The sequence below is a fragment of the Camelina sativa genome, chromosome 12 (genome assembly GCF_030686135.1).
Source record: "Camelina sativa cultivar CO46 ecotype springtype chromosome 12, ASM3068613v1".
Lineage (NCBI taxonomy): Eukaryota > Viridiplantae > Streptophyta > Magnoliopsida > Brassicales > Brassicaceae > Camelina > Camelina sativa.
The window spans coordinates 33,026,909-33,098,997 of NC_141891.1; the positions used below are offsets into that span (position 1 = coordinate 33,026,909).

Consider the following 72,089-nt stretch of genomic DNA (forward strand, 5'->3'; position numbering starts at 1 on the left):
TCCAGCTTATGCAGACGGCCTTCTTTTTTTGTTCCAACACCATAGTTACTAGCTATTGATTAATTAACACTTCTACTTTACTACTCAGCTTGATGATGCATTTATTGTAAAACAGTCTTTTTTTGTTGAATATAATTTTACATTAATAAAAAGAAAAATGTTTTAGTAAATCACAATGAAAAAACCTTTGCTACATCGAATACATCAGGGCAGGGCACATCAAGTTAATGAGAGTAGTCATGTTAAAAATGTAAAGCCAAGGCCCAAGGATATAGTAATGTTAATTATGCTTTATTAATTAATTGATTGAATTTTTGTACTAATTACATAATTCAGGATAGTTAAAAATGTACTTATTCATTAAAAAAAAAAGAAGATTGAAGAGGATGAATGAAGAGAACTGTGATGAAAAGCATTTTATATATCAAGGTAAAGTCATAACAAACATTAATTATAATAAAAAAAAACAAAAAAACAAACAAACAAACATTAATGATTATTTAATAGACTACCAATATAATAAGATTTACTACCTAAAAACTAAAGAAAGAAAACTTTAGTTGTTGTCAAAATAACAATTTTGACATGTGTATATCTTTTTGGATTCATAAAACTTGGATAAGAGTATCCATTAATTCTCGCGTCACGTAAAAAATACATGATAGTCTGTAATAAATTCAACACATGTGTATATTAAAAAATATATTGTAACGCCCGTGAACCGAAGTCCCGGTTTGGGATATGCATCGATAACTTGCATAGGTCAATGCAAAGTTCATTTTTGCGGGACGATTTAAGTGAAACCCTAAGAACAGATATAAAAGGGGAAAACTCGATGCTGTTGGGAGTTTTTTAGCAACCTTTCATCGTTCAGAGAGTTTTAGAAGGAGAGAAACGTTACCTCTGAATTCTTGGAGATTTCTAGCCATAGGAGAGATCTGACCCTGTGATGGATATTTGAGGCTGAGGTCGTGAGAGGAGCTTGCTAGGAGGCCATTGTCGTGGATTTAGAATCAGATTTGTCATTCTCAAAGGTGAGTGCGTGACCATGTTTTTTTTTGTGTGATTTTGGTTGTTGAATGCTTATGTGTTCGTGGATGAGTGTTTGCCATGAGTTTTGGAGATTTTGGAGGACGTTTTCGGCTTCATGGAGCCAAGAGGATTCAGAGAAGATCGTTTTTAGCGATGCTTCGCATGACTGCATTGATCGATGCAAGGTGTTCATCGGTCAACGTAGTTAGGGATTTGACGGCGACATGAGGAACTGTATCGGTCGATGAAAGAATGGCATCGTTCGATGCATCTAGGGATTTGGAGGATTGCATCAGTCGATGCAAGGAATGCATTAGTCGATGCAAGGACGTTGCATCAGTCGATGCAATCTTGCATCGGTCGACGCAATTGCAAAGAGTCGACGCGTGAGTTCAAAGGTTTTTGGTTTGCTTATATCTTTGTGTATTGATTGTGTTTGTCTTTTCTCCTGTGTGTATAGCCCAAATAATGGGAGGATCGCCTCACAGAGAATTTATAATAATAATCACGCATCTCATTTGTCTTGTGGTGCAAGTAAAAGCAAAGTGTGATCGTGAAATCAAGGCGATGAAGAAGATGTTCTAGAGGCTCGGTTGTGTGTCCTATGCTAATGTTAGGTTGCTAGGATGGAACAATGTGGTCTAGAATAACAATATTGCTGGTTGTGTGATTCATGTTGTTTGCTTCAGAATTGTTGTATTAGGATTTCTAGACATCTTCAGAATTGCTGGTTGAGGTATTTGTTGGATTATTGTTTGTTTAATGTTGTTTATTTTTGCTGTCTGGTTTGAATGTTGTTAGGTTGTTAGTGAGTATGAGATCACTAGAGAATTATTATACTAAAAAGAAAAAATGGGTTGGGTCATTTCAGTTAGGTATCAGAGCCCTTACGGTTCTAGGTACGGGTTCGTTGTGTGCTTTGTGTTGTGGATGTTTGGATTTGTATGCCTTGTTTATTATGTGAGTTAGTCAATTGTGTGTGGCATGTGTTCCTAGAACATCCTCTACAAGCCTTCAATTGAATTCCACGGTAAGTCTTGTTTTGTGTATGGTTTGAATTTTGTGCTTAGCCTTCTGTTCATGGTAGTGCAGATGGTTAGAGGTGGAGCAGTTGCTAGTTGTGGATACGGACGTGGTCGTGGTAGGGACAGAGGCCCAATTATTGGATTACTATCGACACTCTGGACCAGAGTGTGATAGTCGAGGGCGTCAGCGAGTCACATGCATTCCAGGAGGGGTCTGTGAGTATGGCAAGTCCAGCGGTCTAGCCTAGGGGTATATCTGAGCACATGTTGTGATGGTCAGTTCAGCGGTCCAGCCAAGGAAGGCTCAGCGTCATGGAGGTTCTGGCAAGGGCGGCAAGCCTGTGTAGAGAACCAAGTGGAAGTGGGAGGCTACGCAAAGGCCGAACGGTGTAGGATGCTTCAGGTGTGGTAGCTTCGATCACAAGGTGGCGAGCTGTCCACAGAGGAGTGGCCTGATGGCATCTTGAGCATTTTACCACTGCAGGGAGCCTAGGCACATCAAGCTGAAGTGTCCTAAGTTGCAAAAGATGGTGATGGCAGTGGTGCAGCATGTAGTGCAGCCAAGAGTGCAGCCAATGGCACGAATCAAGCATGCGCCGTGGGTGTACTCGAACAAGGAGACCGGTGGGACCAATGCCAGAGCGATCATAGGTATAATTTCTGAGACTTAGACTTAGTGAATTCCAGTATTTCAAATTTTATTAATGCATGTGATAGAGTGTTAGGGTTCTTAGCCCATAAGGTTTGTGTAAGGACCATATTGGTGGGAGGGTTTAGGTTCCACGTCATGTTTGATTCAAGAGCAACCCATTGCTTCATTACCCGGACTGCGCCGAGAGCGCCAATATCAGAAGAGATTCCGGAGAGCAAGCATGAGTTGTTAAATCCACGGCATGTGAGTTTCTGGGAGTCCTTGGATGGGCGAGGGGTGTGGATATTCAGATCGTGGGGGGGAGTCGAGGCAAGCAAATTTGTTTATCAGTCCCTTGGAGTTGTATGATGTTATTTTTGGGATGAATTGGTTGTATCGTCATAGGATACATCTGGAATGTCATCGGGGTAGAGTGGTGTTTGAGCATCCAGAAGGGAAGTTGGTATTTGAGAGAGTGAGACCGACATTAGGGAGTCTCGTAATCTTGGCCATGCAGGCCGTGAATATGATTGAGAAGGGGCGTGAGGCCTATCTGATTACAATCTCGATGTTGGAGTCAGTGGGGCAATCTACGATTGGCGGTATTCAGGTTGTTGAGGAGTTTGAGGATGTGTTACAGTCGTTGCAGGATTACCACCATCTCGGTATGATCCCTTTACGATTGAGCTGGAACTGGGGACTACGCCGTTATCTAAAGTGCCTTACAGGATGGCTCCAGCCGAGATTGCATAGCTGAAGAAGTAGTTGGAGGATGTTTTGAGCAAGGGATTCATTTGTCCTAGCGTTTCACCGTGGGGAGCACCAATGCTGTTTGTTAAGAAGAAAGACAGGAGTTTCCGCTTGTGCATTGATTATCAGGATCTGAACCAGGTCACTATGAAGAGAAAATACCCTCTTCCTAAGATCGCTAAGTTGTTGAGAGGTGCTACTTGGTTCTCCAAGATTGACATGGCATGAGGTTACCATCAGATCCCGATAGATGAAGCAGACGTGAAGAAGATGGCCTTCAGGTTGAGGTATGGGCACTATCAGTTCGTGGTGATGCCTTTTGGGTTGACCAATGCACCAACAACATTCTTGAGGTTGATGAACAGCGTGTTCCAAGCGTTTTAAGATGTGTCTATCGTCATCTTCATCGACGATATTCTGGTGTACTCTAAGAGTCTTGAGGAACATGTGGTACACTTGAGGGCATTATTGGGGAAACTGTGGGAGCAGAAGTTGTTCGCTAAGCTGAGCAAGTGCAGTTTCTGGCAGGAGATCGGATTTCTGGGTCCCATTGTGTCTGCAGAGGAAGTTTATGTGGATCCAGAGAAGATACAGACAATCATGGATTGGCCTAGACCGTACATTGCAACGGAGATCAGGAGTTTCCTTGGTTTCTGGGGTTACTACAGGAGATTCGTGAAGGGATGTGCGAGTAAGGCACCCCTGATGACTAAGTTGACAGGAAAGGACAATCCTTTTATTTGGTCACGGGAGTGTGAGGAGGGATTCCCAAGCCTGAAGGAGATGTTGAGCACTATGCTAGTGTTTGGATTGCTAGAGCAGGGTGAGTTGTATGTGGTTTCTATAGATGCAACCAGAGTTGGCTTGGGGTGTGTGTTGATGCAGCATGTGAAGGTAATTGCCTACGTTTCACAACAGTTGCGGAAGCATGATGACAACTATCCTACTCATGACTTGGAGACGGCTGCTGTAGTTTTCACCCAGAAGATTTGGGGATCTTATCTTTATGGCGGAAAGGTACATGTGTTTACAGATCAAAAGAGCCTGAAGTATACTTTCACTCAGCCTTAGCTGAATTTGAGGCAGAGGCGGTTGATAGAGTTGGTGATCGAATATGATCAAGAGATAGCTTACCACCCTGGTAAGGCTAACTTGGTTGCAAATGCCCTATGTCGGAAGCACGCGGCTTCAGCTCAGGAGCAGGATATGGAGACTTTAGTTGGAGTGATTAGTGTATTGAGGTTATTGTTGTCTTTTAGGAGCTGTTGGGTTTGGAGACGACTGATCGAGCAGATCTTCTGAGAAGAGTGCAGCTGGCTCAGAAGAAGGATGTGGGGCTGGGGAATGCCTTTATAGATGTGGATTCGGATTATCCAGTCTCTGCTAATGGTACCATTCTTGTGCACGGTCTAATCTGTGTGCCCAAGGATGAGGAGTTGTGGCAGAGATTCTGAGAGAGGCTCATGTGAGCATGTTCTCTATTTATCCAGGAGCGACCAAGATGTACTGTTACCTCAAACGATACTATCACTGGGCCGGGATGAAGAAGGATGTAGCTAGTTAGGTCGCGAAGTGAGATGTCTGCCAGCTAGTGAAGGCTGAGTATCAGGTTCCGGGAGGCTTATTGCAGAGTTTGCTCATTCCAGAGTGGAAGTGGGACATGATCACAATGAACTTTGTGGTAAGATTGTCAGTGACTCGGACCTCTGATGCGATTTGGGTCATTGTGGATTGGTTGACTAAGTCTGCACATTTTCTTTCCATTAAGAAAACTGATTGAGTAGCGGTTTTGGCTATGAAGTATGTGAGGGAGATAGTTAAATTGTACGGGGTGCCTGCGGGTAGCGTCTCTGATAAGAATTCTAAGTTTACTTCGGTGTTTTGGAGGGCGTTTCAGGTAGAGATGGGCACGCAGGTGCATATGAAAACAGCCTATCATCCTCAGACAGATGGTCAGTTTGAGAGGACGATCTAGACTTTGGAGGATTTGCTGAGGATGTGTGTGCTGGACTGGAGTGACCATTGAGCGGATCACCTGAGCTTGGTAGAGTTTGCTTACAACAACAGTTACCAGCCAAGTATCGAGATGGCTCCTTATGAGGCGTTGTATAGGAGGTCATGTCGTACACTGTTATGATGGACTCAGGTGGGGGAGAGGAGCATATATGGTGTGGATTTTGTTCAGGAGACCTCGGAGAGGATTCGGGTTCTGAAGCTGAACATGAAAGACGCTCTAGATCGGCAGAGGAGTTATGCCAATAAGACGAGGAGGGATCTTGAGTTTCAGGTTAGTGACAGAGTGTACCATAAGATGGCCATGTTGCAGGGTCCGAACAGGTCATTTTCAAAGACTAAGCTGAGTCTGAGGTACATGGGTCCATTCAAAGTTGTTGAGCGGTTGGATGTGTGCGTTCCACAAAGTCTTCCATCTGTTGATGTTGTGGAAATGTCTTCGCGAGGATGATCAGTTATTAACATTACTTTGGAGGCGAGGCCAGTGAGGGTTCTCGACAGGAGAGTGATAACTCTCTAATTTAAATGTTTTAGACACCCTTTTGTCCATATTTTGCATTATATATACCCTAACCTTAGCATTTTTAGGTCATTAACTGTAGGAATTTTCATCAAGGCCATTTAGGGTGTTGCATTCTTGCATTTGTGCATTTTGGATGAAAAACAAGTGCTTTAGAGACTAAAATGGCGGAAAACAAGGTCAAATCCAAGAATGTACCCGAAGGAAGAACAGTCTGAACCTCAACCCGATCGAAGAGGATTCAAAGGCAGGAAGAACAACCAAAGAACTACCCGAAGAACAACCTGACCTTATCCTCGTGCACTGCATCGAGCAGACCCTCAGGCAGGACTGGGCAGCTAGGTTAAAAGGGTTTCCATATATACCCCCTCTTCTTCCTCTTGCCCGAGCACGCCGCAGACACTCAGAACAGAGAGCGAGAGCTTCTGAGAGAGAGACTAAGCGATTCAAACACATTTTCCACTTTGTTAGGATTTGTATTCATTTCTTTTGCTATTCTTTTTAGTTTTCGATTATGTACTTTTATACTTTTATCTTATTTTCAATACAATGCAATTTTTGTTTATTTATGTTTTTGTGCTTTCTGCAATGAGATCTGAGTAGTGAAATAAAGTTTCTAGGGATGGGATAGACAAATATGTGTTCTTGATCGGTTAGGATGTCTTAGCTTGATTGTTTCACTTATATAAATTCCTTTCTAGATTGGTGTTCTTAATGCTATTTTCAGACCGAGAGGTTGAGATTCGATCTAGGGTGTTTTGCCATCAAGAGTTGTTGTTGAAATGCTTGATTCAATCAATGCTAGAGATTTACTCACTTAGCCTAAGAGATTAGATGTGTAAGGAGTTTATTGACAATAATGAATCAGTTTGTAATGCCTGCTTGGTCATGTTTCTCCAACGAGAGTTGGGTAGGGGAGTGACCAAGGTTGATTGTTTCTATCACGAGAGTGTTTTAACAAGATTTTAGAGATTCATTGTCTAGAGAATATTTGCTTGAGGCATGTAGGACATCCCATATTGGTTAGGAGCACTTATGAGTCGATTACCCCATCATTAGGAGATTTCTTATCTTGATTGTTTAACTTCATTCTATAACTCGATCCCTTACCCGAACTAGTACTCGATCACCAGCTTCGTGTACACCTTCGAGCTGTTAATCGTTGACTTCATGATCTGATCACTCCACCCGATCCTGTACTCGAATGCTTGCATCGAGTGATTAGGTCGTGTGGTTCTTGCCTTTTTATTTTCATTTGCTTATTTTAGGATTGTTAGATTAAACCCCAATTATTGCTTGGCTTGAGTTGCTTGCTTCTGATCATATCTTATCTGCTAGCATAACAACCATTTGGATTGTTAACCTTTTGTACTACAACTGCATAGGGAATTGATACCCTGGGTGAAAAACTTGTTATCAATTTGGGGCTGTTGCCATTTGGTTGAATTTTTTTTTGCTACGTTTAGGATTTCTACACTTGCTAGATCAAGTTCTATTCTACAGTTTGCAACTGACTTGTTTACTTTCGTGTTTGTTTTTTTTTGCATTTCAGGTACAACCCGAGCACCCACCTGACCCGTCACTCGATCACCTGGATCGGGTAGACCTTCGTGTACTCACTCGGTTAACTGATTGTGCATGCAAACACGATCCAGAATAGCCAATACTTGAGTCCTTTCATCGACAATATCTATAGACCAAGGTTACTCCGTCAACAACAAGTCCAACAACAGCAACCAACCACAATTGAGGAGGTCATGAATGATCAGAATGGTCCACCAGCTCCTCAAGAGAGGACCAACATAGGAGCAGGAGATGCTCCATCTACTCACACTCAAAGACACGGCATTGTGTCACCTGCTGTTCAAAACAACAACTTTGAGATCAAGAGTAGTCTCATCCAGATGATACAAAGCAACAAGTGTCATGGACTGCCAATGGAGGACCCATTGGACCATCTGGATGAGTTTGATAGGCTCTGTAGCCTAACCAAGATAAATGGAGTTAGTGAAGATGGATTAAAACTCCGGCTTTTCCCATTTTCTTTGGGAGACAAAGCACACATTTGGGAGAAATCACTTCCCAAGGAGTCCATCACCACTTGAGAAGCATGCAAAAAGGCGTTTCTAGCCAAATTCATCTCCAACTCCAGAATCGCAAGGCTGAGAAATGACATCTCCAGCTTTGTTGACAAAGGCAGTAAGACGTTCAGTGAAGCTTGGGAACGTTTCAAAGGATACACAAGCAGATGCCCGCATCATGGATTCAACAATGCTTCGCTGCTAAGTACACTATACCGAGGAGTAGTCCCTAAGATAAGGATGTTGCTGGACAATGCTAGTAATGGTAATTTCCTCAACAAGGATGTTGATGAAGGTTGGGATCTAGTGGAGAACTTAGCTCAATCTGATGGGTGCTACAATGAGGAGTATGATCGCACTATATGATCTTCTAGAGAGGATGATGCCAAGTACAATAGAGACATGAAAGCCCTCAATGACAAATTGGATAAGCTCCTCAGTCAGCAGCAGCATGTCCATGCCAACTCATATGAAGACCAGTATCAGCAAGAAGATGGGGAGAGTACTCAGCGAGAGGATGTGAACTACATCAATAATCAAGGGGGTTACAATAAAGGGTACAACAACTATAAATCAAACCCGAATCTGTCATACTGTAACCCGAATGTTGCAAATCCTCAAGACCAAATCTACCCATCCGTAGTCCAAGGGAACCAAGGCCAGCAAAAGCCTTTTGTCCAATACAATCAAAGTTATGCTCCTAAGCAGCATTATTCTAGCAATTACCACCAACCAATTGCACCACCTGGATTCCCACCACAGCAAGGCCCGCATAACCAATCTCAAGAAGCTGATCTATGCGGCCTACTTCAGCAGATGATACAAAGTCAAGCATCGGCTGCAATGGACAATGCAAAACGGTTCGCAGAGATGAGTAACAAGATCGATTCTGGGTATAATGACCTGAATGCCAAGTATGATTCTCTCAACACTAAGCTGCGATACCTAGAAGGCCAACACAACACCCACCAACCTCCAAAACTCAATTAGCTTCCAGGTAAAGCCGTTCAGAACCCAAAAGACTATGCCACTGCCTAGGCCATCTTTCTTGATGATGTTGATGACTACCTCACTCAGGACAGCGATGTTCAAGATGAGGAGGATATGGATCACTATGGGATGTATGAGCACCAATACTACATCTCTGAGTATGAACCCGATCCTTCACCCGAGGAGAGTGATCGAGCTGATGACCGAGCACCGGTTCAAGAATCGCAAACCGATGCACCACTCGAGGCTGAACCCGATGACATACCCGACGATGGTGATCGGATGATCCATCGGGTAGATGTTCAGATGACAGATCAACCTCAACTGTCTACAGCTAAGGAAGGGGAATTAGAGGAAAGATTCAGAGCAGCTCTTGACATCCAATTAGAGGCACTTGCAGAGCGTATGTCCAAACAAAAAGCCCCACCTCCTAAGCTCTTGCCACCACACGAACTTCGAGAGGAAATCATCAAGGAGACAGGTCAGCTGGAGAATGAAGTAAAGGAAGCTGTCAAAGAAATTGGGAATGCAATTCTGAGGAGTGGAGTGTGTTTAGATCCTGAACTGCGAATTGATGAGAAATTGGAGGATCCCGGCTCTTTTACTTTGCCATGTTCAATAGGCCTTCGGATTTTCAACAACTGCTTGTGCGATTTGGGAGCTTCAGTCAGCATCATGCCACTATAAGTTGCCAACAAGATGGGTTTCAGCCGATTTAAACCAAGTAGCCTGTATTTGGTTCTAGCTGATAGAACAATGAGACACCCCATTGGTATCCTGGAAAACTTGCCTCTCAGGATTGGAATAGTGGAAGTTCCTACCGGTTTCATGGTCCCTGATATGGATAAGGAACCAAAAGATCTACTGATCCTAGGAAGACCATTCTTGGCAACAGTAGGAGCAGTAATAGATGCGAAAAAAGGAAGATCAGAATTGAGCACAGAGAGCACTTCAAAATGGAATTTGGCATCAAGAAGGGAATTAAAAAGCCAACCATTGATGGTCAAGTTTTTTTCTACCCAAACAAAACAAAGAAGAATCAAGCATCACCAAGAAGTTCATACTACATTTGCTGTAGAACCGGGACAAGACCAGGAAAATCGGTTGAACCAGTCTGTCTCAGTGGAGAGGATTCCAAAACTTCTCCCTCCTAAAACCCATGCTTGAAGAGCATGAAGAGTCAAGCTTAGTGACTTAAAACAAGCTCACTTGGGAGGAAGTCCCAAAGGTATCCTTTATTTTCTTTTAATTTAATTTTATTTATTTTGTCTTATTTTAGATTTTTAAAATAATTTATTTCTATAAATTTACATATATTTACATATATTTATAAAAAAAGGAAAAAGGAAAAAGGAAAATTTGGAGAACCCGACGCTCAACCCGAATCCGTGCCCGATGCGCCTGATCGTGTTCCCACTCGGGTGGCGAGTGGAGTCTGAATTCTACAAAACCTTAGCCCACTCTCGGTGAAGCCCAAGTAGCCAACCCTCTCTATTTAAGGATTCCCAACTCCATAACTTCATAATTCCATAAGTTTTCTCTAAACCCTAAAACTCTTTGTCTTCCAAACTTCTTCTTTCTCCCTAGAAATCGAGTTTTTCAATCTTGGTGGACTAACCCTATTAACCTTGGCTTAATCTCCATTTTTACATTCGAGGACTCACCAATGGCTCCAAAGATGAAGACATACCAAAAGAAGGGGAGCAGATCAACCTTTACCGCTGCTAGAACCGGAGGTGACGGCGTGGATGCTCGCTATTCCCAGGGAAGAGGAGACACTTCACGTTCCCAACCGCTGAGTGGACATTTCCAATCCCCAACCTGATGCTCAACCCGATCCGCTGCCCGAGCAGGTGCTCGAGCAACCGATCATGTAGACCCCAAGTTCGCTCACCAAGCCCGGTGGCGAGTGCTGTCCGCAGATCTCCTCGACGTAGGGACCTTTCTACGTCCAAGCAAACCGTCACCAACCCAATGGAAGTCAATTCAGATGCCAATGGAGGAGAACCAGAGGAGAACCAAACCTCACGGTCGAGGAGCAGAGCCGCGGTTACAAGTGGGAAGAGACCAGCCTCTGAAAAAGCTGAGGAAGTAGCCGAGAGGGCGGCGGAAGAAGGCGATCGAGACACCGAGGGTGAGATTCATGACCGCGAAGAGGAGCAGAGAGAACGCACCCGGTTGGCATCGATGAGGCTGAAGCAAAGAGAGGTGGAGACTCTGGCCAAGCTCTTCAAGGTACTCCGCAAGATGAGCTTCATTGGGACCTGCTACCCCCACCGCGAAACGATGAAACAGTTGGGAATCACAAGAGATGTCGAGTTTCTCTTCGACTTGTGCCACCTGGGCCAAATGATGCGAGCCAACTTCGATGCCTATGAGGAGGAGACTGTTCACTTTCTTTCCATGCTGCGGTTACACTATTTTGAAGACCACCCGACCCTACTACCCGATGGGGGGATCGGGTTCATTACCTTCTCCGTGCGCAGCAAGGCATACCGACTCACCTTCAAGGAGATAGAGGAGCTGTATGATTTCAAGGCTGGTAGTGGAGAAAACATGGAAGTGAGCAAGGAGGAGATGAAATCCCTATGGCTGACAATAGGAGATAAGCTTCCCTACAAGTCTACAAGCTCTAAATCTGCTCAAATAAGGAGCCCTGTTTTAAGGTATTTTCACAAGTCCCTAGCCTGCACTCTATTTGCTAGGAAGGAAACTGGGACTGTGAATGATCATAAGCTCCAACTGCTAGACATAGCCTTGTGTGGAATATTGGATAATGCTAGGGATGGTAGACCGCTAGTAGGAGATCTTGCAGACACTAGCTTGGTTTTTGTGTTGCTTGATCAGTTCCTATTTCTGAAATCCTGGGCAATGAAAACCGAGAGGAGGGAAGGATCTGGAGAGATCTCCATAGGAGGTTTGGTCACACCGATTTTGGTAGCTTGCGATGTGCCCCTGAAGGGAGTGGTACATGAGCCGAGATGGCTAGACATCGACTACCTCACATTGGCGAGATTCTTGGCTTATGAGAGGCCAAATGATAGGTTGCTCTTCAAGTTCATTCATCCAGCAGTCGGAGCTACTCAAATGATTCTTCCCAACGTCGTGTGCACAAAGATCCGACTAGGGGAGAACATAGACTTCATGCCACCACCGTTGGAAGAGCTGTACAATCCTGAGGGGGAATCCAAAGCTGAGGAGAGAGAGCCAACAAGGCAAGGACAGGGAGACAATTCGGAGGACTACAAATTTCAGGAGTATGTTTGCTCTAAAAAGCAACCAGTGGGGGTGAGAGAAGCTCACAAGAGAATCAAATGGTTGAAGAGGATGAACAAGTTCCTAGCTAAGAAAGTGAGGGACCTTACCAGCACAGTGAAGGTGATGGGAGGACAGATCAGGGAGTTGCAAGACAAGGCAAGCTATGCCTCAGCTCCCACTTCAGCATATGCATCCACATGGATGGGGAGGACCGGACCACTAGGAGGAATCCGAGGATTAGCACCTCCAGAGCCTCACAGGGCGTCATCCTACGATCCCCAAGCAGAGGAGGATGTCACCAGACCCGATAGATCACAAAGAAGCGACTCAGATGCCTATCCGACGCCTAATCCGACGGGGTACATGATGCTTTCATCGAGCACACATCTGGGTGAACACTCAGGTCCTTTCCCTTCGACTTATCAGATGCCATATCTGATGCCATACTCGATGCACCCTGCAAGCAGCTACACGGGTGATCATTCCGGACCTCTCCCACCATACCCGTCATACTACCCGATGCTCTACCCGATGAGCTACGCGATGCCTTACCCGATTACCCCTCGGATACTGGTCTGAGCAAGTCATCCGTGCACATAACCGAGCTCTCTGATGAGCGAATCCCGGCGCCTGCTGAAGCCGGTGACGATCCTGGGTACATGTATGCGAGCATGGAGGCTGCCACAACCTCCTTCTTCACCAACCCATGAGGTACCACTTTCATCTAAACCATTGTTTATACCATTGCATTTTATTTTGTTTCATATTGTGTGATTCTCAGACTTCTTTTTCAGACTTTTATTTACACAAGAGACTGTGTAATTTAAGTTTGGGGGAGGGTCTGAGAATGTGTATAACATTGTGTTTTATTCTCTTATATTCCTATTTCAAATTTTTGCATGCTAGTTTTATTTATTTGAGTCTGCATCTATTTGCATGAAAAAAACACCAAAAAAATTTGAAATTAAAAAAAAAAAAAAGCGTGTTCATATAGTTACATTTACATGTTAGGATTGAGTCTAGACTGTTTCATATAGGATTGTTGCATATGCATTTTAGGGGAAAATGATTAAAACCACCTTTTTTAAAGTCATACCTTAGGATTGAAGCTATACCCCTTAATCACAGTTCATTGTTGCTAGATTAATCTTTGGAAAAAAAATGAATAATCTTTGTTTCAAACCTTGTGTCTTTTGAAAGCTTCCTCCATTTGTGTGAAACTTACTTGAACATTACATCATCTCTATATTATTGGACTTAACCTCAACTTAAATTATCTTGCTTATGGAATTTGAATGCTTGCTCATGGTAACTCTAAACTGGGGTTAACACTCTATTTTTGCCAATCTTTTCGTTTAACCCAATTTGCTTTTCCCTACCCTTGAACCCAAACATTTCTTTCAAGCCTTGTTGTGAATTGTTGAGTGGCCTTTTCATTGTGCTATAGGTTGTGAAACCTTGAGAGTATTGAGAATGACAAAGAACTGGCTCTTGTTTTAGCTAAGTTAAGAATCATTTGGACTAGCTAATAGAATCGGTTTTGAAAGATAGGTGGTTAGCATGTTTATTTGGGGTTGGGTTGAGAAATAAAAAAAAAGAAATTAAAGAAGAAAGTCCCTAAGATTCGGTTTAATTAGCTCTAAGTCACTAAGGACAAAAAAAAAGAGAAAGATCTTGTTATAGTCTCCTAGAAAAGAAAATAAAATAAATAAAAATAATGATATGGGTATATTGTTAGGATTTTAGCAAAGAAAGAAAAAGAAAGCTCCTAAAGCTCCTAAGGATGGGGTTATCGACTCCTAAGTGTTCCTGACCAGTTTGGATGTCCTACAAGCCTCAAGCAAGTATTCCTTAGACAATGAATCTCTAAAATCTTGTTAAAACACTCTCGTGATAGAAACAATCAACCTTGATCACTTCCCTACCCAACTCTCGTTGGAGAAACATGACCAAGATGGCAATAAAAACCGATTCATTATTGTCAATAAACTCCTTACACATCTAATCTCTTAGGCTAAGTGAGTTGATACGCTCAAATTAATCCCTAGAGCTACTCTCTCAAACAAGAGATCACTGTAGTACTTAGGGGTCGAATCCACAGAGACTCAAGATGAAACACAATAGATTATAAAATTTTGTAAATTACGCTAAACAAGTTAAGCCTAGGGAATTTCTCAGGAAATTATAAAATATTAAATCAGATAAATTAATTAAGGTTCAAGCAATAAAGATCAGATCTAGAACTCTAAACTTTTGGTAAAATAATCAGTTCTCACTGCAATTATATTCTAAATTTAAAACCAAAAAAATCCAAATCTCTTTGTAAATTCCAAGTAATAAATCAGCTTTAAGAACATGTTTAGATAAGTTCACAGAATTATTAATTCAAATCTCTTTGTAAGAAACAATTCTGCTCATCAATGGTTTAATCAGGAAAACAATTATATTCTCATATCAATTTATTTCCCTAAGATAACAATTCTAGGTGATCAATCAAGAATTATTGTGAATAACAACCAATGATGAAGATCATATAAGATTAAGAACCCTAAAAATCTCAGATCTAATAAATCATAAAAACCCTATGAAAAACCCTAAACCTGACAGGCAAATTACTCAGACATGTTAAATAAAGCACAAATCATAATTCTGAATAACATGCAATAGATATTAAAAGTAAAGAGGGAGTTCAAGAAATCATCTCTCTACAAAGAATTCAGATCTATCTCTCCCAAAAGCTCTCAATATCCTTTCTCTCAAAAACTGCTAGAAGATAACTTAAGGGTTTGCAAAAACCTAAATACTATATATATACATCCTAAAACACATCCAGGGGCTTATGTTGTAATTAGAGAAGACTTTGGGCAAATTTGTAAAACTTTCAATTCTTGTTCTCTTGTCGGGCAAACATGAGTGTCGATCGATGCTCTTTTGTGTGGTGTCGATCGATGCTCTGACTCTGATCCAACTCCAACTTGATTTCCTTCGGTAAAATGCTCCAAAATGAACCAAATTGTTCCATATTGCTCTATCCGTGCCAAATTCCTAGATAACCTGTAAAGACTCAAAAATAACCTAGAAACAAATCAAAAGACTCAAAAAGCACACTTATATCATGGTTAAAAACCGTAAAAACCATGATATATCAACTCCCCCAAGACTTAGCCTTTGCTTGCCCTCAAGCAAAACAGAACCTTAGACCTGTGAAAGAGGTTTGAAAACATAGAATTCACTCAACTGCTGGTAACTGATCTTCGCACTCTTCATCGCCTTAACTCTCAAGAACTTACTTCATATACTTTGTCAATTGAAAAGTATCAACATTCCTTACTCCAATCCCACAATCCTCTGGAATCTCTAGTCTCACCATTTCCATCTCATTACATAAATTAAAGCAAGTACATGTGAGTTCTTACCTTGTGGTATTCAAACAGTGGCATATGGACTCTCTTCAGGCCAAGACATTCTTCTTACATCTCCTTTCCTCTCCCTTTTCTCACTTCCATTTTTTCTTCTTTTCTTATTCTTTTTTAGCAAAGGTGTAAGCAAATACCGGAGTCATCGGTAATTTACCTACCCCTCGCTTCCAAGCTTTGTGTGAACATTTGACTCAAGAGTAGAATAATGAGGTCACTCGTAATTTACCTACCTCTCTAAACTGATCAAAATCATCTCATCTTTTTGATATATCATGGTTTTTGTGGTTTTTAACCATGATATAAGAAGTCTTTTAGAGTCTTTTGATTTGTTTTCTAGATTGTTTTTGAGTCTTTACAGGTTTTTAGCATGGAAGGAGCAAAATGGAGCAATTTGGATGTTTTGGAGCATAATTCTTGAAGAATCAATTTGGTCTCGGATGAAAGCAGGAGCATCGACCGACACCAAGATAGGAGGCATCGATCGACACTCATCTCTGCCGACTCAAGACCCAAGTTTTGGAAAATTTACAAAGCTGCCCCAAAGTTTTCCATATTTGCAACACAAGTCCCTGACGTGTTTTAGGACATATAAATAGTGTTTTTAGGTTTTCCAAACCCTTAAGTTTCATTCTAGCAAGTTTTATTTTCTGCAACCCTGTGAGATTTTGAGAGCTTTGGAGAGAGAGAGATCTGCTTTGAGAGAAGAATTCTTAAACTCCTTCCTTACTCTTTTAATTTCAATTGCATATTATTCAGAATTATGTCTTGTTCTTCATTGATTATGTCTGAGTAATTTGTTTGTTAGGTTTAGGGTTTTTCACAGGGATTTTATGAATTATTAGATCTGTTTATTTAGGATTTATTATCTTTCTAGATCTTCATCTTAGGTTGTTCTTCATATTAATTCTTGATTGATCACCTAGAATTAATACTCTAGGAAAATAAATTGATATGAGAATATAATTGTTTTCCTGATAAAACCTTTTGATGAGCAAAATTATTTTCTGCAAAGAGATTTGATTTAATAATTTTGTGAACAATCTTAACCTGATTTTATTGCTGATTTTTAACCTAGAATTTTACAAAGAGATTTGGATTTTCTGGTTTTAAATTTAGATATTATTTGCAGTGAGAACTGATTTAATTTACAAAAGTGTTTAGAGTTCTAGATCTGTTCTTAATTGTTTGAATCCTAATTTATTGATTGATTTGATATTTCATAATTTCCTGAGAAATTCCCTAGGCCTAGCTTTTTGATCTTCTGAATTTACAACAGCTTTTATTTAATATTTTTGCATTGCTTATTTTAATTCAAATTAATCTGTTTAGCATAATTATAAAACTCTATAATTTATTGTGTAGTCTTGAGTCCTTGTGGAATTCGACCCCTAAGTACTGCAGTGATCTCTTAATTTGAGAGAGTAGCTCTAGGGTAAATTTGAGCATATCAAATTTTGGCGCCGTTGCCGGGGACTCTCTGATCTACCATTAGATTTGAGTTTTAGATTTTGTCTAAACTTTTATTTTTTTTTTATTTTCTACTTACACGTTTTTGTTTTTCTTCTCTTTGGTGTTTCAGGTGCATGCCTCCTAGACCTCACACAAGGAGCAATAAGTCTGGTCCTACTGTGAATTTGTCAAACCAAGAGTTGGGAAAACTTGAGCGTGAGAACAGAAAAGCAGCTAAATCTCTGAAGATGGTTAATACGATCATTCTAATGCGAGATGAGGCTGGTGTTTTGAGGGATCAAGAGGGCCACTTGCGCAATGAGCAGGGCCAAAAGCTTGATGCAGAAGGAAACGTGATTCCTGAACCTGTTGTCAACGAGCAGGCTGTCGTGAACCAGCAAGCTGGTGTCGTTGATGATCCAAACCTCGGTGTCGATCGACACCAACCACGTGGCATCGATCGACACCCACCTGCAGACGTGCGTGGAGCTGCCAACCACGTACAGAACCCAGTTCGACGACAGGAGAAGAACCGGGACTTGATCAGGACGATTGCTGACTACAACCGGGCTGATCTGGTGTATGAGAACCGGTCTGCTATTGTTCCTCCCCCTTTTCAGAGGAATGATTTTGAGTTGAAGCCTGCTTACTTTCAACTGGTTGGACAGAGACCTTTTTCTGCTCTGCCCCATGAGAAGCCTCTGGACCATATTGAGCATTTTGAGGATCTTGTGACCAGTATCAAGGCTAATGGAGTGACTGAGGACTTCATTTTCTGCAAGCTCTTCCCATACTCACTTGCGGGAGAGGCATCTCAGTGGTTGAAACAGCTGCCTGCTGGATCATTGACAAGCTGGCGTGATGTCAAGGTGGCTTTTCTCAACCACTTCTATGATGATGCAATGTCAGATGAGTTGAGAGTCAAGCTGTCTTCCTTCAAGCAAAGACCAGATGAAGCTTTCAAGGCGGCTTGGGTGAGATTCAAAGCTTATCAGAGGGACTGTCCACACCATGGTTTTTCAAGAGTTCAACTGCTAAGTATCTTCTTCAGAGGGTGTGACTGGGAGTATCAGTTGGCTTTAGATGCTGCAAGTCATGGAAATTTCAAGACAAGAATGCCAGAAGATGCTGAATTGTTGATTGAGAACTTAGCTGCTAGCAATAGTACTAAGAGAGCAGATGCTGAAAGGAAGAGATTGCATGGAGGATTTGATGCAAACCAGCTAGCTTCTGTTAATGCTAAGCTTGATTCAGTTCATAATCTCCTGGTTGGTAAGAAATCAGTTCACTTTGCTGCTGAAGTTGAATCATTTGAGCCACAACCTGAGACTGGGAATGAAGAAGCAGATGTCAACTTTGTATATGGCAATCAAGGTCAGAGATTTGGCAATCAGCAAGGCCACAGGCCTTACAGTGGGAACTCTTCAGGCTACATTCCCAAACCGGACTACCAGAAGCAGCAACAAGGGAGCAACTTCACAAGGACTTATGGGAACTCATCCTATCAGTCTCCGCCTCCACAGACTTCTTCTGAGAGTAGAATGGAAGCCATGCTTGAGCAGATTCTACAAGGTCAAGAGAATTTGACAGTGACATTCAATGGAAAGATTGATAATGTCTACACTGAGCTGAATGGGAAGATAGAAGCATTAAATGTTCATGTTAAGAAGCTGGAAGTTCAAGTTGCACAGACTGCTGGGTCTGTCAAAAGGCAAGAGAATTATCTTCCAGCAAGAACTGAGTCAAACCCCAGACATGCTTGCAATGCCATATCAGTGAGAGATGAAGATGATGGTAAAATTTTTTCTGCAGAACAAGGAGAAAAATCGGCCAATCTGTCGGATCCAGATGATGGCATCGATCGACACCACCTAGGTATCGATCGACACTCATCTCAGACGAAACCAGAAGCTGCAAAATCTCAGGTTCCAACAGTTGAGAGGATCTACAAGCCAAAGGTTCCTTTTCCCAAGCCAAGAAAGTCTAAGCAAGAGATGGAGGATGCTAGATGCAGAGCAATGATGGACAAGGTGATGATTGAGATGCCATTGATTGATGCAGTAAAGCTTTCACCACCACTTAGGCGCTATGTCAAGAGAATGGTATCCAATGGTTTGAGCCCTGAAGAAGGAGCACTGCTTACTAAAGATGTCAGTGCAATTCTGTTGAACCAGCCTTTTCAGAGGAAGAAGGAGAGAAAGCAGGAAGTGGTTGTCTCTAAGGAAGTGAGTGCAATCATTCAATGTAAGACTGCTAAGAAGTTATCAGATCCTGGAAGCTTTGTACTTGATTGCTCTATCTCTACAGGAAGGTTTGCACACTCACTTTGTGACCTTGGTTCTAGCATCAACTTGATGCCACATTCTGTTGCTGTGAGACTTGGGATGACAGAATTCAAGCCAACTCAAATTTCTCTAATCCTAGCTGATCGATCCAAAAGAACTCCTGAAGGTGTTTTAGAGGATATTCCAGTTAAGGTTGGCAACTTCATGATTCCTACTGACTTTGTGGTGCTGAAGTATGATCAAGAGCCTAAAGATCCTCTCATCTTAGGAAGATCTTTCTTGGCTACAGCTGGTGCCATCATTGATGTGAAGAAGGGACACATAGCACTGAATGTGGATGGTTTGAGTTTGAATTTCGAGATGGATAAGCTGAGGAGGGCTCCTACTATTGATGGACAGACTTTTTCTGTTGAAAAAGTTTCTACAACACGAGCATCAGGCTCAGTGTCGATCGATGCCACCAAGAGGGTATCGATCGACACCCCTCCACGACCGCGACAAAGCTTGTCCAAAACTGATGCTCCAAGTCAGAAACCTGTTCCCAAACAGAAGAGTCATCAATCCACACTCCAGAGCCCTCAGGTAAGGCAAAGGTACACCTCTCCTTCTCCTAAAATTCCTCCTATCATCAATAAGAATTTCAAAGAGACAAAAACTGTTTTGCAGTTAACCAAGCCACGAGATTATCGTAGAGTGCTTGTTTCTTCTATTAATGATTTTGCAGGACAGAAAAGATACTCACCAATCCCTAAATCCCACCCTGGTCATGTTCCTCACATCCTTGGCAAGCCTCATGCACCTAAAGCTTATACACCACCTTGGATGAAGAGGATTTCAATGCCATGTTCTGATCCTCCGGATGCATGAGCTCCAACACAGTCAAGCTAATGACTGAAAACAAGCGCTTAGTGGGAGGCAACCCACTGGTAGGTTTTTCTTTTTCTTTTGCTTTTGATTTTTATTTATTTTATTTTTATTTTTGCTTTCCTCTTACTTGATAACACTGGGGACAGTGTTGTTTAAGTCTGGGGGAGGTTAGTTACTAACTATGTTTTATGTTTTTGAGTTTCAGTTGTGTCAGTCAAAACCATAAAGTTTGAGTCAAATTTTTCAAAATTTTTCTTTTTATCTTTGGGAATTATGATCTTGACTAATTATTTCTCTTATTTGGCTAACACTCTAATGATTACTTGTTTATGCTTGATCTCAGAACTGAAGCTTAGAAAGACTATGAGCCTTATCAACAATCCTGAAAGCCCTTATTCAAAGGATATCTAGTTCAACCAATGCTGTCTCAACTTTTATCAGGATTTTAACCGGACTTAATCTCTTACTTTGGGGTTGGAAATCAGTGGACTAGACTTCTTCTTCAGGCCATACAAGACAGTGCAATTTTTCAAAGTATGTCTCCCCTCTCTCTTCCCTTCAGTGCTTTTAAAAAAAAATCAGAAAAAGAGAGAATAAAAGATGAGATGATTTTGATCAGTTTAGAGAGGTAGGTAAATTACCAGTGACCTCATTATTCTACTCTTGAGTCAAATGATCACACAAAGCTTGGAAGTGAGGGGTAGGTAAATTACCGATGACCCCGGTATTCGCTTACACCTTTGATTTAAAAAAAAAAGAAGAAAAAAAAAGGAAGTGAGAAAAGGGAGAGGAAAGGAGATGTAAGAAGAATGTCTTGGCCTGAAGAGAGTCCATATGTCACTGATCAATACACCCAAGATAAGAATTCACCTTATTTATGCTTTAATATTGACTAATGAGATGAAAATGGAGATTTCAGAGATTCCACAGGATTGTGGGATTTGAGTAAGGAATGTTGATGCTGATCATGGTTGAGTATAAGAAGTAAGTTCTTGAGTCAGGTAAATGAAGAGTGCAAATAAGAATCATTATGCAGTTGAGTAAGTTCCCAGTTTTCAAACCTCTTTCACAGGTCTAAGTTTCTGTTTTGCTTGAGGGCAAGCAAAGGCTAAGTCTGGGGGAGTTGATATATCATGGTTTTTGTGGTTTTTAACCATGATATAAGAAGTCTTTTAGAGTCTTTTGATTTGTTTTCTAGATTGTTTTTGAGTCTTTACAGGTTTTTAGCATGGAAGGAGCAAAATGGAGCAATTTGGATGTTTTGGAGCATAATTCTTGAAGAATCAATTTGGTCTCGGATGAAAGCAGGAGCATCGACCGACACCAAGATAGGAGGCATCGATCGACACTCATCTCTGCCGACTCAAGACCCAAGTTTTGGAAAATTTACAAAGCTGCCCCAAAGTTTTCCATATTTGCAACACAAGTCCCTGACGTGTTTTAGGACATATAAATAGTGTTTTTAGGTTTTCCAAACCCTTAAGTTTCATTCTAGCAAGTTTTATTTTCTGCAACCCTGTGAGATTTTGAGAGCTTTGGAGAGAGAGAGATCTGCTTTGAGAGAAGAATTCTTAAACTCCTTCCTTACTCTTTTAATTTCAATTGCATATTATTCAGAATTATGTCTTGTTCTTCATTGATTATGTCTGAGTAATTTGTTTGTTAGGTTTAGGGTTTTTCACAGGGATTTTATGAATTATTAGATCTGTTTATTTAGGATTTATTATCTTTCTAGATCTTCATCTTAGGTTGTTCTTCATATTAATTCTTGATTGATCACCTAGAATTAATACTCTAGGAAAATAAATTGATATGAGAATATAATTGTTTTCCTGATAAAATCTTTTGATGAGCAAAATTATTTTCTGCAAAGAGATTTGATTTAATAATTTTGTGAACAATCTAAACCTGATTTTATTGCTGATTTTTAACCTAGAATTTTACAAAGAGATTTGGATTTTCTGGTTTTAAATTTAGATATTATTTGCAGTGAGAACTGATTTAATTTACAAAAGTGTTTAGAGTTCTAGATCTGTTCTTAATTGTTTGAATCCTAATTTATTGATTGATTTGATATTTCATAATTTCCTGAGAAATTCCCTAGGCCTAGCTTTTTGATCTTCTGAATTTACAACAGCTTTTATTTAATATTTTTGCATTGCTTATTTTAATTCAAATTAATCTGTTTAGCATAATTATAAAACTCTATAATTTATTGTGTAGTCTTGAGTCCTTGTGGAATTCGACCCCTAAGTACTGCAGTGATCTCTTAATTTGAGAGAGTAGCTCTAGGGTAAATTTGAGCATATCACTTTTATTTCTCTATTTTTTTTTTTAAGCACTGAAGGGAAGAGAGAGGGGAGACATACTTTGAAAAATTGCACTGCCTTGTATGGCCCGAAGAAGAAGTCTAGTCCACTGATTTCCAACCCCAAAGTAAGAGATTACGTCCGGTTAAAATCCTGATAAAAGTTGAGACAGCGTTGGTTGAACTAGATATCCTTTGAATAAGGGCTTTCAGGATTGTTGATACAACTCATAGTCTTTTCCACACTTCAGTTCTAAGGTCAAGCTTAGTCAAGAATCATTAGAGTGTTAGCCAAAGAACAAGAACCATCAGTTAGAGATCATAATTCAACAAAAAATTTTGAAAAATTTGACTCAATAAAAACAAAAATACGGTTTTTACACAAGACACAAAAACCAAGTAAGTAGTTAGTACTAACCTCCCCCAGACTTAAACAACACTGTCCCCAGTTTTATCAAGCAAGGGAAAATTCAAGAAACAAAAATTGTGTTGAAAAATTGAAAGAAAAGATGAACAGATTTTCGGGTTACCCAATCGGCGTCGACCGATGCCATTAAAGTCAGCATCGATCGACACCTTCGGTGAATGGTGAATTGTGGCCGAATCTCCTTGTTAGTTGCAGTTAGTGGTGTGTGTTGTTGGATCAATCCTTTGATGTTCACAAACACAGGTTAAAAGCAACATGATAGATAGATAGTTCATAAATCCAAACAAATTTCAAACACAAACTGACTCAAAGCAAGAATAAAAATGACTCAATCCTAAAAAGGGAAAAGATAAAGAAAACCAGGATCAGAAGCTAAAATGTAACAGAAACATCATCATCACCATCATCATCAGTATCGTCAGCATCCTCAGCATCCTCATCAGAAACAGGATCAGCAGATGGTGAAGATGGCGAAGGGGACCTGCGCCTAGTACGCCTGGTAGGACGAATGCAGCCACACTGGAAAAGTCGAGCCATGCCATTCCAAATGGCACGCAAAGCAGAAACCACATAAGTCTGATGAGCTCCCTGGTCCATAGTAGCAGGATCCTGTAGTGGCTCTGGAAACTCAAATGCCACAGTCCCAGAAGAAGAACTAGTCTCAAAACCCCCAGCAGGGTTAGTAGCAGCTGCAGCAGCAGAAGTAGTCCGCGGAGTGCGATGGCGACGAGAAGGAGCAAAAGCAACGTAATCATCAACAGAAGGGTGAAAACACAACTGCTCAGGATCATTACCAATGGTGGTAAGATCAGGTCGCGGAAGGCGAACAAAGTGCTCTCCTGTGTCATCAATAAACCTCCACAACAAACCCGGTTTCAGCCAATGTGCACTCCTCAAATACTTCTCATCCATAAGCTATCTCTTAGTAACAACACTATAACCATCAGTAGGAATCTTCTTGAACTGAAGGATAGCAGTAATAAGGCTCCCCACAGCCTCTTTCTTAGCTCCAGTACCCAGAAATGGCTTGGTCTGAAGCTCAACCAAGTAATGTGCGAAAATAGCCCCAAGGTTGAGGCACTGAGGGTCGCGAGGCTCTGCAGAAGCCAAAGAAGGGACCAAGGCGCGAACTCCAATGTTCAGAAAATAATGATCTGCTGCTCTCATCTTATTAGGCTCCATCTTACACTGAAAAGTGGAAGCAACAGCTCTAAGAACATACCGGAGTACAGGATGACGGACCTCTGATTGAAGCATCTTCTTGGAATTATACACACCAAATCCTATGTAGGACCACAAAGAAGAGAGATCCTCATAATGCTTGGGCAGAGCAACGTTCTGATAAAAACGTACCCAACGAAATACATCACAAATATGAGCAAAAGTGATACTATAAGGCATTCCGTTTATGAAGAAATGCAATTCACCGGCTCTTGCCATTGGTGCCTGCTCATTTTCATAAGTGACCCTAACAGATGCCATGAACTGTCGCACTAAATCCGGATACAAATCATACTGCCTAGTACAAACGGTTCCTAAACCCATCCTATCAAGCAAAGCCAAGACCTCATCATGAATTCCCAACCTATGAAGAATAACAGGATCAACAAACCTTGTAGGCTCAATCTCAACTCCCAACCATGCATTGTAGAGCATTGTCTCATAATCTGCCCAAACACCCACTGGCCTATTGATGAATTCAGGCTTGCTAAGCTCAGGAAGCTTGTGTTATTCTCTCTCAGTTGGAATTGGTAGACCTTCTTCTTTTGGCCATGGGAACCTTGATGGAATGGGAGATGGAAGAGAAGAGGCAGGTAAGGTGGTGGGGACCATCGTCGAACGTCGTGGAGGCTGGGGAAGGCTCGCCGGAGCTGGCGGAGGCGGACAGCTGCCGGATTGGCGAGGTGGGCGAGTTGAAGAGGAAGCTTCGCCGTCATTTTTTCGAGTCCTCTTGTTGGATGCCATCACTCCAAACCACGAAATTGACACTAGATCCAGGTAGAGGAGAGAAAATCGAGTGGATTAGAGCTTTGAATCACTCAAAACGGAGCTGTATCCAGAGAGTTATGAGTAACCCATCCTCAAGATCCTAAGCTACTACTCACAAGAACACATGATGAACATCAAAGTCATAAACCCATAAAATACTGAAACTTGCATCAAATGAAAGATAAAACAGAGATCTACAATATTGAACAAGAAATGAAACTTGAATTCTCAATATTAAGAAAGTTATGAAACCAACAATATTGAAGAATCTAGAGTTTTTCTCTCAAGGAAGTACAAGATCTAAAAATAAAAGTGCAAAAGGAATAATTCCCCAAAAGGGTAAAAACTAGATTTCTGACTATTCTAAAAAGCTGGACTAATTGGTGGCTACAGGTACAAGGCTTTATATAGGAGACGGGGTGGAAACCCTAAAAATACTAAAAGACAAAATAGTCAACGGCTCGGTCAACTCGACCATGTGCTCGGTCGAGTTGCTGGTCGAGTTGGCTTTTCTTCTGCTTCCTCCACTCGGTCGAGTCGTCCTCTGCACACGGTCGAGTGTCTGGTCAAGTGTGGGGTCGAGTTGGACTCTGGACCTTGGTTCTTCAGCCTTAACTCTCTTGCTTTCCCTTCATGATTGCCTTACTTCTCCTCAGCATTGCTTCCATGCTCCTTAAGCTCCAAAATCATCTAATTATGCATGAAAAGATGCAAATGCAATGCAACTAAACTCTAATGCATGATTAGTCCTAAAGATATGCAATAATGGTAAAAATGGATAGCAAAAGATGCAAAAGATGTGAATAAACTAAGGGAAAACATGGTAAAATATATGAACATCAGTTGGCCGTTTAACCAGTTTCTCCATGTCAAAGCGCATTTGTAAATCACCAATGTTGAGACCAATCTGACCCTTCTTGACATCAATTATAGCTCCAGCAGTAGCTAAGAATGATCTTCCCAGAATAAGAGTGTCCTTGGGTTCCTCCTTATACTTTAACACCACAAAATCAGTAGGTATCAAGCACTCACCAATCTTAATTGGAACATCTTCAAGAACACCATCTGGAATACGAACTGATCGGTCAGCAAGGATGAGAGTGAGCTTAGTAAGCTGGAAGTCTGTCATTCCCAGGCTGAGTGCTACTGATCTTGGCATAAGGTTGACACTAGAACCAAGATCACACAAAGATCTAGCAAATCTGTCAGTGAAGATAGTACAATCAAGAACAAAGCTCCCTGGATCAGGAAGTTTTTCTGGGATCTTGTTCTGAATGATGGCACTTACTTGGGCTGATATCATCATAACTCCTTTCTCAGCATTAAAATCCTTGGTTACCATCCTCTTGACATATCTTCTAAGCATTGGAGAAGTCTTAACAGCATCAACCAAAGGCAACTCAAGAATAAGCTTATCCATCATGGCTTTGCACTTAGCATCATCTAGCTCTTGTTTTGACTTCCTTGGATTCTTTGGGAATGGAACCTTAGGTGTGTAAACTCTTTCTGTAACTGGAGCAGGAGATTTCGCATTTGCAGTTTGTGTCCGTAGCTGGTGTCGATCGATGCCACCTGGTTGGTGTCGATCGACACCGTTTTCTGGGATTTTATCTGAAACTTCCCATGGTTTGGGTGCCGACCGATGCCCATGTGTGTCGGTCGATACTGGCTCAGCAGAAACATTGTCTTCGTCGTCTATATTATTCAAATCCTGTAGATCATCAGTTTGATTCTTCTGGAGTATAGGATGGAGTTGTTTGCCACTTCACAAAGTCACTGCATTGCAAGAATGTTTAGGATTTGATTCAGTTCTTGAAGGAAGATAACCTTCTTGCCTTTTTACAGACCCAGCAGTCTGCGCAACCTGACTTTCCAGCTTCTTGACATGAATGTTCAAAGCTTCAAATTTCCCATTAAGATCAGTGTAGACATTATCTAGCTTCCCATTGAAAGTCACTGCCATTTGCTCTTGACCTTGCAAAAGCTGCTCAAGCATAGCTTCCATCTTACTAGTTTCAGCTGACTTAGGAGGTGGAGATTGATATGAATTGTTGCCATAAGTCCTTGTGAATCCACTGTTTTGTTGCTGCTTCTGATATTCAGGTTTGGGTGTGAAACCAGAAGAATTGCCCTGAAAGTTACTGCGCTGGCTGTTTCCACTGTAAGGTCTGCTACCTTGCTGATTTCCAAACCGCTGTCCCTGATTCCCATAGACATAGTTCACCTCTTCTTCCTCATGATTTCCTTGATCAGGTTCTGGCTCATATGTCTCAACTTCAGAAGCAAAGTGGACAGATTTCTTATGCACTGAATCCAGCTTAGCATTAACAGAAGCTAACTGGTTTGAATCATATCCTCCATGTAATCTCTTCCTTTCAGCATCTGCTCTCTTAGTACTATTGCTAGCAGCTAAGTTCTCAATCAAACATTCAGCATCTACTGGCAATCTTGTCTTGAAATTCCCATGACTTGCAGCATCTAAAGCCAACTGATACTTCCAGTCACACCCTCTGAAGAAGATACTTAGCAGTTGAACCTTTGAGAAACCATGGTGTGGACAGTCCCTTTGGTAAGCCTTGAATCTCACCCAAGCTGCTTTGAAAGCTTCATCTGGTCTTTGCTTGAAAGAAGACAGCTTGCTTCTCAACTCATCTGACATTGCATCATCATAGAAGTAGTTGAGGAAGGCCACCTTGACATCACGCCAGCTTGTCAATGATCTTGCTGGCAGCTGTTTCAACCACTGAGATGCTTCTCCTGCAAGTGAGTAAGGGAAGAGTTTGCAGAAGATGTAGTTTTCAGTCATCCCATTAGCCTTGATGCTAGTCACCAGATCCTCAAAATGCTCAATATGGTCCAAGGGCTTCTCATTAGGCAAAGCAGAGAAAGGTCTCTGCCCAACTAGTTGAAAGTACGCAGGTTTCAACTCAAAATCGTTCCTCTGGAATGGAGGAGGAACAATAGCGGACCTGTTCTCATACACCAAATCAGCTCGGTTGTAGTCAGCAATGGTCCTGATCAGATCCCGGTTTTGCTCCTGTCGTCGAACTGGGTTCTGTACGTGGTTGGCAGCTCCACGCACGTCTGTAGGTGGGTGTCGATCGATGCCACCTTGTTGGTGTCAATCGACACCAAGATCCGGATCATCCACGACAACAGCTTGCTAGTTCACGACAGCCTACTCATTGACAACAGGTTCGGCAATCACATTGCCTTCAGCATCAATCTTTTGGCCCTGCTCATTGCGCAAGTGGCCCTCTTGATCTCTCAAAACACCAGCCTCATCACGCATCAGAATGATCGTATTAACCATCTTCAGAGACTTGGCTGCTTTTCTGTTCTCACGCTCAAGTTTTCCCAACTCTTGGTTTGACAAATTCACAGTAGGACCAGATTTGTTGCTCCTTGTGTGAGGTCTAGGAGGCATGCACCTGAAACACCAAAGAGAAGAAAAACAAAAACGTGTAAGTAGAAAATAAAAAGAAAAATTTAGACGAAATTAAAAACTTAAATCTAATGGTAGATCAGAGAGTCCCCGGCAACGGCACCAAAATTTGATAAGCTCAAATTAATCCCTAGAGCTACTCTCTCAAACAAGAGATCACTGCAGTACTTAGGGGTCGAATCCACAGAGACTCAAGATCAAACACAATAGATTATAAAGTTTTGTAAATTGACTCAATAAAAGCAATGCAAATATTTAAATGAAAGTGTTGTAAATTCAGAAAATCAAAAGAGTTAAGCCTAGGGAATTTCTCAGGAAATTATAAAATATTAAATCAGATAAATTAATTAAGGTTCAAGCAATAAAGATCAGATTTAGAACTCTAAACTTTTGGTAAAATAATCAGTTCTCACTGCAATTATATTCTAAATTTAAAACCAGAAAATCCAAATCTCATTGTAAAATTCCAAGTAATAAATCAGCTTTACGAACAGGTTTAGATAAGTTCACAGAATTATTAATTCAAATCTCTTTGTAAGAAACAATTCTGCTCATCAATGGTTTAATCAGGAAAACAATTATATTCTCATATCAATTTATTTCCCTAAGATAACAATTCTAGGTGATCAATCAAGAATTATTGTGAATAACAACCAAGGATGAAGATCATATAAGATTAAGAACCCTAAAAATCTCAGATCTAATAAATCATAAAAACCATATGAAAAACCCTAAATCTAACAGGCAAATTACTCAGACATGTTAAATAAAGCACAAATCATAATTCTGAATAACATGCAATAGATATTAAAAGTAAAGAGGGAGTTCAAGAAATCTTCTCTCTACAAAGAATTCAGATCTATCTCTCCCAAAAGCTCTCAATATCCTTTCTCTCAAAAACTGTTAGAAGATAACTTAAGGGTTTGCAAAAACCTAAAACCTATATATATACATCCTAAAACACGTACAGGGGCTTATGTTGCAATTACAGAAGACTTTGGGCAAATTTGTAAAACTTCCAATTCTTGTTCTCTCATCGGGCAAACATGAGTGTCGATCGATGCTATTTTGTGTGGTGTCGATCGATGCTCCGACTCTGATCCGACTCCAACTTGATTTCCTTCGGTAAAATGCTCCAAAATGAACCAAATTGTTCCATATTGCTCCATCCATGCCAAATTCCTAGATAACCTGTAAAGACTCAAAAATAACCTATAAACAAATCAAAAGACTCAAAAAGCACACTTATATCATGGTTAAAAACCGTAAAAACCATGATATATCATGAGTAAATCTCTAGCATTGATTGATTCAAGCATTTCATCTATATCTCTTGATGGTAAAACACCCTAGATCTAATCTCAACCTCTCGGTCTGTTGATAGCATTAAGAACACCAATCTAGAAAGGAATTTATAAAACATAAACACCAAGCTAAGACATCCTAGCCGATCAAGAACACCTAATTGTCTATCCCATCCCTAGAAACTTTGTTTCACTAATTATATTTCATTGCAGAAAACATAAAAGCATAGATAAACGAAAATTTCATTGTATTGAAATAAAAAATAGAAGTGAAGAGTACAAAGTAGGAATATAAGAAGAATAGCAAAAGAAATGTAAAATAAAATCTTACAAAGTGGAAAAAGTGTTTGAGTCGCTCAAGATCTCTCTCAGAAGCTCTCTCTCTATGGTTAGTGGGTCTGAGGCGTGCTAGGGCGGGAGGAAGAAGAGGGGGGTTTATACATGGAAACCCCTTTAACCTAGCTTCCCAGTCCTGCCCGAGGGTCTGCTCGGTGAGGTGCACGAGGATGAAGTCGAGTTAATCCTCGGGTAGGTCTTCGGGTTGTTCTTCCTTCTCTTGAATCCTCCTTGATCGGGTTGGGGTTCGGACTGTTCTTCCTGCTCAATAGCTCCTTCGGGTACATGCTCGGATTTGACCTTGTTTCTCCCCATTTTAGGCTCTAAAGCACCTGTTTTCATCCAAAATATGCAAATGCAAGAATGCAACACCCTAAATGGCCTAAATGCGAATTCCTACAGTTAATGACCTAAAAATGCTAAGGTTAGGGTATAAACAATGCAAAATATGGACAAAAAAGGATGCTTAAAACATGTAAATTAGAGAGTTATCAGACCTCCAAACTTAAATCTTGCTAGTCCTCTAGCAAGGAAGTAGGAGGGTGCGGTTTGAAAATGGGGACTCATAATCTTTTTATGCTAAGCGAAGGATTCAAGCTATAGTTCTTAAAGATAGTTTAATGGTGCTAAGATCAATCAACATACTTACAAATATTTTTCTATGCTTATTACCATGCATCGATATAGTTCAACCTCAAAGTAAAAGTAAAGAGTTGTAATTCCAATGAACATCTCTTTCACATTCATTTAATTTTTTGGCGAATTCTTGCAAATGGAAGGTGAATCAAGCTCAATCGGTTTCAAGGGTAAGGCTTTTTGATAAGGTGGTTTCAAACAATGTCTTTGGGTTGTTTTCTCTCAAAAGAAGGAATGCAAGAAAGTTGTGAAAACTATCTACGATTGAGAACAATTAGGGCATACAAAGCTTAACTCTTGATAATCTACCTTTTTCTCATTCACTTTTTTTTTATCAAACCCCCTAGAATAACACTACGCACATCCTTGATTATAACTTTTTTTTTAATTATAATCCCTAAGGTCTAAACTTTAAACATCTAGCTCTTTTTTTTTCTTTCTTTGCTAAACTCCTAATAATATTCCTATATTATTATTTTTTTCTTTTTCTAGGAGACTATAGCAAGATCTTTTTCTCTTTTTTTTTTTACTTAGAGACTTAGAGCTAATTAAATCGAACCTTAGGGACTTTCTTCTTTAATTTCTCTTTTTGTTCCTTAACCCCAACCCCAAATTATCATGCTAACCACCTATCTTTCAAAACTGATTCTATTAGCTAGTCCAAATGATTCTAACTTAGCTAAATCAAGAGCCAGTTCTTTGTCGTTCTCAATACTCTCAAGGTTTCACAACCTATAGCACAATGAAAAGGCCTCACTCAACAATCCATAACAAGGTTTGAAAGAAAGGTTTGGGTTCATGGGTAGGGAAAACGAATCGGGTTGAACAAAAAGATTGGTAAAAATGGAGTGCTAACCCGAGTTTTGAGTTACCATGAGCAAGTATTCAAATTCCATAAGCAAGACAATTTAAGTTCAGGTTATGTCCAATAATTTAGAGATGATTCAATGTTCAAGCAAGTGGAGGAAGCATTCAAAAGACACAAGGTTCTAAACAAAGATTTTTCATTTTTTTCCAAAGATTGATCTAGCAATAATGAATTGTGATTAAGGGCTATAACTTCAATCCTAAGATTTGACTTTGAACAAGGTAGTTTTAATCATTGTCCCCTAAGATGCATATGCAACAATTCTATATGAAGCAAACTAGACTAGATCCTAATATGTAAATGCAACTACATGAATACTCTCTTTTTTTTTTTTTTTTTTTTCAAATTTTTCATTTTTTCTTTTTTGGGTTTTTTTTTGTGCAAATAGATGCAGACTCAAATGAATTAAACTAGCATGCAAAAATTTGAAATAAGAAAATAAAAAAATAAAAAACAATGTTATATACATTCTAGGACCCTCCCTCAAACTTAAATTACACAGTTCCTGTGTAAATAAAAGTCTGAAAAAGAATCCAAGAATCACACAAAATGGAATAAAACTAAATGCAATGTTATTTACAAAAGTTGGATGAATGTGGTACCTCATGGGTTGGTGAAGACGGAGGTTGTAGGAGCCTCCATGCTCGCCAACGTGTAGCCAGAGTCGTCACCGGCTTCAGCAGGTGCCGGGATTTGCTCATCAAAGAGCTTGGTTATGTGCACGGACGACTTGCTCGGACCAGCATCCGAGGGGATGATCGGGTATGGCATTGCGTAGCTCGAAAATACTGAGGCGAGAAAAGACTTAAAAACGTAAGTTATATTTACAACTCTGCCGTTGGGATTTCCTTCCAAGTGAGCTTGTTTATAGTTGCTAAGCTAGACTTTCGATTCATGTCAGATTTGTGCGGGATCGGCGAGATGCAGAGATGACCCCGCCTTTGTGCTCTCATTTTCCATGTATTTCTGCACTCTCTGCCCGTTCACAGTGAACTCAGTCTCATCCTTCCCGAGCAAAGTCACTGCTCCATAGGGCAGAACCTCTTTAATTTCGAAGGGTCCTGACCATCTCGACTTGAGCTTCCCAGGGAATAACCGAAGCTTCAAGTTGAATAAAAGGACTTTGTCTCCGGTTTTCAAATCCTTGTGTTGGATCTTTTTGTCATGAAAGGCTATGGTTCTTTCCTTGTATATCCTCGAATTATCATAAGCCTCGAACCGTATCTCATCAAGTTCGTGGAGATCCATTGCTCTCCTTTCTTGTGCAGTTTTTATGTCCAAATTCAGCAGCTTGGTTGCCCATATTGCTTTATATTCTACCTCGACCGGAAGGTGACAGTTTTTTCCATAAAGAAGCTGGAATGGCGTTCGCCCAATCGGTGTGTTGTGAGCGGTCCTTTAAGCCCATAACGCATCATCTAGCTTGAATGCCCAATCTTTTTTTGTGATTCCCACGATTCTGGCTAATATCACCTTGATCTGTTTATTACTCACTTCCACTTGTCCGCTGGTCTGTGGGTGGTAAGTTGTTGCGACTTTATGCTTGACTCCGTGCTTTCTTAACAAGCCATCGAAAACTCTGATTATGAAGTGGGTTCCTCCATCACTGATCACTACTCTTGGGATTCCAGATCTAGGGAAAATGATGTTTTTAAACATCTTCATTACCACCTTGTGATCATTTGTCGGGCTGGCAATTGCTTCGACCCATTTTGAGACATAATCCACCGCCATCAAGATGTACATGTTTCCATTTGAAGGTGGGTTGAAAGGTCCCATGAAATCTATTCCCCAGACGTCAAAAACTTCGACCTCTAAGATCGACTGTTGAGGCATTTCGTTTCTACTACCGATGTTACCCATTTTCTGGCATGAGTCACATTTTGTTATGAATAGCTGCGCGTCTTTGAACATGGTTGGTAACCATAGACCAGCTTGAAGTATCTTTTGGACGGTTTTGAAGGTAGCAAAATGTCCTCCGTAAGCGGACCCATGACAGTGCTCTAGTACTCCTCGTACCTCTTCCTCTGCTATACATCTTCTGAACAGGCCATCTGTCCCTTTTTTGTAGAAATAAGGTTCATCCCAGTAATAGCTATTAACGTCCCTGAAAAACTTCTTCTTTCTGTGAGCGTCAGTCCTTAGGAATTTCCCCGCACACCATGTAGTTCACGAAATCTGAGTAACATGGTAGCTTAACCGACTCGATTGCCATGAACTCAATCAACCCGGTTGACTCGGGGATCGAGTGGGCTATCGTGTGTCCAACCGTGTGGCTAATTTCTTCCAAGAAGTCGATGTGCATCAATCTCTCTTCAGCATTAAGTCATATATTGGAAGTGGATCCTCAATCCTCATCCTTGTCAAATGGTCTGCCACCCCATTTTCAATCCCTTTCTTGTCCAGGATCTCTATGTCGAATTCTTGTAGAAGAAGGATCCATCTGAGAAGCCTAGGTTTGGTGTCTTTTTTTGAGTAAATGTACCTTAGGGCGGCATGATCTGTGTAAACAATCACCTTCAATCCGACTAAGTAACTTTGGAATTTCTCAAACGAAAAAAACCACAGCAAGGAGCTCTTTTTCAGTTGTCGCATACCTAGTCTGGGCATCGTCCATGGTTATGTTGGCGTAGTAGATCACATGGAGCTTTTTATCTATTCTTTGGCCAAGTAATGTCCCCACAGCGTAATCTGATGCGTCACACATAATCTCGAAAGGTTGATCCCAATTAGGTGCTTGAACTATTGCTGCGCTCACCAAAGCTTCCTTTATCTTGTTGAAAGCATCTAAACAGTCCTTGTCGACAATAAACTCTGCTTCTTTGCAAAGGAGCCGCGTTAACGGTCTAGCGATCTTAGAGAAGTCACACATTATCTTGAAAGGATGATCCCAATTAGGTGCTTGAACTATTGGTGCGCTCACCAAAGCTTCCTTTATCTTGTTGAAAGCATCTAAACAATCCTTGTCGACAATAAACTCTGTTTCTTTGCAAAGGAGCCGTGTTAACGGTCTAGCGATCTTAGAGAAGTCTTTAATAAATCGCCTGTAGAACCCTGCATGACCTAAAAAGATTCTGACATCTCTCACTGATTTAGGGGGTTGCAGTTGAACCATCACTTCTATCTTAGCCTTGTCAACCTCTATCCCTTTTTCTGAGATCTTGTGGCCTAGGACTATCCCCTCCTGAACCATAATGTGGCACTTTTCCCAGTTTAACACTAGGTTGGTTTCTTCACACTTTTTGAGTACCTTGCAGAGGTTTGAAAGACAGGATGAGAAAGAGGCTCCATATACTGAAAAGTCATCCATGAAAACTTCCACCATCTCTTCTATTAGATCCGAGAAGATGGACGTCATGCATCTTTGGAAAGTTGCGGGAGCGTTGCACTAACCGATGGGCATCCTCTTATAGGCAAAAGTACCATAAGGGCAGGTGAATGTCGTTTTCTCCTTGTCGGCAGGGTGTATTGGGATTTGGAGAAATCCACTATACCCCCCAAGGAAGCAGTAGTAGGGGTGGTTAGCGAGCCGTTCAAGCATCTGGTCGATGAAAGGCAGGGGGAAGTGATCCTTCCTAGAGGCTGCGTTAAGCTTCCTATAATCAATACACATTCGATGACCTGTTATCGTCCTTGTGGGAATTAGCTCTAGCCCAGAAGGAAGAGGTTTTAGTTCTACTTTAAGTGCCTTCGACTCGGACCAATCATCAGTGGTTTGGAGTTACGGCTCGAGGTGGTGCTCAATCACCCTCTTCAGTGGACCGGTCGTGTTATTGACTGGGTTGGTGATCGGGTGGTCTGGTGCTGAGCAACTGCACGACATGACGCAGGAGGTGACTACTGACTTGTTCAATCTTTGGTTGTTGAGCATCATCCCCTCCTTTTCAGCCTCCTTCATGTCTTCACTTAACTCTGGTTTGATGACTTCCCAATAAGTATCAAGCAGCTCTATGTAGAGCTCCGTTTATTGGTGTACGAATCCCTCCTCACTATCATTTGTTAGCGCTGTTTGTAGGCAATCCCCGATTGTTATCTCCTCAAACGCCTCCTCACACAGTTTTTCTAACTCCTATATCTAGAAGGTTTGCCCATCGATTGTGGGCTTTTTCATGGTTTCCCGAATATCAAACTGCATAGTAAGGTCTTCCCCGAGCTTCAGATCGATCTTCCTGTTCCTCACATCTATCATTGCTCATGCGGTGGCTAAAAATGGTCATCCCAAGATAAGCGGATCCCTTGGCTCTACATCAGTTTTCTAAACCACAAAGTCGGCTGGTACATCTACTGATCCCACCTTGACCGGTAAGTCCTCCAATACTCCGCTTGGCAACCTTGTAGTTTGATCTGCCAGAACTAGTTGGATGTCAGTAGGTTTGAATTTCTCAAATCCAAGACATTTGGCTACAGTTAATGGCATTAAACTGACTGATACCCCCAAGTCACTGAGACACCTTCCGAACGTCAATGGTCCAATCGAGCAAGGTAAAGTGAATGACCCCGGGTCGCTCAGTTTCTTTGGTGCAGTAGTCCTATGGATTATAGCACTGCACTAGTGATTGAGTATGACCATTCCTTGAACTTGTTTGATCCGTTCCATCACCGTATCTTTCAGGAATTTCTGGTAAGGGGGTATCAGGGTGAAAGCATCCATTAGAGGCATGCGAAGCTCGAGTTCCTGCATCTGTTTTTTGAACAACGCCTTGTACTTCTCAAGAAGTTCCTTGTGAAATCGTCCAGGAATTGGCAAAGGAGGCTTGTAAGGTGGAGGGATGAATCATCTTTCTTTATGTTTCTCTCCTCCTGGTTTGTTTGTAGGAGGTGGACTGACCGTAGTGTCAACCCGATCATCTATCCGGGTAGTGTGATCGGGTACAGGGTCGGGTTGTTCTGTAGAATGGTTTGGTGGTTGAGCAGTGGGCGATTCATGGAGATCCTCCCCATCTAAATCATTGCTGTCCTCAGGAATGTGTGGTGCTGCCGCCCTAAGGGTAGTTGGCGTCCACTCCTTATGGCTATTGCGAGCGCAGACTCTTTACTTTTTGAAGTGGAAGCTGATTTATCAGTAAGCACCTGAATTCGAGAGCTCAAGGCATCAAACTTGTTGTAGTTGCTGATAATTGGCTGATAGGCGGCAGGCGAGATCATCAAATTTTGTAGTAAGTTGTATGGCATCGGCCTTCTGAGTGGACAGGACTTGGTGCATCATTGATAGCAGATCGAGGGATTAGGAATTGTGTCAAGGTATTAGGCGGATAGGCTGGGGATTGGGGATGTAGGTTATGTGCCTTGTGGTGTCACCGCTGTGATTATTGATGTAGTGCATGTCCTCTAGCGGAGCGTTCTCCCCATATTGTTGCAGAAACTGCTCTTCCTCTGAAATTGCATGGACATGCTGCTGCTTGTTGAGTAGTTTATCCAACTTGTCATTGAGGGCTTTCATGTCCCTCTTGTACCTGGCATCATCCTCACCAGTCGATCGCACAGTACGATCGTACTCCTCATTGTAATGGCCATCAGATTGAGCCAAGTTCTCCACTAGATCCCAACCTTCATCGACATCTTTGTTGAGGAAGTTACCATTGCTTGCGGTGTCCAGCAACATCCGTATCTTAGGGACCACTCCTCGGTATAGTGTGTTCAGCAAGGAAGCATTGCTGAATCCATGGTGAGGACATCTGGTAGTGTATCCCTTGAAACGTTCCCAAGCCTCACTGAACGTTTCATTGCTCTTCTAAACAAAGTCGGAGATATCATTTTGCAGCCTTGCGGTTCTGGATTTGGAGAAGAATTTGGCCAGAAACGCCTTCTTGCATACTTCCCAGGTGGTGATGGACTCCTTGGGGAGTGATTTCTCCCAGAGGTGCGCTTTGTCTCCCAAAGAAAATGGGAAAAGCCGGAGTTTGAATCCATCTTCACTAACTCCATTGATCTTGGTTAGGGTACAGAGCCTATCAAACTCATCCAAATAGTCCAATGGGTCCTCCATTGGCAATCCATGAAACTTGTTGCTTTGTATCATCTGGATGAGACTACTCTTTATCTCAAAGTTGTTGTTCTGAACAGCTGGTGGCACAATGCCATTTCTTTGAGTATGAGTAGATGGAGCATCTCCTGCTCCTATGTTGTTCCTTCCTTGAGGAGCTGGTGGACCATTCTGATAATTCATGACCTCCTCAATTGTTGGTGTTTGTGGTTGCTTAACTTGTTGTTGACGGAGTAGCCTTGGTCTGTCGATGTTGTCGATGAAAGGACTCAAGTGTTGACTACCCTTGGATCATGTTTGCATGCACAAGCAGGTGACCGAGTGAATACACGAACGTCAACCCGATCCAGGTGATTGAGTGACGGGTCGGGTGGGTACTCGGGTTGTACCTGAAATGCAAAACAAACAAATAAACGCGAAAGTAAACAAGTCAGTTCTGAACCAAAGTATAAAATAGAACTTGATCTAGCAAGTGCTAAAATCTTAACCTTAGCAAATTAAATTCAACCAAATGGCAATGACGCCAAATTGATAACAGGATTTTCACCCAGGGTATCAATTCCCTATGCAGTTGTAGTACAAAGGGTTATCAATCCAAATGGTTGTTATGCTAGCAGATGAGATATGATCAGAACTATGCAAGTCAAGCAAAGCAAAGTGACAACCCGTCCCGTGGACCCCACTAGCCCACTGCTAGCTTGCCCCCATAGGCCCAAAGTTGGCCCTGCAGGGCATCGATCCTAACCCCTCACCGTGGACAGGAACTATTCATCCAAATCCACCATGTCTCGGTGAGGGGTTAGGATCGATGCCCTGCAGGGCCAGCTTCGGGCCTATGGGGGCAAGATAGTAGGGGGCTAGTGGGGTCAACAGGACAGGTTGTCACAAGGAGTGAATGGGTTTGATCTAACAAACCTAAAATAAATAAAAGAAGGTAAATAGACAAGAACCACACAACCTAAGCAATCGATGCAAGCATTCGAGTACAGGATCGGGTGGGGTGATCGAGTAAGTAAGATGAATATGAACAGCTCGAAGGGTTACACGAAGCTGATCGAGTACCAGTTCGGGTAAGGGATCGAGTTATAAATAAATATGTAAACAATCAAAATGCGAAAGCTCCTAAGGATAGGGTAATCGACTCCTAAGTGTTCCTGACCAGTGAAACAGACGTATTTGTGTGGTGAATGATGATGATGATGCAATGGTAAGGTATGAATGGAATGATGGATGGGTGTTTCAATTCCCCTTATGCTATTGCAGTACAAGAGGTATCAATCCTAAATGAGTGTTTGTGAACAGTAAAGATATGCATATGAATCTAAGTTAAGACAAATGTAAAGATTGTTTGTCACTAACAATCCTAAGATGAAAATGTAAAATGCAGAAAGTAAACTACAAGAACTAAGAACTAAATGCAAATAAAACAGGATGATTATAACAGTAATGATGCAAGAACAGAAATAGAAACTTCTACTAGTGAACTAATGAAAGACTAGTAATGAACAGGACACTAAGTAAATGCAACAGAAATGCAACTAGAATGAAACAAGAATGAAACAAGACAATCACAAATCATGAAACACAAAGTTCTGGGGATGAACTCGAGCAGCACTCGACCGAGTGTAGGTCGAGTGAGTGGTCGAGCTAGACAAATTCGGAAAAACAGAGCAATGCAATAAGAACAGAGTAATGCTAAACCAAATCAAACTACAAGCAAGCAACAGGATTAAGACTGTAAATTCAATAAACAAAGAGGGTCCTGAGGATGGATTCATGGGATGAATTAATCATTGTGGTTGTCTAACTTGGTCAACAAATCTCAAGGAAACTTTGAGCTAACCTCTAGACATATAAATCTAAGACAAGTTTCTCCCACTCTCATGGTCAAGAAACAATCAAGCCTATGCATCTTCTAGACTTGTTCTCACACAGTAAAGAATCTACACAAGCAGGCATTAAGCAATACATCTCAAACCAAACAAGACCTCTAATCTCTTAGCAAGCCTAATGGTAAGCTCTAGATCTAGCCTTATCTATGCTTCCTAAACATTGGTGTGATGCTAAGAAGCTTGAAATCAGACTCTACCCTCTCAGATATAGAATCAGCATTAAGATCATCTACCCTAGAAGAGATCTACAACAATCAAGCTTGACCAAATCACACAAACCACAAGATCAATCCATCCTAACCCATTCTCAAGATCCTAAGCAAACTACTCAAAACAATACATGATGAACAAAGTCAAAAACCCAGAAAATATTGAAACTTGCATTATTAGAAAGATTAAACAAAGATCTTCAATATTGATGAAAGGATGAAACTCAAATTCTCAATATCTTGAAAGTTATAGAACCAACAAAATATAAGAATCTAGTCTTCTCTCTTAAGGAAGTACAAGATCTTAAAAATACTAATGCAAAAGGAATAAAGCTAAAAAAAGTAAAAATTAGGTTTAAGGAATATCTAAAAAGCTGCTCTCTTTGGTGGCTGTAGGTACAAGGCCTTATATAGGTGAGGAGGTGGAAGCCCTAAAAATAGAAAAAGTCAAAGTAGTCAACGGCTCGGTCAACTCGACCAGTGCTCGGTCGAGTCCATGGTCGAGCTGGGTTCTCTCGTGCACACTCCACTCGGTCGAGTCCATCTACCCACACGGTCGAGTGCTTGGTTGAGCTGGACTCCGGAGCTTGGTTCTTCAGCCTTAACTCTCTTGCTTTCCTCCTCAAGATTGCTTCACTTCTCCTCAGGATTGTTTCCATGCTCCTTAAGCTTCAAAATCACCTGTTTATGCATGAAAAGATGCAAATGCAATGCAACTAAACTCTAATGCATGATTTGGCCTAAAGCTACACAATAATGATGAAAATGGCTAGCAAAAGATGCAAAAGATGTGAATAAACTAAGGGAAAACATGGTAATTGAACATCAACACCCCCAAACTTAGTCTTTGCTTGCCCTCAAGCAAATAAACAAGACATAAGAAGGAAAGTGAGGTTTGAAAGTGGGATCTCAGCTCCTAAAGCTTGCAAATAGACCATCTAGAATCAATGTCCAAGTTACTAGTACTATGATGCAAGTTGAATGAGCTCTACTTAAAAATTTTAGACAAGCATATCACAACCTTTACTGATTTAAGCCTTAGATGTCCACATGCATTCAAATCAACCAATTCCTTTAACATTCATTAATCAAGAACATGAATCAATTCTATGCAATTCTTAAACTCATTTGGCTTGGTAATAAAGGGATTTGAGACAATGATGGTCTCTTTTTTTAGAGTGGGGCTTGTCAATATCAAGGTTCTCTCATAAAAATGGATTGAGCTTTAGAAGAATGCTAAAAGTAAGAACACCTAGACACATACAAGAATAAATCCTTGTCTACCCAAAGGTACCCAAAGTGTTTATCCTATCAATCTAAACCCAAATGATCCTAGTGCTACCCTTTAACTTCTTCTTTTCTCTTTCACCATTTTCTCTTTTGGTTTTCAAGTCTTAGGACAGGTTTCTTAATTGATCTTTCTAGTGGAATGGGAATTTTTTTTTTTTTTTTTTATTGCTATGGTTCTCTTTTCTTCTTATTCTTAAGACATATAAGCTTTTTGCTAAACTTCACTTTGCTTTCTTTTCTTTTCTTTAACTAGAACCATCTTAGATAACAATTTTTACTTCCCATCCTTTCACTAGACTTTAGCTTTTGCTTAAAACTCATTCCCCTCCTAAAGACTCTACCCCTTTTTTTTTTTTTTCTCTTTTCTTTCTTTTCTTTTCAAAACAGCCAAGTCCCAAACCCAACAAGTGAACCACCTAGTCCTATCTAGTTTGAAAAATGCAAACTAGAACTACACAAGGTTTTACTCTTGTCAGTTCAAACCTAACACTTTCTACCAAGCTCAATCCCAAAAATAGGCCTCACACACTCAAGAATAAACAAGGCTTGAAAGAAGGTTTGGTTTGGGGGTAGGGAAACTGATTTAAAAGTGAAATCAGCTACTTGGATCAACAAGAGTGGCAAAAGGAGAAAGATGATCCAAATATGTATATGGTATCCATGAGTTTAAAGCAATGCACAAGTTGATAATTAACAGTCAATATTAGGTTCTTATAGATAGGAAATGGCATCAAATCATAACATGCTTCAATTTAGACCAAATGCAATGCAGGAATTCAAGGCTTGGTTCAATCTTATGCTTCTAACTACTCAACTAGCATCAAAGTACTATTAAATTGGGCATTGATCCTAGTCTAGTGAATTAAGCAAGCTAACAAGGAAATACTCATCACAGATCCCTAATGCAAATATTATGCAATTCTACATGAAACATGCTAAACAAGATCCTAATATGCAATGCAAATTACATGAACACTCTTTTTTATGAAGATTTTTTCAAAATTTTTCAAATTTTTATGGTTTTTCTATGCCTTAGATGCTTATGCAAGTGCTAACATGATTATGCTAAAAATTTGAAATAAGAAAACAAAACACAACATCAAATGCTATCTCAAACCCTCCCCCAAACTTAAATCACACAGTCCCTTGTGTGAAAGAAATTTGTTTGAGGATTCAAGACTTAAAACAAAACACAACATATGAAATGCTATGGTATATACAATGGTAAGGTGATAATGTTACCTCAAGGATTGGAGAAGAAGCTGTCCACATCCTCCTGCATACTATCAAAGGTGTAGCTGGGGTCCTGCTGGTGACTGGAGGAAGGTGATTGGGGCAGCTCGACAATGCCAATCAACCGTGACACGGTCGAGTGCATGTCCAAGTGGGGGGTCGAGCTGGACCGCGAGTGTCCATTAGCTGTCACTTCCTCTTCTATTCAGGCTCCCTTGCTTCCCTGACCACGAAAACACTAAAGCAAAAATCAAAATACCAAAATTCCAAAGCAATATATACAGGGATACCTTAGGGACTTCCTCCCTAGTGAGCTTGTTTAAAGTCACTAAGCTTGACTTCTATAGCTCTTCAAGCTTGGTTTGGAGACCAAGGAGGTGATGAAATCCCCCTGGTTCTACTTGATAACACTTGTGTTCCTTCTTGATCACTACTTCCTTAGCACTTGAACCATGTTTCTTCTTAAGCTTGAGTCTTGGTCTTGCCTTCTTCAAAGTCCTTTTGTTCAGCTTGACTTGGAGATCCTTGACTAAATCAGTTATTTGTTGAACAGAATTCTTAAGCTTCTCCACTGAATCTTCTTGAAAGGTTAGCTTACCCCTTGAAGCAGTTTCCTCACTTGAGACCTCATGATCCTCCTTTCTTTTGATAGTATAAGGTGGATCATATTTTGAAGGCAGATTAGTGGGATTGTTGATGTCAAACTTCATAGTGAAGTCTTCAGTCAGGTGGAGCTTGATAGTCCCCATCTTCACATCAATAACAGCCCAGCTGTAGCTAAGAATGGCCTTCCCAAGATAAGAGGGTCTTTAGGCTCTTGTTCTATGCTCATGATTACAAAATCAGTTGGGATCCTTGCTTCTCCTATTTTGATAGGGAGATTTTTAATCACTCTAACCACATCCCTCTTGGATCCATCTGCGAGACTGACATAGTAGTTGCTGTCCTTGAAGTCCTCATACCCCAACTTCTCAGCCACTGAGTATGGCATCAAGCTCACTGAAGCTCCTAAATCACAAAGGCACTTATTGAAGTGCATGTAGCTGATGGAACATGGTAAGTTGAATGAGCCTGGATCTTGAAGCTTTGTTGGGACAATACCTTTCCCAATCTCTTTCAAATCCTTCATATCTTGGTCATGAGCCATCTTCTTTGACATCTCAAGTAAAAAATCCTGATAGAGAGGGTATGGAGCATACTGTTCCAAAGCAGGTCCTCTCTCTTCTTCTTGGTAAGCAATGATGACCTCTTGTATAGCCATCACCTCCTTCTTCTCAATAACAGCCTTTTCCTTCAAGGCTTTCACTTCCTCTTGTTGCAAAGCAAGCACTTCCTCCCTCTTTTCAATGACGACCTCCTGTAGTATGGCCATTACTTCCTTCTTTTCAATGACTACTTCTTCCTTCAAAGCCATCACTTCCTCTTGTTTCACAACCACAGCTTCTTCTTTCAAAGCTTTCTCTTTCTCTTGTTGCAAAGCTATCTTCTCCTTTTTCTCAATGATTTCCCTCAATTCCCTTATCTTTTGAGCCTTGAAACGTCCTGGGAATGGTAGAGGCTGTTTGTAAGCAGGAGGAATGTATCTAGCAGGCTTAACAGCTTCTATGTCTGCAACTCGATCAGTCACTCGATCAGGTACTCGATCGTGTGTGTGGTCGAGCACCTGGTCGAGTAGTTTTTCTGCTTCAGTCTGCTGAATAATACCTTCACTCTTGGCTTCAATTAGTGACCAATCCTCCCCACCGTGAACTTCACTGTCCTCAGTGACATATTCCTCATTGAGATGGACAGCTTTAATAGTGATCTCCCTTGGGTTTGAATGGCTTGTTCAGGAAGTTGGTGTGGCTTAGGAGCTGAAGTAGAAGAAATGGAGCTCTCCATGCACTGGAATGAAGAGGTTAGACTCTCAAGCTGGTGACTCAGGTCATGAGAATAGGAATTCAATTTTTGGTTCAGCTCTTCAAACTGCCTTGCCTCCTCAATCTGCCTATTGGCTTGCCCAAGCAACAATTGTTGCAGCATAGTGCTTAAGTCAGGTTCTTGGGCTTGGTAGGTCTGAAACATTAGAGTGGGACACCATTGAGTCTGGAAACCTTGTTGCTGGTGCATGGGTGCATAATAGAACTCACTGCCTTGAAACATGGTTACTGACTCGAACAGACACTCGGTCGAGCACAGGCTCGAGTTGATGGTCGAGTCGACTGGGAAGTGCTGTCTATTTAGATCCGGCGTCTGACTCGATCAGGTGCTCGATCATGACTCGGTCGAGTGGTGGTCGAGTTGATGGTCGAGCTGGCACCTGAAATTCAACTTCAACCCAGCAACAGAAGATTCAAGTGTATAAACGAACTTAATCTTAGACTAATATGGATCCTAAATGTCATAAAACACACTCAAATGGGCAACGGCGCCAAATTGAAACAGACTTATTTGTGTGGTGAATGATGATGATGATGCAATGGTAAGGTATGAATGGAATGATGGATGGGTGTTTCAATTCCCCTTATGCTATTGCAGTACAAGAGGTATCAATCCTAAATGAGTGTTTGTGAACAGTAAAGATATGCATATGAATCTAAGTTAAGACAAATGTAAAGATTGTTTGTCACTAACAATCCTAAGATGAAAATGTAAAAGGCAGAAAGTAAACTACAAGAACTAAGAACTAAATGCAAATGAAACAGGATGATTATAACAGTAATGATGCAAGAACAGAAATAGAAACTTCTTCTAGTGAACTAATGAAAGACTAGTAATAAACAGGACACTAAGTAAATGCAACAGAAATGCAACTAGAATGAAACAGGAATGAAACAAGACAATCACAAATCATGAAACACAAAGTTTTGGGGATGAAATCGAGCAGCACTCGACCGAGTGTAGGTCGAATGAGTGGTCGAGCTAGACAAATTCGGAAAAACAGAGCAATGCAATAAAAACAGAGTAATGCTATACCAAATCAAACTACAAGCAAGCAACAGGATTAAGACTGTAAATTCAATAAACAAAGAGGGTCCTGAGGATGGATGCATGGGATGAACTAATCATTGTGGTTGTCTAACTTGGTCAACAAATCTCAAGGAAACTTTGAGCTAACCTCTAGACATATAAATCTAAGACAAGTTTCTCCCACTCTCATGGTCAAGAAACAATCAAGCCTATGCATCTTCTAGACTTGTTCTCACACAGTAAAGAATCTACACAAGCAGGCATTAAGCAATACATCTCAAACCAAACAAGACCTCTAATCTCTTAGCAAGCCTAATGGTAAGCTTTAGATCTAGCCTTATCTATGCTTCCTAAACATTGGTGTGATGCTAAGAAGCTTGAAATCAGACTCTACCCTCTCAGATATAGAATCAGCATTAAGATCATCTACCCTAGAAGAGATCTACAACAATCAAGCTTGACCAAATCACACAAACCACAAGATCAATCCATCCTAACCCATCCTCAAGATCCTAAGCAAACTACTCACAACAATACATGATGAACAAAGTCAAAAACCCAGAAAATATTGAAACTTGCATTATTAGAAAGATTAAACAAAGATCTTCAATATTGTTGAAAGGATGAAACTAAAATTCTCAATATCTTGAAAGTTATAGAACCAACAAAATATAAGAATCTAGTCTTCTCTCTTAAGGAAGTACAAGATCTTAAAAATAAAAAAGCAAAAGGAATAAAGCTAAAAAAAAGTACAAACTAGGTTTAAGGAATATCTAAAAAGCTGCTCTCTTTGGTGGCTGCAGGTACAAGGCCTTATATAGGTGAGGAGGTGGAAGCCCTAAAAATAGAAAAAGTCAAAATAGTCAACGGCTCGGTCAACTCGACCAGTGCTCGGTCGAGTCCATGGTCGAGCTGGGTTCTCTCGTGCACACTCCACTCGGTCGAGTCCATCTACCCACACGGTCGAGTGCTTGGTCGAGCTGGACTCCGGAGCTTGGTTCTTCAGCCTTAACTCTCTTGCTTTCCTCCTCAAGATTGCTTCACTTCTCCTCATGATTGTTTCCATGCTCCTTAAGCTTCAAAATCACCTGTTTATGCATGAAAAGATGCAAATGCAATGCAACTAAACTCTAATGCATGATTTGGCCTAAAGCTACACAATAATGATGAAAATGGCTAGCAAAAGATGCAAAAGATGTGAATAAACTAAGGGAAAACATGGTAAAATATATGAACATCAACCAGTTTGGATGTCCTACATGCCTCAAGCAAATATTCTGTAGAAAATGAATCTCTAAAATCTTGTTAAAACACTCTCGTGATAGAAACAATCAGCCTTGATCACTTCCCTACCCAACTCTCGTTGGAGAAACATGACCAAGCAGGCAATACAAACCGATTCATTATTGTCAATAAACTCCTTACACATCTAATCTCTTAGGCTAAGTGAGTAAATCTCTAGCATTGATTGATTCAAGCATTTCATCTACATCTCTCGATGGTAAAACACCCTAGATCTAATCTCAACCTCTCGGTCTGTTGATAGCATTAATAACACCAATCTAGAAAGGAATTTATAAAACATAAGCAACCAAGCTAAGACATCCTAACCGATGAAGAACACCTAATTGTCTATCCCTTCTCTTGAAACTTTGTTTCACTACTCAGATTTCATTGCTGAAAACATAAAAGCATAGATAAATGAAAATTGCATTGTATTGAAATAATAAAATAGAAGTGAAGAATACAGAGTCGGAATCTAAGAAGAACAACAAAAGAAATGTAAAATAAAATCTAACAAAGTGGAAAAAGTGTTTGAGTCGCTCAAGATCTCTCAGAAGCTCTCGCTCTCTGGTTTGAGGGTCTGCGGCATGCTAGGGTGAGAGGAAGAAGAGGGGGGGGTTTATATATGGAAACCCCTTTAACCTAGCTTCCCAGTCCTGCCCGAGGGTCTGCTCGATGAGGTGCACGAGGATGAAGTCGGGCTAATCCTCGGGTAGGTCTTTGGGTTGTTCTTCCTTCTCTTGAATCCTCCTTGATCGGGTTGGGGTTCGGACTGTTCTTCCTGCTCAATAGCTCCTTCGGGTACATGCTCAGATTTGACCTTGTTTCTCCCCATTTTGGCTCTAAATCACATGTTTTCATCCAAAATATGCAAATGCAAGAATGCAACACCCTAAATGGCCTAAATGCAAATTCCTACAGTTGATGACCTAAAAATGCTAAGGTTAGGGTATAAACAATGCAAAATATGGACAAAAAAGGATGCTTAAAACATGTAAATTAGAGAGTTATCAGAGACCTGGTATATCCTAGTACTATCATATTCTGAGACTTTGTGGCTTGAGAGTATGGCTGGTATATCGACTTCGAATGACGATCCGGGGGCGGGCTGTAGGGTGGAAACCCGAGAGACAAATATTGGACTTCTCTTATATAGTATGGCATGTGGGCTTAGGCCCGATGAGGAGCCAATAAAACCTCAAGGTTGAGACCTAGGAGTAAGGGAAAGTCCATAATTCGAGAGCAAAAAATGCCTGGAACGTGAGTCTATCGCCTGAAGGTAACCTTCATAGAGCGGTCAAGGGAAGTGCGGGCCGTGGAGACGGTTGCACGGGAGTCCTTGGCTGATGGATGTTCGAGATTCAAGGACGAATCTATATTGGTTGGGGAGAATTGTAACGTCTGTGAACCGGAATCCCGATTTAGGATGTGCATCGATCGATGCAAAGTTCGTTTTTGCAGGACGACTTAATTGAAATGCTCTTTTTGTTACATTTGAAAATCCTAAGGACGGATATAAATGGGGAAAACTCGACGGTGTTGGGAGATTTTAGCCACCTTTCATCGTAGGGGGTTTTTAGCCACCTTTCATCATTCAGAGAGTTTTAGAAGGTGAGAAAAGTTCCCTTTGAGTTCTTAGAGATTTCTAGCCGTTATAGGAGAAATCTAACCCTGTGAGTGGAGATCTGAGGCTTAGGTCATGAGAGGAACTTGCTAGGAGGCCATTTTCATGGGTTTAGAATCAGATTCGTCATTCTCAAAGGTGAGTGTGCGATCATGGCTGATCTAAGCGATTAGATGTTTGTTTTGTGTGATTTTGGTTGTTGAATGCTTATGTGTTCGTGTATAAGTGTTTGCCATGAGTTTTGGGGCCTTTGGAGGGTGTTTTTGGCTTCACGGAGCCAAGAGGAGTCGGAGGAGATTGTTTTTGGCGAAGCTTCACATGACTCCATCGATAGATGCAAGGTGTGCATTGGTCGAGGCAGTTAGAGATTTGACAGCAACGCGAGAAATTGCATCGGTCGATGTAAGGAGTGCATCAGTCGATGCAAGTGTGCAGAGTCAATGTGTGGGTTCAGAGTTGTTTGGTTTGCTTGTTTCTTTGTGTATTGATTGTGTTTTTCTTTTCGCTTGTGTATATAGCCCAGTAGATGGGAGGGTCACCTAACATATTTACGATAATACTCACACATCTCATTTGTGGTGTGGTAAAGGTAAAGGCAAAGTGTGATCATGGAATCAAGGCGATGAAGAGGAGGATGTTCTAGATGCTCGGTTGTGTGTTCTATGCTGCTGTTAGGTTGCTAGGATGGAACAATATGGTCTAGAACAGTTGTCTAAGTTGCTGGTTGTTTGATTCATGTTGTTTGCTTCAGAATTGTTGAATTAGGATTTGTAGACATCTTTGATATTGATTATTCATTTTATTGAGGTCTTTGGTGGGATTATTGTTGGTTTAATCTTGTTTATTTCCACTGTCTGGTTTGAATGTTGTTAGGTTGTTAGTGAGTATGGAATCACTAAAGAATTATTATACTAAAAAGAGAAAAAAATGGGATGGGTCCTTTTATGAAAACTTTCCACTTTTAAAAACTTCTATTTCAGGAAAATTTCCCTCAAAACCCCGCCTCACGAAAATTTCGTACCCCGAACACCACCTCATCTTGTTATTTAGTCGCACAACCAACCACCCCTAAGCGACCAAGTAAACAAGAGAGAAGGGGTGGAATACTCCATTCCCGCTCCAGCCATGGATTACAGATGGGACAAGGCTAGACAAGCTCAAGTCGCGGCTTGCTTCTTATACCACTTCTTAAACCTTGCCTTCATCCTCGCCTCAGGCTCCCAAGTCTGCTCTTCAACACCATCACAGTCCCAAAGGACTATCATCAAAGGAATCTTCTTCTTCCGAAGTTCCTTGATCCTCCTTCCGAGAACCCTCACTAGTCTCGCCTCCAAAGTCATGTTAGGCTGAAGATCTTCAGGAATCTTAGCCAACAGCTGATTATCCTCACAGAGACACTTCCGCAACATTGAAATATGGAAAACCTTGTGGAACGCACGCATAACCTCAGGCAACTCCAGCCTATATGCTACCGGTCCCACCCGCTCAATCACTCTGAACAGACCCATAAACCTCGGACTCAACTTAGTCTCTGTGAACGACTTATTTGAACCCCGCAACATGGCCATCTTGAGGTACACTCTGTCTCCTACCTGAAACTAAAGATCTCTCCTCCTCCTATCTGCATAACTCCTCTGCCTTTCATGAGCTTCCTTCATGTTCAGCTTGAGAACCCGAATCTTCTCTGAGGTCTCCTGAACAAAATCTGCCCCGAACATGCTCCTCTCCCCCACCTGAGTCCAGCATAACAGTGTACGACAAGGCCTCCCATACAAAGCCTTATAAGGAGCATCTTAATACTTGCCTGATAACTATTGTTGTAAGCAAACTATACCAGGTTCAGGTGATGTGTCCAATGGCCACCCCAATCCAACACACACATCCTCAGCAAATCCTCCAACGTGTGAACCGTCCTCTCAGACTGTCCATCTGTCTGGGGATGATAAGCTGTACTCATATGCACCTTAGTGCCCATCTCCGCCTGAAATGCCTTCCAGAACACCAAACTGAACTTATAATCTCTATCTGACACAATACTCGCTGGCACCCATGCAATCTGACTATCTCCTTCACATACTTCTTAGCAAAGACCACTGCTCCATCAGTCTTCTTAATGGCCAGAAAATGTGCTGACTTAGTTAACCGGTCCACAATGACCCAAATAGCATCAAATGTCTGAGACACTAGCAATCCTACGACGAAGTCCATCTTGATCATATCCCACTTCCACTCAGGAATGGGCAAACTCTTCAGTAACCCTCCTGGAACCTGATGTGATAGACTCCTGGAGAGGACTCTGCTCCCAAGAACACACTTGCAAGGTTTTGAAGGGGATGGATCGGACTGATGAAGATCAAGAGACCGAAGATGCAATAGATCGGACAAATGGAAGGTGAAGGGGGTTGATTATGCAGCGGATTGAAAGAGATGGAATGGTGAAATGATGCAGCGGATAGAAAGGGGGATTGAAGTGAACTTCCAAGAGAGATGAAAATCTCTTAGACTTCAGGCTCGAGTTCAACTTAGATATTACACACTAAGAAGAAAACAAGTTGAGAAGATATTACACACTTCTCAGATCAAACAAGTAAAAGAAAGGTTTTTTGATTAAAATGTTTGATGAGAAACAAAAGAGAGATACATGGTCTTTAAATAGGAGAAGGGGAGGACGAGATAGAGGATAGAAAACCCTAGACAACCTTGCAAGTTCAAGTTAAAGCTCATGCAAGATGTCTAGGAAATTACAAAGCAATAAATGCAAAGTTTGAATGAGAAAGAGATAGAAAATGGGCCAAGGCCTTTGTGGGGAACCTTGGACCACGACTTGGGCTGGTAAAGAGGGCTTGAAAATGTTACTTAGGTTTCATTAAAAACCTTGTCAAGAAAACCCAGTGGGACAAAACTTGACCAAGAGAAAAAGAGCACCAAAGCAACATTTTACCCTTTAGCGAGCACCTTGAGCTGTGAGCAACGTCCAAGTGTTTTGAGTCACGTCTTCTAGCTTCTTGTCCAGCTCCATGAGTAGACCTTGGATTGATTGGTTGAACCTCTTGGACCGTGACCTTGTTATAGGACCCGCCGGAACGATTAGTGCTTCCTCCACTGCTTCCGCTGGTACAAGCTGCTCCTCCGGTGCTTCCTCTGGTTCAAGCTGCTCCTCCGGTGCTTCCTCTGGTTCAAGCTGCTCCTCAAGTTCGTGTGGTTGAGTGGAGCTGTCCATGGTCTCATCATCCTCTCCCACTTGAAAAGGATTTGACCTCAAATCCGAATTATCTGCACAATAAGGAAGAAGATCAGAAACGTTGAAACTGCCACTAACTTTGTACTTACCTTAGAGGTCGAGTTGGTAGGCATTGTTGTTAATTCTTTTGAGCACGGTGAATGGTCCATCAATCCTCGGCATTAACTTGGATGCTCGCTCCTCCGGGAAACGCTCCTTCCGAAGATGAACCCACACTTGATCACCCTCATTGAAGATGACTTCTCTACGCCCTTTGTTCCCATACTTCTCATACAGCTTCGTCCGGGCCTCCAGATTCTCCATAGCCTTTTTGTGAACTTGTTGAACTAAATCGGCCTTTTTCTTGCCATCAAGACTTGTTCTCACACTCAAAGGTAAAGGCATTAGATCCAAAGGAGAAGTGGGGTTGAACCCATAAACAATTTCAAATGGAGAGAACTTAGTCGCGGAATGCATAGAATGTTTATAAGCAAATTCTACATGCGGCAAGCAATCCTCCCAAGTCTTAAGGTTCTTTTTGATAAGCACACGCAACAAAGTAGACAAAGTTCGATTCACAACCTCAGTTTGCCCATCTGTTTGCGGATGACATGTAGTAGAGAAAAGCAATCTAGTTCCTAACTTAGACCACAAAGTTTTCCAAAAATAACTAAGGAACTTAGTATCACGGTCAGAAACAATAGTCTTAGGTATGCCATGCAATCGAACAACTTCCCTAAAGAACAAGCTAGCAACATGAGATGCATCATCAGTTTTATGACAAGGAATAAAATGCGCCATTTTAGAAAAGCGATCGACCACCACAAAAATAGAATCCTTACCTGCCCTAGTCTAGGCAACCCAACCACAAAATCCATAGATATATCAGTCCAAGGATGCAAAGGAATAGGTAAAGGGGTATACAAACCGTGGGATTGAACCTTAGCCTTAGCTTGTTTACAAGTCGCACACCGTTCGCAAAGTCGTTCAACATCTCGTTTCATGTGCGGCCAGTGGAAATGTTCTTGCATTACCTTATAAGTCTTAGCAACTCCAAAGTGACCCATTAAACCACCTCCATGTGCTTCCCTCAATTCTCTCAAAGAAGAGTGAGGTACACAAAGTTTATTTTCAAAGAACAAATAACCCTCATGCCGATAATACTTTCCAAAAGCAAACTTCTCACAAGATTAAAATATTTTGCTAAAATCCAAATCATTGGCATACAAATCTTTTATCTGCTCAAAACCTAGCAATCTTGCATCCAAAGAAGTAAGCAAAACATACCTCCGAGATAATGCGTCGGCAACGACATTATCCTTACCTTTTTTGTACTTAATCACATATGGGAAAGTTTCTATGAATTCGACCCACCGCGCATGACGTTTGTTGAGCTTTTGTTGTCCCTTGAGGTGCTTAAGAGACTCGTGGTCAGTATGAATGACAAACTCCTTCGGCCAGAGAAAGTGTTGCCACGTTTGTAGGGCTCGGACCAAAGCATAAAGCTCTTTGTCGTAGGTCGGATAATTGAGTGTAGCTCCTCCAAGTTTCTCACTGAAGAAAGCTATGGGCTTATGATCCTGCATTAAACTAGCTCCAATGCCTATCCCTGAGGCATCACACTCAATCTCAAAAGTTTTCATAAAATTTGGAAGAATTAAAACAGGGGAATTAGTGAGCTTCTCTTTCAAAGCCTGGAATGCATTTTCTTGTGCAGCCCCATTTGAAACCAACGTCCTTCTTGATGACCTCCGTAAGCGGTGCGGCAATAGTGCTAAAATCCTTGACAAACCGTCGGTAGAATCCTGCTAAGCCGTGAAAACTCCTCACCTCGCTCACATTTGTAGGACTTGGCCAATCTTTGATTGCCTTGACTTTCTCCTCATCAACCTTGATTCCATCTGCACTCACAACAAAGCCTAGGAAAACAAGATTATCTGTGCAAAAGGTGCACTTCTTATAGTTCGCATAAAGCTTTTCCTTGCGAAGCAAATCCAAAACAAGTCTAAGATGCATGACATGATCTTCTAAGTTCTTGCTATAAACCAAAATGTCATCAAAATAGACTACAACAAATACACCAATATGCTTCCTAAGGACATGATTCATCAATCTCATGAAAGTGCTAGGCGCATTAGTTAACCCAAACGGCATGACTAACCATTCATATAATCCTTGTTTGGTTTTAAAAGCCATTTTCCACTCATCACCTTCTTTCATACGGATTTGATGATATCCAATTTTAAGATCAATCTTAGAAAAGATGCTAGAGCCATGCAATTCATCAAGCATATCATCTAATCTAGGAATAGGATGGCGATACTTAACCGTTATATTGTTGATTGCTCGGCAGTCCACGCACATTCGCCAACTCCCATCTTTCTTTGGTACTAGCAACACTGGAATGGCACATGGACTCATGCTTTCTCGAATATGTCCTTTGTCCATCAGCTTGTTCACTTGTCTTTCAAGCTCCTTTGTTTCGGTTGGGTTGGTGCGATAGGCTGGTCGGTTCGGTAGAGCGGCTCCTGGCACAAAGTCGATTTGATGTTCGATCCCTCGGATTGGTGGCAGACCAATGGGATTATCCTCCGGAAACACATCACTATATTCTTGCAAAACCAACTCAACTTTACTCGGTAGCACCGGTTCGGGGTTAGTAGAACAAGCAAGAGTTTCTTTATAAACAAATAGCAAACTATTGTGACTTACCTTGCTCTTAGCCTTGTTATCGGTTGGTTCAGTTTGTTTGGCGGTTCGCTGTTTTATGCTAAGCTGATCAAGATAGACCTCATGCGGCGTCATGGGAATGAGAGTCGTCATTGTGTTCAAAGGTGTGTCGGTTGGTGAAGCCATCATGGTGAACTTGTCGGTCTGATTGCCATGGACGTCCAAGAAGAATGTGGCTAGCGTCCATCGGAAGTATGTCACACATGATTTCGTCCTGATACTTACCAATTGAAAGCGGTACCCTGACTTGCTCCTTGACGGACATCTCACCTTTTTCGTTGAGCCATTGAAGCGCATATGGTTTTGGATGTTTGAGAACTTCTAAGCCAAGTTTTTCCACCATAGTCCTGCTTGCAACATTAGTACAACTACCACCATCGATAATCAAACTACATACCTTGTCTTTGACAATACATCGCGTGTGGAACAAGTTTTCTCTTTGCGCTTGCTCCTCTGACTTGGTTAGGACACTCAACGATCTCCTAGCAACAAGCAGCTCTCCTTTAGCTGGGGCTTCCAAACCCTCTTCCATAGAGTCGTTTTCCGAACGCTCTTCTTCAGACTCTACCTCGCCATTATCTTTAAGAACCATGATCCTTTAGTTGACACATTTGCTTGCGTAATGCCCAAGTCCTTGACACTTAAAGCAACGAATATCCCTTGTCCTCGTGATCACTTCCTTACCCTTACCTTTCGGGTCTGACTCAAATGGCTTTGGCTTGACGAATGGCTTGTAGTCCTTCTGGTAGCCGGGCTTGTCCTCCTTTTGATAACTTGACTTACCTGAGCTGTAGCTGGTCTTAGCGGTGCTGTAGCTGGATCGAGAATTCTTCCTTTTGATTTGCTGTTCGAACATGACTGCTTTGTGAAGCATCTCCTCAATCTCCACATAGTGCTGGGTTTCTAGACGGTCTTGGATTTCGCGGTTGAGACCTCCCATGAATCGCGACATCATAGTTTCTCCATCTTCATGAACATCAGCTCTTAGCAATAGGGTTTCCATTTCCTTGAAATACTCTTCGACAGTCTTGCTTCCTTTAACTAAGTTCCTCAAACGTTGATGAAGATCGCGGTGATAATAACTCGGCACAAATCTCCTTCGCATGACGGTTTTCAGCTGGTTCCATGTATCGATCGGCATGTCTCCGGTACGTCTGCGGCTGGTAACAAGCTGATCCCACCAACTTAGAGCATAGGTGTAGAACTTGGTTCCGGCAAGTTTAACTTTGTTGACCTCGGTGACCTCTTGACAAACAAACACTAACTCGATTTTCTGTTCCCACTCTAAGTAGGTATCCGGGTTGCTGCTTCCGTGAAAGGCTGGGATCTTGCACTTAAGACCTCCTAACGGATCTCTTGGTACTGGACGTTCACGTCGACGCCTCCGCTGACTGCTGTGTGAAGAACCGTGGCTATAGTACTGCCTGGTTTCGTCGTCTTGCCTTGGTTCCTCCTGGTTCTGCCTTTGACGCTGATTTGCTTCCGGGTTTGGTTGATTCAAGTGTAGAGCGCCAAGTCTAGCATCAAGCATGGTTGTCATAGATGCGGTGACTGACTTAAGGATCTTCCTTTCAAGACTAGATGTAGATGACTCTTCCTCTTCTGATGTCACCATGGTACCTGAAAAGAAAAACAAAGATCCACCAGTAAATAGTTCTAAAAACACGTAAATGAAAACAGATCTGGGAAAATTATGAAAACGAATCCAAAAACTCTCAAATCAATTTTTAAAAAATACTAGACTCGTTCCTGCTTCTAAAACAGTTGAGTTTATAATTTTTGAACGAGTAAAACATTTTATAATAATCTCGCAAGATGAACGACAGATCTGAAAATAAAAGAAAAGTGACGATTGGAATTCAAAACCTGATTGCAGAGCGGTTGCTCTGATACCACATGATAGACTCCTGGAGAGAAATCTGCTCCCAAGAACACACTTGCAAGGTTTTGAAGGGGATGGATCGGACTGATGAAGATCAAGAGACCGAAGATGCAATAGATCAGACAAATGGAAGGTGAAGGGGGTTGATTATGCAGCGGATTGAAAGAGATGGAATGGTGAAATGATGCAGCGGATAGAAAGGGGGATTGAAGTGAACTTCCAAGAGAGATGAAAATCTCTTAGACTTCAGGCTCGAGTTCAACTTAGATATTACACACTAAGAAGAAAACAAGTTGAGAAGATATTACACACTTCTCAGATCAAACAAGTAAAAGAAAGGTTTTTTGATTAAAATGTTTGATGAGAAACAAAAGAGAGATACATGGTCTTTAAATAGGAGAAGGGGAGGACGAGATAGAGGAGAGAAAACCCTAGACAACCTTTCAAGTTCAAGTTAAAGCTCATGCAAGATGTCTAGGAAATTACAAAGCAATAAATGCAAAGTTTGAATGAGAAAGAGATAGAAAATGGGCCAAGGCCTTTGTGGGGAACCTTGGACCACGACTTGGGCTGGTAAAGGGGGCTTGAAAATGTTACTTAGGCCTCATTAAAAACCTTGTCAAGAAAACCCAATGGGACAAAACTTGACCAAGGGAAAAAGAGCACCAAAGCAACATTTTACCCTTTACCGAGCACCTTGAGCTGTGAGCAACGTCCAAGTGGTTTGAGTCACGTCTTCTAGCTTCTTGTCCAGCTCCTTGAGTAGACCTTGGATTGATTGGTTGAACCTCTTGGACCGTGACCTTGTTATAGGACCCGCCAAACGATTAGTGCTTCCTCCGCTGCTTCCGCTGGTACAAGCTGCTCCTCGGGTGCTTCCTCTGGTTCAAGCTGCTCCTCCGGTGCTTCCTCTGGTTCAAGCTGCTCCTCAAGTTCGTGTGGTTGAGTGGAGCTGTCCATGGTCTCATCATGATGCTCTGCCTTCACTAGCTGACACACATAGCACCTCACGACCCAACTAGCTACATCTTTCTTCATCCCGACCCAGTGATAGTACCTCTTGAGGTCACGGTACATCTTAGTCGCTCCTAGATGAATAGAAAACTTACTTGCATGAGCCTTCCTCAGAATCTCCTGCCTCAACTCCTCACCCTTGGGCACACAAATCCGCCCATGTGCCAAAATAGTACCATTAGCTGAGACCTGGTACTCTGAATCAACATCCTTAGAGGCATTCACCAGCCCCAAATACCTCTCCTGAGCCAACCGCACTCTCTTCAAAAGGTCTGCTCTATCAACCACCTCCAACCCCAACGGCTCCTGAGAAACCGCACATAACCTCAATGCACTGATCTCTCATACCAGATACTCCATCTCCTGCTCCTGAGCCGAAGCTACCCTATTCCAACTCAGAGCATCTGCAACCAAGTTAGCCTTAACAGGGTGATAGGCTATCTGCAAATTATAATCCGCCACCAGCTCCATCCACCGCCTCTGCCTCAAGTTCAGCTCAGGCTGAGTAAATATATACTTCAGGCTCTTATGATCTATAAACACATGTACTTTTGCACCATAAAGATAAGATCTCCAAATCTTCAGCGCAAAAACTACAGCAGCCATCTCCAAATCATGATTAGGATAGTTGTCCTCATGCTTCTGCAACTATCGCGAAGCGTAGGCAATCACCTTCCCATGCTGCATCAACACACACCCCCAAACCAGCTCAGGATGCATCTGTATAAACCACATAGGGTTCTCCCTGCTCAGGCAAAGCAAACACTGGCGTAGTAGTCAACATGTCCTTCAGGCTTGCAAAGCCCTCTTCGCACTCCTGTGACCAAACAAAAGGAACATCCTTCCCTATCAACTTAGTCATCAGACGTGCCTTACTTGCAAAGCCCTGCACAAACCTCCTGTAGTAACCTGCCAAACCTAGGAAATTCCTTATCTATGTGGCATTTTGTGGTCTAGGTCAATCCCTGATAGCCTGAATCTTCTCCGGATCTATAGAAACTCCCTCTACAGAAACAATGTGACCAAGAAAACCCATCTCACGCTGCCAAAAACTGCACTTCCTCAACTTGGCAAACAACTTCTGCTCCCGCAACTTCTGCTCCTGCAACTTCTCCAGAACCGCTCTCAAATGCACTGCGTGCTCCTCATAACTCTTAGAAAATACCAGGATTCGTCGATGAAGATAATGACAGACACGTCCATAAACTTCGGAAACACGCTGTCCATAAACCTCATAAGCGCTGCTGGTGCGTTAGTCAACCCAAAGGCATCACCACAAATTCATAATGCCCATACCTCGTCCTAAACGCAGTCTTCCTCACATCTGCCTCATCTATCGGTATATGATGATAACCCGACGCCATATCTATCTTGGAGAACCAAGTAGCACCTCTCAACTGATCCAACAACTCATCGATCCTAGGAAGAGGGTACTTGTTCTTCACAGTGACCCGGTTCATACCCCTATAGATGCAACCTGGCCAACTGGACCGGACACATACGCGGACACGGACGCAGACACAGACGCTCATGCAGATACGCTTGAGGCCAGTTTGGGACAAGGGATCAGGAAAGCTGCCCAAGTACCACGGATCGCTCCAGGAGCCACGACAAGGAGCAAGAGTGCTAAGAGGAACCTCCGGATCAAGTACAACCTGTTCAACGAATAGTTCCTCCAAGACCATGATCCAGCCAGACAAGGACCACAACCGACCAGCCCGTCCCAGCAATCCGAGGTAGTTCGGACAGTCTTCACCTTTAGCCAAGGGTGAAGACATTAAGACGTTACGAGGCATGGTACTTTTTTTTTCACTCGGGTTTGTCCCAATGGGTTTAACAAGAAGTTTTAAATGAGGCCATGAACTCTAACGCATTGCCCGCCCAAGTGACGTGGCAATCCTATCCTTCCTTCCTTTACCTTTGTTTGAATATTTTTCGAACCGTTAGATTTCCTTTATCTTTGTCTTTTCTGTTTTTAGCTTTATGGCCATGTGTAAGGCTGGCGTTTGGCCACGTTTGTTTTAGGGTTAAGAGTTCACTTGCTTAGCTTGCTTATTTAAGGGCATGGAACCTCTTTGTAAAAGTTAGCCTACCTTGAATAATAATATAAAAGTTGTTCTTTCTCTCTTCGTTCTCACATGAAAACGAAAACCCTTAACACGCTTTGAACGGGGTTCAAATCATTTAAGTCGGGCCGTATCACGAGTCCTTTCATAGATCGTGTGTCGCTACATCAATCCACCATCCATCCCTTAAGATCAGTTCAGGTCAAGTTACTTACCGAGCCAATCTCCCGCTCCATTGCTACCGGAACCTGCCGAGTCGAGTTACTTATCAGACAGGTCCCTCCGTTCTATCGTTCCTTGGAAGACCGCTGTTCGCCCGACGACTGTTCACCGTTCTGCAACTAAAACCTCGTGTCCTACCATTTTTCCGTATCGCTAGGCCGTTGTCCATCCGTCTGTGCGAACAACCGTCCATCCGTACGATCGCTACCCAGGGTCGCATCATTTTGGTATCAGAGCTAAAGGATCCCTACAAGGTTGTATCTTTCCTTTACTTCTATTTTCGTGCATCCTTTGTCATCTTTTTGCTTTCCTTGTGCTCTAGGTTGTGAGTTTCCTTTTGTTCTAGCTTGTTCTTGCTCGTTCTCGTTGTTCTTGTTGTTCTTCGTTTGTTTAGCTAGATCTTTCTTGGCTTGTGTTGCTTTTGTTGTGGTTGTTTTAGGGTGTAGATCGTTAAATTTCTTTGCTTTATCTTGTTTTCCTTGTTTGTGGTGGTCCTTAGACGCGTGTCAGTCCTACGTTAACCGTTTCGCGTAAAAATTCTTTCCTTTTATCGTTTTGTAGGTTGCTTTTGCTTTTGTTCAATCATTGAATATCCATTTTGCATTTGGAATATTCGCTACACTAAAGCAAAACGCGTGATTTTGTGGACAGGTGTGCACGAGTGGTCCTACTGACGTAGCACACGTGCCAAGGTCAAGAAGCAACAGTGGACCGAGAGCCGGATGCACCGCGGTCATCAATCTCTGTATCCGACCGATCGCCCTCGCCGTCCATACACCGACCATCGGCCGTACGACCACCTTTTCCAGCGACCGACTATTGTTGGTACCACTTTTCCGGACATCCCAACCGGAGGCCACCGTACGTACAACCGGCTGCCGCCGTCCATACAACCGCCGATCATACGGACACTGACCAAGAAATGGCGGAACATTCGTTGCCTGAAGATTTGCAACAACCACCGAAGATCGAAGCTGTTCTGACCGATTTCCGAGCCCAAATCGCCCAGCTAGGCGAATGCCTCCAATGAATGGAGCTTGGTAGGCCACCGCCTGCCGCCCTCTTACGTCCCATCCATAATAGGACAATGAACCACGGACATGACATGGGAGATGCGACCGAGGAAGAACATGACTTCAATCAGCTTGAACCTGCGCATAAGCTCACGGTTCCTACCTTTACTGGCAAGGTTGATCCCGAAGCATATCTCGACTGTGAAGGCCGCATGGACCATGTATTCTCATGTTATCATTACATGGACCAGAGGCAAGTCACTTATGTCGCGGCATGCCTCTGGTCCGTTGGGAACAAGACGTAGCCGACCGAAGGCGAAACCATGAACGGTCCATTCCCACTTGGGACGCCATGAAAGCTACAATGCGTCGCCAATACATTCCTCCTCATTACAGCCGGGAGTTGCAATGCCGATTCAGGAGACTTAGTCAAAGCACCAAGAGCGTGGAGGAGTATTAGGAGGAGTTCGAACATCTGCGAAATCGACTCCAGATTGACGAAACCGAGGAAGCTCTTATGGCTCAGTTCTTAGATGGTTTGCAAGATCGGATCATGCAAAAGGTTGAGAGACTCTCATATGATGGGTTCGACGAGTTGTTACACTTGGCCATCCAAGTAGAACAACAAATCAAGAGGAAGGCCGCAAGCCTTAGTCGCACACGAAACCAAGGACTTCCAAGTTGGTCACCAAACGCATCCCCTTCTAACACCAATCGAGACAAGTATAAGTCAGCCCGGATCGACAGTCGATTCAAATCAAAGGAACCGGCCAAGGATGTGCATACTGATCCACGACCAGTTCCTAACGAAGCAAGGAGCCGCAACATTGTTTGTTTCAAGTGTCAAGGAAGAGGACACTATACGCGGAACCGGTTGAGCTAGAGGAAGCCATTGCCGAACCTGATGTCGGAGAGATGCTCATGATCAGGCGAATGCTTAGCACCAATCATGCCTTAGATGACACGAACCAAAGGGACAACATTTTCCACACGCGATAGTGGGAAAGTTTGTGGCTTGATCATTGATGGAGGTTCATGCACTAATGTTGCAAGCTCTTATATGGTCAATAAATTATCCCTCCCAACCACAAACCACCCCAAACCTTATAAGCTTAAGTGGTTGAATGACAAGGCCGTGATCCAAGTATTGCAACAGGTCACGGTCCCTTTTAGTGTTGGTCCATATAAAGACCAAGTCTTATGTGATGTTGTCCCTATGCAAGCTAGCCACCTCCTTTTGGGGCGTCCATGACAGTTTGATAAACAGACATCTCATTGTGGTCATACTAACCAGTATACGTTCGTTCATGATAGTAAACGCATTTGTTTAAAATCATTATCACCAACTCAAGTGATTGAAATGCAATCTAAACTGGTTAAGGATCCGGACTCTAAAATGAATTTCATGATAAGTGCCAATGATATTAGGAGATCACTTAGTGACTCCACTTGTCAAAGTGTTATTGATGGTGTTCAAAGATGTTTTGACCGTAGGAAACGATGGGGATCACGTACCGGGTGAGATCAAGGCCCTCTTAAAGACGTTCCAGGATGTATACCCCGAAGAACTACCACACGGCCTTCAACCAGTATGCGGCATCGAACACCAAATCGACCTTATACCAGGAGCTCAATTACCGAACATAACAGCATACTGAGTCAACCCTACCAAGGCCAACGAGTTAGAACGACAAGTGGGCGACCTGATGAGACAAGGATACGTCCGGGAGAGTCTCAGCCCATGCGCAGTGCCTTTCTTGCTGGTTCCAAAGAAAGACGGTACATGGAGGATGTGCGTAGATTGCCAAGCCGTGAACAACATTACCGTCAAATACCGGCACCCGATTCCACGCCTCGACAATATGCTTGATGAGTTGAGCGGTTCCACCATCTTCTCCAAGATAGACCTTAAAAGTGGCTATCATCAAGTGAGGATGAAAGAGGGAGATGAGTGGAACACCGCCTTTAAAACCAAGCAAGGTTTGTACAAATGGTTAGTAATGCCATTCGGTCTATCCAATGCACCTTCTACCTTTATGCGACTCATGAATCATGTTCTTCACGCTTATATCAATAAATTTGTGGTAGTCTATTTTGATGATATCTTTGTGTATAGTCAAAGCCTAGAAGACCACCTTATTCACCTTGAACATGTCTTGAAAACGCTTAGGGAAGAGAAACTTGATGCTAACCTTAAGAAGTGTGTGTTTGGAGCTGAACTTGTCTTTTTAGGGTTCGTGGTGAGTTCATAGGGAGTTAAAGTGGACCATGAGAAGATCAAGGCTATTGAGGAGTGGCCAACCCCAACCAGTGTCAGCCAAGTTCGGAGTTTCCAGGGGTTAGCCAGTTTTTACTGGCGGTTCGTAAAGGATTTCAGTACCATAGCCACACCTCTCATGGCCGTGACCAAGAAGAATGAGGAGTTCAAGTGGGGACCCGCACATGAAGCATCCTTTCGAGAGCTCAAGAACCATCTGACCCAAGCACTACTTTTGTACCTACCCGATTTCAACAAGATGTTCGAAGTGGAGTGTGATGCCTCTGGTGTAGGTATCAGAGCCGTTCTGACGCAAGGTGGCCATCTAGTGGCCTATTTCAGCGAAAAACTGCATGGACCAAGTCTCAATTATCCCACCTACGATAAGGAGCTCTACTCGTTGGTCCAAGCCATGTAGCCCGGGAATTTGTGATTCACACCGACCATGAAACGTTGAAGTATCTTCGCGGACAGACCAATCTCAAAAGACGACACACCAAGTGGTTGGAGTTTATCGAGTCCTTTCCATATGTGAACAAGTACAAGAAGGGGAAAGACAATGTGGTAGCCGATGCACTCTCAAGGCGACACTAGCTCATCACCACCATGGAGGCAAGGGTATTAGGCTTCGGATGGATCAAGGAAGCCTATGCGACTAATCCCGAGATTGAGGAGTGTTTTCGTGAACACGTGAAAGGCATCTACCAACGGTTCTTCATTCATGAGGGATTCCTTTTCAAGGATAGACGCTTGTGTATACCGGCGGGATCGATCCGCAAACTATTACTGCATGAAGCCCATAGAGGAGGGTTAACCGGACACTTTGGAGTAGCAAAGACCTTGGAGGTTCTAAAGACACATTTCTATTGGCCAAAGATGAAGAGTATGGTGGAACGGTTCTGTGGTCGATGTGTCATTTATCGTGCAGCCAAGTCCACTACACGGCCCTATGGTCTCTACAAACCGCTACCAGTACCGGAAAGTCCTTGGGTTGATCTATCGATGGATTTCGTTCTTGGCTTGCTGGTTAAAGACAAGAAGGACTCCATTTTTGTTGTGGTCGATCGATTCTCAAAAATGGCCCACTTTATTCCGTGCAATAAGGTTAATGATGCCATGGCCATCGCCAATCTATTCTTCCAAGAAGTAGTGCGTCTACACGGTCTTCCATGGAGCATTGTGTCCGACCGAGACCCGCGTTTTCTCGGACATTTTTGGTAGACCCTTTGGAGAAAACTGGAACCAGGCTACTCTATTCAACGCCTTGTCATCCTCAGACCAATGGCTAAACCGAAGTGCTGAACAGAACGCTTGGTGCACTTCTCCGCACAACCATCGCTAGCAACACGGGAACATGGCTGGAATTGCTACCACTCATCAAGTTCGCGTACAACCAGTCTGTGCATTCAGCCACCAAGAAGTCCCCATTTGAAGTGACGTATGGATTCAAGCCCTTGACGCCTCTACACTTGCTGCCCCTACCACCAGGTGAAACTGAGTGTCAAGATGGTATCGCCAAATCTGAGCTGGTCAAGAAGTTACATGCCGAGGTTCGAGCCAACTTGGAAAGGCGGACCGAATGTATACCCGCAAGGCCAACCACGGACGCAAGGTGATGATTTTCAAACCAGGCGATTGGGTGTGGCAACATCTTAGGCCAGACTGTTTCCCGCAACAAAGGAAGAACAAGCTAAGTTCACGCGGGGATGGACTTTTTCGAATCACCGAACGGATCAATGACAACGTCTACCGACTCGAACTACCAGGTGAGGACAAAGATGTTTTGGGGACAAAACCTTCTCAAGAGGGAGGGGATGATGCGACCTGGCCAACCGGACCGGACACATACGCGGACATAGACGCGGACACGGACGCGCATGCGGACACGTTCGAGGCCAGTTCAGGACAAGGGACCAGGAAAGCTGCCCAAGTACCACGGATTGTTCCAGGAGCCACGACAAGGAGCAAGAGTGCTAAGAGGAACCTCTGGATCAAGTGCAACATGTTCACCGAATGGTTCCTCCAAGACCATGATCCAGCCGGCCAAGGACCACGACCGAACAGCCTGTCCCAGCAATCCGAGGTTGTTCGGACAGTCTTCACCATTACCCAAGGGTGAAGACATTAAGACATTACGAGGCATGGTACTCTTTTTCCTCACTCAGGTTTGTCCCAATGGGTTTACCGAGAAGGTTTTAATGAGGCCGTGAATTCTAACGCATTGCCTCTCCAAGTGACATGGCAATCCTATCCTTCCTTCTTTTACCTTTGTTTGAATATTTTTTGAACCGTTGGATTTCTTCTATCTTTGTCTTTTCTGTCTTTAGCTTTATGGCCATGTGTAAGGCTGGCGTTTGGCCATGTTTGTTTTAGGGTTAAGAGTTCCCTTGCTTAGCTTGCCTATTTAAGGGCTTGGAACCTCTTTGTAAAAGTTAGCCTACCTTGAATAAAAATATAAAAGTTGTTCTTTCTCTCTTCGTTCTCACATGAAAACGAAAACCATTAACACGCTTTGAACCGGGTTCAAATCGTTTAAGTCTGGCCGTATCACGAGTCCTTTCATAGCTCGTGTGTCGCAACATCAATCCACCGTCCATCCCTTGAGATCAGTTTGGGTCGAGTTACTTACCGAGCCGATCTCCCGCTCCATCGCTACCGGAACCTGCCGAGTCGAGATACTTATCGGACATGTCCCTCCGTTCTATCATTCCTTGCAAGTCTGCTATTCGCCCGATGTTCGTTCACCGTTCCGCAACTAAAACCTCGCGTCCTACCGTTTTTCCGTATCGCTAGGTCGTCGTCCGTCCGTCTGTGCGAGCGATCGTCCGTCCGTACACGGAACAACCGTCCATCCGTACGATCGCTACCCAGGGTCGCATCACCTATAGTCAATACACAAGTGGAAACTCCCATCCTTCTTCTTAACGAATAACACCGGCGCTCCCCACGGTGATACACTAGGATGGATGAATTCTTTGCTCAACAAATCCTCTAGCTGTTTCTTCAGCTCTGCCATCTCTGCTGGAGCCATTCTGTAAGGAGCCTTTGATAATGGTGTCGTTCCCGGTTCCAGTTCAATCGTGAAAGGATCAGACCGAGGTGGTGGTAATCCCTACAACGACTGGAACACATTCTCAAACTCCTCCACAACCTGAATACTGCTAACCGTAGACTTCCCCACTGACTCTGGCATTGATATAGTACCAGATAAGCCTCACGGCCCTTCTCTATCATCTTCTCAGCCTGAATGGCCGAGATCACGAGACTCCCCGAAGTCGGTCTAATACAATGAAAAACTAACTTCCCTCTTGGACGCTCAAACTCCACTCTACCCTGATGGCAATCCAAATGTACCATATGCCGATGCAACCAATCCATCCTGAGATTAACATCATACAACTCCACTGGACTGATAAACAAATCCGCTGGCCACGACTCTCCTGCGATCTGAATATCCACTCCTCTAGCTTGTCCAATGACCCTCAGAAATGTGCCCCCCGCAACTCTGACAACTCCTGCACGCTCCCCGGAATCTCCTCTGATATCCGCACTCTCTGCACACTCCGGAGTAATGAAGCTATGAGAAGCTCCAGAATCAAACATAACATGGGACTTAAACCTGCCCACCAACAAGGTCCCTACACAAACCTCATGTGTTGAGAACCTAACATTATCATAGGAAAGCATAAATCTGAAACTAGTGAAATTCACAAAGTTGAAGTACTAGAAATTATACCTGAGATCGCTCTGGCACTGGTTCCGCCAGGCTCGACCATCGTGTACACCCGTGGTGCCTGCTCAATCCGTGCTACCTGCTGCACTCCACGCTGCACCACATGCTGCACCACATGCTGCACCGCTGCCACTGCCATCTGCTGCAACTTAGGACACTTAGGGCTGATGTGCCCAGGCTCCCTGCAATGATAGCATACACGAACCGCTGCCGTCGGAGGACTCCTCTAGGGACAGCTAGCTACCTTGTGATCCATGCTCCCACAACCAAAGCACCCTGCACCACTCGGTCTTCGCATAGCCTCCCACTTCCTCTTAGTTCCCTATGCAGGCTTGCCGCCCTTGCTAGAACCTCCCTGATTATGAGCCTACCTAGGCTGCACCGTTGGACTAACCGTCACTGCTTGTGCCCGGATATTCTCCTCAATCTCTACTGCAGTCTCAACCAGCTCTACACGCGAAGCATAACTCCGTCCTCTACAATGGACCCTCAAGTCATCTTGATCTAGGCCTCCTCAGACTCCATAGCACGACTCCCGCACTGACCGTGTCCCCTGAGATAACTGAAGGAAGTGCACCTCCAACCGGTCTAATGCCTCTCTCATAAAGTACTTGCGGTTGAACTGCTCCACGAAGTCAGCCGAAGACATCTCCCTCTGCACTCTCCAAGCAGCCATTGATATCCACCACACCTGAGCATCACCTACCAAGTTGTGGACCCCTATGTCCACCCAAAACTCCTCAGGACATCTCAGAGTCTAGAAGTTACGTTCCACACTCGTCCTCCACGCATCTACAGCAGTAGGATCTGTACCACCCGAAAACCGCGCAGTATCGATGCCACGCATCTCCTTGAGCATAGAAAAATAACGACTATGCCCTTCCACATCCGCAGCGATTGGCTGCCGCTCCTCCGCCACCACTGGTGCATAACCTGAGCCTGAGCCGGTACCACTGCTGGCAACCGCTCCAACACCTGTGCTAGCAAAGCCGCAAAATCAACTCCAGGGACACCACCCACTAGAACTCCCACTCCCGAGACCCTAGCATCACCGGCCTCTCGAGCACCAATACCGCTCCCTCCGGCCACACTTATGGAATCCTCCTGGACACCCTGCGACTCTCCAATACCCTCAACTGTCACACTCTGGTCCACAGTATCACTAACTATTGGGCCTCTGCCCCTACCACGACCACGACTGTGTCCACAACCATGACCGCGTCCACGACCAGCAACAACATCATCTCTAGCCATCTGCAGTACCATGAACAGAAGACTAAGCAAACAATTATAACATACACAGAAACATAAACTCACCGTGGAATCACACAGTAGGCTCGAAAATGATGTTCTAGGATTCCATGCCACAAACAATTGACTAACTCACATAATCAATCAAAGCATGTAAATCCCAAACATCTACAGCACAAAGCCTAGTGAACCCAAATCTAGAACTGTAAGGGCTCTGATATCAAACTGAAACGACACGACCCGTTTTTTTATTAAAATAAAATATAATAATAATAATAATAATAATAATAATAATAATAGTAAATACTCTATAACTAGTGGTCCCATATCCACTAGCCACCTAACCATAAGCAAACCAATCAGCGGAAAACAAACCATGCAATATCCAATAAATAACCAATAAATAACCAATATGTAAAACATAACAATTATCGAATACCCAAAAAATAGGAAACATAAAACCAGCAACATAACAATGTTCTAATGACCCAACTCTAGCAGCCTAGCAATGCCAGACAACAACCAATCGAGTCCCTAGAACATCCTCCTCTCCATTGCCTTGATTCCACGATCATACTTTGCCTTTACCTGCACCACAAACACAAATTGCAATGCATGAGTATTTTATAAACACTCAGTAAGGCAATCCTACCATCTACTGGGCTATACACACAAGCAATAGAGACATCTCTAACCATCAACCAACAATCAACAATCAACAATAACAAACCAGGACTCTGCGTCGACTGACACCAAGCATGCATCGACCAACACCAGTTGGGGGTTGCGTCGATCGACACAAGCTTGCATCGACCGATGCAAGTTACACTTGCATCGATCGACACGCACACTTTCGATCGACATGCACACTGCATCAACCGACGCATGCTCGACATAGCACGAAAACCCTAGGTTTTACGCACTGTCCTCGCACTTGCATCGACTGACGCACAAAGTGCATTGACCGATGCACATGCCGAGCATCGTTTTTCCTTGAAGCTTCTCGTCGGATCTTTGTTCCTACAACCACAAAACTCGATCCCAAGCCACAAGAAAGCTTCCCAACGTCCCAATTAATATTCTAACAAGCCAAACAACACATAACAAGATCAGAGGAATCTCCAGCTTAGATAAGCCATGGTCATGCACTTACCTTGCCAAGACGATTCTGAACCTCAAACAAGTAAGAAAACACCTCCAGGAAGCTCCTATAACGATCCCAGCTACAGATCTCTACAAAATCCTCAAGAACACTCAAGAACACTTAGGAATACCTTCTTTCTCTTTTCTTTCTCTCAAAAGCGGCTCAAAAGCGGCTAAACATGACTAATGAGAAAAAACTCGAGTTAAGGGTTTTTCCTAACCCCAAAACGCAGCGTTTAACTTAAACTTGTCCCGCGGAAAACCTAACATGCATCGACCGATGCACCTAATGCATCGACCGATGCACCTAATGCATCGACCGATGCACCTAATGCATCGACCGATGCAATCCCTAAACCGGGATTTTGGTTCGCAGATGTTACAATCTTACTTTCCTTAAATTACGATACTTTTATGAAAATATTTATAGAAAATCACAATTCAAAACAAAACTTTTTTACTGTCAATACAATATGATATATACAACATTACATCACATCTATTAAAAATAAAATAAAAAAACTTAATCATTACAAAATATTACACATAGTATAACACATTCTTAATATTCCAAAAAAAAAAGACATATAAAAATATACACTACCATACTATATAGGCATATACCTCTGTTTAATTTTAAAGAACAAAACAAATCTACACTTTTATATTTTATCTAATTACAAATTTAATGTGATTAGGTTATAAACTTTATAAAACATAAGAAGAAGAAAAAAATTCTAAACAAAATTCTAAATTAATTAGATAAAAAGTTAATTAATTAAAAATTTGAAAATTAAATAAATTAAAAATTATTATTTAAAATACAATAATTTATAACTTAGTCCCGCGGTGTACCGCGGGTGAAATCCTAGTAACATTATAAAAATTATATAGATAAATAAAAGAAAAAAAATCTTGTGGTATTCACAGGCTAAATCTTAATATATGTTAGTATATAACAATTTTGTCGTAATATGTAACCTCATACCGTCATGCAAAGACCAAATGTTTGATACACACGAAGGTTGTCTAGAACAGTTGTCTAGGTTGCTGGTTGTTTGATTCATGTTGTTTGCTTCAGAATTGTTGAATTAGGATTTTTAAACATCTTTGATATTGATTATTCATTTTATTGAGATCATTGTTGGTTTAATATTGTTTATTTCCGCTGTTTGGTTTAAATGTTGTTAGGTTGTTAGTAAGTATGAAATAACTAGAAAATTATCCTCAATATATTAATAGAAAAGCACAGTTGTAAAAAAAGCTGATTTGTCAGCGTTACAGAGCTCATAACACTTTTTATGAAACAATCCTCAAAACACCAACTTAATTATAGCTTTCTGCCACTGTATTTTGTATTAATTTTTATAATTTACATCCCTAAAAATACCTGATCGGGTTTAATAATATCATTTTTATGGATTAATGAATCATAAATTTAATATCTGATCAGGTTTAAATAATATAATTATTAGGGTCAAATGAATCATATATTTTATACCGCATATATAGTGGTTTGTTAACATAAAATCCATATATAATGATGTAAATCTGCGTAATAATATAGTTTTTTGGTTCTAATGATTCATATATTGCGAAATATTAAAATTTCAGCATAATGATTTTGTGAAAGAAACAAACAAAGATCACAATACATTACGTAACAGATTATTTGCCTGTTTTAATCAACTAATGGTAAATAGAAAACTGTTCTTTAAAATTACTAGGATTTATAGTTCAGAATTTACTAAAATTTACCAGAATTTAGATCTCTATTAATATTAAAGATTTAATATTTAAACCAAAAATATAGCAATTATTTGTTTTTAGTATGAATATTCATCACCTTAGTAATCTGTTTAATGCTCTATATTTTAGGAGCAAATAAATCTTACAAGTGAAATAAATTTAATATTTCTAAAACATATGACTGGATCACTGCAATTATAGTTGACGAATCAAACGAATATCTTCGATTATAGTTGTTTACAAGATTATCAATAATTATAGTTGTTTACAAGATATGACGTGTTACTATGATTAGCTCCTACAAAAGTGATTTCAGTTTCAAAATGAATTTACCATATTGATAAATATAAAACAGAGATACTCTAACCCGAAAAGAATCATATACACCACACTTAATCCTTGATTTGCGTAAAAAGGTTAGAATCGAGTCAAATAATCTGAAATCAACTATAACACAAATATAAAAGGTATTAATATATTTACAGAAACCACTTAACTTGATTTGCGTAATCATGTCTCCCAAAAAAATCTGAAATCAAATACCTAATCAACTATGTTATATTCTTTCTAATTTGCTTAATTGGAGGGAAGTGAAGTTTAAAAAAAGTTAAAAAATTAAACCCTAATGGAAATAACTACCCTTATATATATGTTCTTCCAGTCACCATCAAAACCACCATCAGTTCACCACACAAACAAAATCACATTTTAGAAGCACTCTATCTTTTAATTTCTCATTGCTTCTTTCAACAGTGTTTGTGATTTGAAACCTTTCAAAAATATGTGGAAGATCAAGGTAACGGATCATCCGACTGTGGAAACAAAACTCAGCTACCACGGGTAAACTAATTGAAATGATCTTGATATATGCTATTATTGATAATAAGATTTTTTAAAAATTCCCCACTTATATATACTAAACTTTTTATAACGTTTTGAAATTAGAGATTAACTAATATTATTTCTATCATTTATATATAGCATAAAACTTTTGTATTTTTCATCTATTCTATTTTGAACTGCAATATATATACAAATAATCCTAATCCCATCTACCTAAATGCACAAGGACGTACCGGTTTCCTAAAATTGCCTTTGTGACTCATTTACTCGATAAAACATTTGAAAACGCGTGTTCCATAAGCATCATAACCATGCTCTGATACCACCGTTGTAACGCCCCCGAACCGTCCTATGACCACGCAGACCAACGGACAGCCACGGAATGCCACTATGGGAACTGCACCGAGGTGGTCCAGTCGAGGGACGGAAGCTGCAGACTTCCCGACCGGTCCTCCTAGCACAATTCCTCCCACAACTGAGACTACTTAGGCTTTGCAACCCTCGCGGCCTGGTGCGTTGTGTTGGCCCGGACAAGGCTGGAACTAAACGAAGCAACACAACTTAAATAAAAAAATAACTTTCAACTTTATTTACTTCATAAAATAAGTTCATAAAACATTAATACGAAAATGGCGCCAGGCCTAAGGCCAAAATACGACAAATTAACCTTTACAAAAAAACGACTTGCAAAGGCAATGCAATTCTACAACGGCTGGCCTAACGTCCTGCACTCCCTCTAAGGCTTTTCTCCACTAAGGTTACCTGCGACACAAATATGGAGTCTTGAGTGCTAACACTCAGTGAGTTCGGGACACTAACAAGAAACCAAACCCAACCCCAACCCCAGCAAGCAACACACATCATGCAAG

General features: G+C 41.9%; 3 protein-coding genes and 3 non-coding genes across 6 annotated transcripts; 3 read left to right on the forward strand and 3 right to left on the reverse strand.

Moving 5' to 3' along the window:
* Window positions 1-3,585: 3,585 nt before the first annotated feature.
* LOC147932959 (uncharacterized) lies at window positions 3,586-5,902 on the forward strand. The gene is made up of 7 exons (XM_087477228.1): window positions 3,586-3,660; window positions 3,967-4,332; window positions 4,698-4,827; window positions 4,929-4,990; window positions 5,069-5,119; window positions 5,240-5,353; window positions 5,624-5,902. The coding sequence occupies exons 1-7, from the start codon at window positions 3,586-3,588 to the stop codon at window positions 5,900-5,902; spliced, it is 1,077 nt and encodes a 358-aa protein (XP_087333354.1).
* A 2,228-nt stretch (window positions 5,903-8,130) lies between these two features.
* On the reverse strand, window positions 8,131-8,237 carry LOC147932960 (small nucleolar RNA R71). The gene has a single exon (XR_015576854.1). It is a non-coding gene; the product is annotated as a small nucleolar RNA R71 (small nucleolar RNA).
* A 16,882-nt stretch (window positions 8,238-25,119) lies between these two features.
* Window positions 25,120-27,049, reverse strand: LOC147932961 (uncharacterized). The gene is made up of 4 exons (XM_087477229.1): window positions 26,872-27,049; window positions 26,093-26,556; window positions 25,901-26,038; window positions 25,120-25,149 (listed from the first exon to the last, which is right to left on the reverse strand). The coding sequence occupies exons 1-4, from the start codon at window positions 27,047-27,049 to the stop codon at window positions 25,120-25,122; spliced, it is 810 nt and encodes a 269-aa protein (XP_087333355.1).
* A 538-nt stretch (window positions 27,050-27,587) lies between these two features.
* Window positions 27,588-27,694, forward strand: LOC147932962 (small nucleolar RNA R71). Its single transcript, XR_015576926.1, has one exon. It is a non-coding gene; the product is annotated as a small nucleolar RNA R71 (small nucleolar RNA).
* A 4,836-nt stretch (window positions 27,695-32,530) lies between these two features.
* On the reverse strand, window positions 32,531-32,881 carry LOC147932963 (uncharacterized). Its single transcript, XM_087477230.1, has one exon. It carries the CDS (start codon window positions 32,879-32,881, stop codon window positions 32,531-32,533), a length of 351 nt encoding a protein of 116 aa, XP_087333356.1.
* A 4,409-nt stretch (window positions 32,882-37,290) lies between these two features.
* LOC147932964 (small nucleolar RNA R71) lies at window positions 37,291-37,397 on the forward strand. Its single transcript, XR_015576849.1, has one exon. It is a non-coding gene; the product is annotated as a small nucleolar RNA R71 (small nucleolar RNA).
* Window positions 37,398-72,089: the final 34,692 nt, after the last annotated feature.

Bases quoted from the DNA above. Each gene is read 5' to 3' on its own strand.
- LOC147932959 (XM_087477228.1), top strand. From the start codon at position 3,586: ATGAAGAGAAAATACCCTCTTCCTAAGATCGCTAAGTTGTTGAGAGGT. The intron at 3,661-3,966 runs GCATGAGGTTAC...AGTTTCTGGCAG, and splicing joins GGTTCTCCAAGATTGACATG to GAGATCGGATTTCTGGGTCC. The intron at 4,333-4,697 runs GTAATTGCCTAC...GTTGTCTTTTAG, and splicing joins TGTTGATGCAGCATGTGAAG to GAGCTGTTGGGTTTGGAGAC.
- LOC147932961 (XM_087477229.1), bottom strand. From the start codon at position 27,049: ATGGAAGCTATGCTTGAGCAGCTTTTGCAAGGTCAAGAGCAAATGGCA. The intron at 26,557-26,871 runs GTTATCTTCCTT...CTCCTGCTCCAG, and splicing joins GTCTGTAAAAAGGCAAGAAG to TTACAGAAAGAGTTTACACA. The intron at 25,150-25,900 runs GTTAAACGGCCA...TGTGAGTAGTAG, and splicing joins GCTTTGACATGGAGAAACTG to CTTAGGATCTTGAGGATGGG.
- LOC147932963 (XM_087477230.1), bottom strand. From the start codon at position 32,881: ATGGATCTCCACGAACTTGATGAGATACGGTTCGAGGCTTATGATAAT.